At 35.1% G+C, this 69001-nt stretch overlaps 4 protein-coding genes across 8 annotated transcripts; 1 reads left to right on the forward strand and 3 right to left on the reverse strand.

The window, feature by feature from the left end:
- Positions 1–2447: 2447 nt before the first annotated feature.
- LOC128231852 (F-box only protein 31-like) lies at positions 2448–12552 on the reverse strand. Its single transcript, XM_052945079.1, has 9 exons — positions 12405–12552; positions 11767–11826; positions 11387–11463; positions 10588–10752; positions 9980–10054; positions 9238–9326; positions 8342–8513; positions 7799–8028; positions 2448–5365 (listed from the first exon to the last, which is right to left on the reverse strand). Exons 1-9 carry the CDS (start codon positions 12550–12552, stop codon positions 5197–5199), a joined length of 1185 nt encoding a protein of 394 aa, XP_052801039.1. The 3' UTR covers positions 2448–5196.
- A 3701-nt stretch (positions 12553–16253) lies between these two features.
- LOC128232547 (beta-1,3-galactosyl-O-glycosyl-glycoprotein beta-1,6-N-acetylglucosaminyltransferase-like) lies at positions 16254–36772 on the reverse strand. 2 transcript variants are annotated; one of them, XM_052946175.1, is made up of 4 exons: positions 36688–36772; positions 33714–33813; positions 18683–19789; positions 16254–16838 (listed from the first exon to the last, which is right to left on the reverse strand). In XM_052946175.1, exons 3-4 carry the CDS (start codon positions 19749–19751, stop codon positions 16555–16557), a joined length of 1353 nt encoding a protein of 450 aa, XP_052802135.1. In that variant the 5' UTR covers positions 19752–19789; positions 33714–33813; positions 36688–36772; the 3' UTR covers positions 16254–16554. The 2 variants fall into 2 exon arrangements, with proteins under 2 accessions (XP_052802135.1, XP_052802136.1); XM_052946176.1 differs by lacking the exons at positions 33714–33813; positions 36688–36772 and adding an exon at positions 20060–20128.
- A 1523-nt stretch (positions 36773–38295) lies between these two features.
- On the reverse strand, positions 38296–46294 carry LOC128230425 (beta-1,3-galactosyl-O-glycosyl-glycoprotein beta-1,6-N-acetylglucosaminyltransferase-like). 4 transcript variants are annotated; one of them, XM_052942681.1, is made up of 3 exons: positions 46148–46294; positions 40270–41388; positions 38296–39297 (listed from the first exon to the last, which is right to left on the reverse strand). In XM_052942681.1, exons 2-3 carry the CDS (start codon positions 41348–41350, stop codon positions 39011–39013), a joined length of 1368 nt encoding a protein of 455 aa, XP_052798641.1. In that variant the 5' UTR covers positions 41351–41388; positions 46148–46294; the 3' UTR covers positions 38296–39010. The 4 variants fall into 4 exon arrangements, with proteins under 4 accessions (XP_052798641.1, XP_052798644.1, XP_052798643.1 ...); XM_052942684.1 differs by lacking the exon at positions 46148–46294 and adding an exon at positions 45537–45701; XM_052942683.1 differs by lacking the exon at positions 46148–46294 and adding an exon at positions 45491–45701.
- Positions 46295–52447: 6153 nt separating this feature from the next.
- Positions 52448–55102, forward strand: LOC128229872 (uncharacterized). The gene is made up of 2 exons (XM_052941753.1): positions 52448–52588; positions 54390–55102. The coding sequence occupies exons 1-2, from the start codon at positions 52543–52545 to the stop codon at positions 54974–54976; spliced, it is 633 nt and encodes a 210-aa protein (XP_052797713.1). The 5' UTR covers positions 52448–52542; the 3' UTR covers positions 54977–55102.
- The last annotated feature ends 13899 nt before the right edge of the window (positions 55103–69001 follow it).

A 69001-nucleotide genomic window follows, 5' to 3' on the forward strand; every position in this document is an offset into this window, starting at 1 on the left:
CTCCCGACCATACACTTTTTACCATAGTGTGGACTTTTTTCCGTAATTTTCAAACAAAATGTTCACTTATAAGTGAATATATTAATATTTGACCATTTTATATTTGAAACTGTCTACAATAGTGATATACCCTTTTATAGGTCGGTTTGGCTCAGAACACCGCCCCCCCCCCCCCAAAAAAAAAAGAAAAAAAAAGAAAAAAAAGAAAGAAAGAAAGTTATGCCTACTTAACGACCCTATTGTTTTTGGAGATGTCAGTGGAAATAAAGAACTCTTTTGTTTTGGCCTAATCGTTCCGAATTTAGATCTCAGTTAAACCGCGAACTATTTCATACGGCGGCATTGAGGTGTCGCGTGAGGCTTTTTTATCTCGTGAACATAACTTTCTAACTCGTCTCCACGAACAGGAGATAAGTGGTAGCGTCATGCCCACGGGATAACTTAGTCATGGGGAAGTTGGGAACGCTGAGATAGTAGGTCGTTGTAACGGGATAACTTAGTCCTGGGAACACTGGGAACGCTGAGATAGTAAGTCGTTGCCACGAGATAACTTAGTCGTGGTAACGCTGAGATAGTAAGTCGTTGCCACGAGATAACTTAGTCGTGGTAACGCTGAGATAGTAAGTCGTTGCCACGAAGTAACTTAGTCGTGGTTACGCTGAGATAGTAAGTCGTTGCCACTAGATAACTTAGTCGTGGTAACGCTGAGATAGTAAGTCGTTGTCACGAAGTAACTTAGTCGTGGTAACGCTGAGATAGTAAGTCGTTGTCACGAAGTAACTTAGTCGTGGTAACGCTGAGATAGTAAGTCGTTGTCACGAAGTAACTTAGTCGTGGTAACGCTGAGATAGTAAGTCGTTGCCACGGAATAACTTAGTCGTGGTAACGCTGTGATAGTAAGTCGTTGCCACGGAATAACTTAGTCCTGGGAACGCTGTGATAGTAAGTCGTTGCCACGGAATAACTTAGTCATGGAAACGCTGGGATAGTAAGTCGTTGCCACGGAATAACTTAGTCATGGAAACGCTGAGATAATAAGTCGTTGCCACGGAATAACTTAGTTCTGGGAACGCTGGGATAGTAAGTCGTTGCCACGGAATAACTTAGTCATGGAAACGCTGAGATAGTAAGTCGTTGCCACGGAATAACTTAGTCATGGAAACGCTGAGATAGTAAGTCGTTGCCACGGAATAACTTAGTCATGGAAACGCTGGGATAGTAAGTCGTTGCCACGGAATAACTTAGTCATGGAAACGCTGGGATAGTAAGTCGTTGCCACGGAATAACTTAGTCATGGAAACGCTGAGATAGTAAGTCGTTGCCACGGAATAACTTAGTCATGGAAACGCTGGGATAGTAAGTCGTTGCCACGGAATAACTTAGTCATGGAAACGCTGGGATAGTAAGTCGTTGGCACGGAATAACTTAGTCATGGAAACGCTGAGATAGTAAATCGTTGCCACGATATAGCTTATTCGTGGGAATGAGATAGTAAATAAGTTTTGGCCGGCAGATAAACATTGTTTTACAAAAGTCACATCGATGCAACCATAGTTTCAAGATAAACTACTCAATTTATTATTATACTACTAGGTATGTTTTCCTGTTTGTCTATCTTGATTTTTCTTTCACTTTTCTTTGTTTCCGGTGCTTTCTGTAAGAATTATCAGTTTTGTTCATAACACTAATTTGTTTTCCCTTGGTTTCTGTACTTTTAGCTATGCAATTTGGTTGTTTCCGCGAAAATAACTCGCTTAATGTAAAAAGTGTTGGCTTTCACACGAGATTGTGCTTTTTGCCATGCTTTTCGGGGGGTTCCGTGCTTTTCCTTGCTTTTTGGTGTCTAGTCATACCCCTTTTAAATGATATAGAATCTTGTTTTTAAATATTATTTAATTAGAAAATTTTGCAAGATGAAAATAAGTACGGGCATCATTTCACCCCAGAAGAACAATTCACATAAACATGTAGGAACAATTCAAAAGAAACGAGTCGGTGTACATGTGTTTTGTAGCCAAAATATTCTTCTCATTAGAATGGATTTATTGATAAATTACAACTATAAAGATATAAAGGACATGACAAAGTTGTGTTAATGGGAGGTGGAAACAAAACACGAGTTTTCAGTTCATATTTATTTCAATACCGCATAAGTTATGGAGAACTGATATGTATTAATTTAAGAGTACACAGAGCTGTAAGAAATAGCAGATGCGTTGGGGGGGGGGGGCATCCGGCGCGTGTCCCTCCATCCCCCCCCCCCACAAAAAGACACCATTTTGGGCTAAACATTGTTAAAATGTTTAGATGGGAATATCCCCCCCGTCAACATTTTAAACCAAATATATTTCGGAGACAGAGGCAGAGGCGCCAGTCAAAAGGTTACGCCCCTTAATCATTACGCCCCCCCCCCCCACTAACGTCAATTCCTATAACCGCCCCTGGTATGTATGCACATCCAAAGAAGAACATCCCAAATATCATAGGATTCCATGATTGGTTTCAAAAAGCCGCTACGTAAATAACTTGGTTCTCAAAATATATTCAATACGCAAGTCTGTCAGTCCATAAACTACTTTACAATACCATAAATTCTAAACCTCTGGTTATAATTATGTTAGAAACCTTCTACTTATTTGTCATTAATACAAAAGATCTTTATTGCACTTGAACACGTTCATAGTTTGTTTCAATGCTGTACCTAGTATTAGAACAATAATGCAAAAGAAAAACATGGTCGAGCGTAAAAAAAAATTGTAGGAACAATATTGTTTTGGTAACTTATTTATGACGTTATTTTTAATTAAAACAAAAATATTTTCATCGTGTGAGATTGCCTTTTAGACTGCGGTAAGTTTTAAAACCATTATCAATACAATGATACCTACACGTTTATCAAAATCAATGAAACCATTTAAAACACATTTGAAGGAAAACATGGTGTTGGGCTTAATTCGAAAACAGTAAAAATGGTGACTCAACCAATGTATAAAACTCGTTCAAAATAAAAGCTAAACAATTTTATTTAAATATGCAATTTACGGTAACATTTAAATCATTTATATAACTATTAATATAACATACTAAGTATAAGAATAAGTAATGTGTTCCGTATATTTGCTTATTACTTTGCAAAGAACTTGTCCAGATAATGTCTCCTGAATATCAAGCAGAAAATATTTTAAATACAATACTTCGAGATAACGAACATTCGATATAACCGAAGTACCAAAAGTGTATAACTTCACTGAGAAAAAATCGAAAAAAGTTCGACATAACTAGAACATCGAGCTAACAGAGTTCGACATAGCGAGTTTAGGCTGAATATTCAGAAACGCCCCGACCGGGACTCGGACACGCAACCCCTTCGACGGACACGCTCAAAGCTATAACATAAGAATACCTTAAATCCCCCCATAAAAAATAATAAGCATATAATATATCACAGACACCCCTTTTCCCCAAACATGGTACTAAAAGATTCTGGCAAAGATGGACATGAAATTAATCGTTTTAACCAATAACTAATAAGCCACGATGTATAAAGGGTAGCAGATGTCATGCTTGAAGGTACAATTTAAATCCTTATATACCATTTATGAAGACAATACTATTTTTTCAAAGCGCAGCATTCGATAACCTATGCCCCACCCCATCCCAACTAGAGCATGTTAGAAAAAATGCTAAGTAAGAGTGAAAGAATTAGAAATGAACAAAGTAAATAGGAAACATACAAGGGAAAATATCAATGTAGGTTAAAGGTCGCAAAATACCTCCCATTTGTTTCAGATTAATATCAACGACAGTTTTTATTGGAAAATAAATCGAAGTAAAATGGGAGATTACTTTGAAATAATGGGTCCAATCGTTATAATTATTGCATAATTTACAAGTTGTCATTGTAATTTATTAATGTTATGAGCTTAATAGAATTCTATTCAGTAGTCATTGATTAAGACCTTTGACGCCCCTTTCTATGTTCAAAGCTTAAATAATTAAATTCCCAATTCCTTTCAGTAGTTTCTGAGTTATGCTTTAGACAACTTTGTTTGAATAGAAGCGAAGAACAGGGGGAGGGGGTAACTTTTGTTAGTATGTGTCCTAGCGTTAAAGCTGCACTCTCACAGATTGAACGTTTTGACAACTTTTTTATTTTTTGTCTTGGAACGAGCCAATTTTTGCGAAAATACATGGAAACCAGTAATATAAGACTGCTGACAAAAATTAGATCGCAGTTTGAATGTTTTATGCTTTTTTCTTAAACCGTTAGTAACGGTTTAAACAATAAAACATTAATTTTCGAACGGAAATAATGAAAATCTGCGATCTGGTCTTTTATCATTGGTTTGCAGATATTAACGCAAAAATTTGCTCATTCCAAGATAAAAAAATAAAAAAAAAAGTTGTAAAAAGGGTAAATCTGTGAGATTGCAGATTTAAGCACAACTTCCCATTGCCATATATCAATGTGCAGATCAAAATAATTTCTTCTATTCGTTTAAGAGCGATGTTTCAGCCAAACTTCCTCTGAAGACAATCAAAGAAGGGAGATAACTGCAAAATTGCCCAACAGTTGAAATGTCTACGTGGTGTACAATTCAATGTAGTTACATATAAATGATCGAATGTTGAATTTATTGCTCTTGAAAAGTTTCCAAATAATGCCCTTGACACAATCTACTATAACATATTGAACTAGGGGATATAACTTTGCAACAAAGTATCCAAGAGGTATAATTATTACAAGATGCACAACTTCATACTTCCATCAATAAATGGTCCAAGTTTCAAGCAATTTCATCATGTCAATTCTGAGCTCTGCTGTGGACATATATTGTTTGAAGAAAAAGAAGGAGAATAAGATCAAGAATAAGAATAAAGATAAACTACAGTTTAGCTCCCTTTGTCGAAAGTAGGGTACATTTGACTCTCTTTATCGAAAGGGAGTATATGAAAATAATATGTCACAGACATTTTCATACATGGAAACGCACATATTCTCATCAGCATTTCTAAAAATAAAACTCTTTTCCCACATTAACCTCATGTAAATTTTCAGAAATATGTAACATGTATAGTATATAAAAATGGAGTCAAATAATTGTTTTTTTTAGATATTGCTATGACCACAAAACTGCAAATAAACATGTCCAAACGTTCCTGAGAAAGCTCCACGTATATTCGCAAGTGAAAAGGTCATCGCTCGTAGGTTTCAAACTGCTCCTTGACTTTAACGTACAGGGAAAAGTGATGAAGGCCAATCCACATAACTCCAAACATGTCCTCATTGAAAACCATGAAATGCACGGGGATTTGTTGGGGGTCAGTGTAGCCAGTGGGTGACACGGTGCCCAGGGCATGGTATCTGCGGATTAAGAGAAAAATAATTGGTTTTGTATTCGTATAATGGAAACCAATGGCAAAACAAGTTATAACAACATAACGCTCATGACGCATTTTGACACTGTGTTACGCAATATTGTACTTATTAAGGTTAGAGACCACTAAATAAATAAAATACATGAGAAGAAAGTACCACTTGTGTATTACACACTCAATAACGTTCGAAACAAGAGCTGTCGTAAGACAGCACCCTCGACTAAGCCGCTTTGACTTAGAAGAGAATTCCATAACGATGTATTATGTGCCTGTCAAAAGCAATAAAACAATCAAATTAAAAAGTGAACAAGAATCGCGATGTGACAAAACCAGGTTTTAAATGATTGGCAGAAGAGATTCAGTTTCAACTGCTTTCTTCTATGTTTTTTGTAACAGTGACCTTGATCCTAAGGACCCCAAACACACATCCAAGGAAGTCATCCATAAATTCTTCCTACATATCAAGTTTAGTCACAGTATGTCAACCATAACTGAAACAGTAATCTATTTTTAGAAACAGTGACCTTGACCCTAGGGGCCAAAGGCAGTCCATGAAAGCTCTGCATAAACTTGACCTATATACCAAGTTTGGTCACACTATGTCAACCCTTACTTGAGTTATTCAGGGGCCATATTTTGGATAAAAGATAATATGGAGTTATGTAACCTCATTGTGTGATGGTCCTGAACAACTGTGTGAAGTATTAAGTCAACTGAATGAAGGATATTGCACTTATAAGTGAAAATCCCAACTTGCCCTTAAACTTTAACCGAAGTCAATCAGGGGCCATAACTTGTATGAAGGATAATATGGAGTTATGTAACCTCATTGTGTGATGGTCCTGAACAACTGTGTTAAGTATTAAGTCAATTGAACGAAGGGTATAGAGTAATTAATAAATATCCCAACCTGCCCTAAAACTTTAACCTTAGTTCCATAGTCAATCAGGGGCCATCATTTGTATAAAGGATAATATGGAGTTTTCTAACCTCATTATGTGATGGCCCTGAACAACTGTGTGAAGTATTGAGTCAATTGAAGGAAGGGTATTGGACGTATAAGTGAAAATCCCAACATGCCGTAACACTTTAACCGGACGCCGACGCCGGGCCGAGTAGTATAGCCCTCCTTATTCTTCGAATAGTCGATCTAAAAAGGTAGGTTTCTTAAAAAAGATAAAATTGGATGAACGTAACCACTATGCAAGTGACAACATCCGGTGAAGGAGAAAAATTAATGCTGTGAAAATGTATACAAAAAATATCAAGTAGATCCAGCATGTTCAGCAAATTACTTAAATCACAAGCCATTTAGCTTAGTAACAAACAAAGATGTCATGTAGCAAATGTTCTGTGATGGTATAACCATGCTTTGAATCAATGTCATTTGTGATAAAAGAAAAAAGTTCGACTTTGATGAAATCTGCCCTCTTAAGGCGCCTTATAAATATATGCATTAATAAAAAATAATAATTAATAGCTACGTGGCTACTAATTAACCAGTTAAACAAGCGCCAAAATATCGCTTGTATTGTTTTATATGTACACAAATCATATTTGTTTTCGTTTTAAAAAATAAGTCTAATGAGTTTAACAGGATCATTTTAAATTGTGCGCCTTTAAAGGGAGTCGCGCATGTGTTGGGACTAAAAACTATTTCTCCCGGTAATGCATCTGAAAACAAGTATTTTATCATAATTTTACTCTATGATATCGAAATACAGAATCCTTAACCACAATACAACTAGAACTTATATAAAACGATAGATGTGTTGACCTTCCAACAATACACTGATAACATCATGTGATAATGATCATGTGATAATGTCAATCGACCAATCATGCAACAACGAACAGCTCATAGTCGTTATTAGCATTAATGAAAATTGTGGTATTCAAAGTCGAGATTTTAGCAAATATTAACACTTGCTTAAGGGTTCCAGCTTTTGGTATCCTAGTTTTTACACTCCTTATGATTTGCCACACTTAATTTCATCGTACATAAAACTGCATTTTACAAAAACATGAGCGAGTCTCTTTAAAATGACGCTCTTACTCAAAAGCAATACATACACATATATAAAAACATAAATTTCATGTGATAAGCCTTTAACTACTTCCTTCATTTATGAAAATATTATCACTGATAACAAGATTGTAACCATGTATTTGATAGCTGAAAACGCAACCATATTAATCATTGGTGAGTGCTAAAAGGTTGACTGTGATCTGCTGTCCTGTCATAACTTTGAAATATCGGCTACACCTTTCCTTTGAATTAAACTTAGTATTTTTCATAAAAGCCATCGATTTCGACATTTATTTATCCTTTCTGGTATATTAAAACAATTGTATTAAATGTGGTAAATCTTATTTGGGAGTAAGAGTACATCTTTAAGAACTGATTAATATCTAATACCTGCATAAACAAAACGTGGGTGGATCGAAACCATCGGTTTGGCCAAAGTTTGTAGGATCATGAAACGGCTGTCTGAATGTATCACAATCTTCTCCCAGAATCGGGGGCGGGTCATCTGGGCTTAGTGCACGGATACTGGCATGTGACTGCTGTTGCTCTGCAGTCAACACCATTGGTTTCTGTAGATTGACCTCTATACTTACCTCTCCCGCGGGAACATTGCTGTCACCCTGCAAAGTAAATTATCATGTACAAACAAATTCAAATACGAGTTAAACTCACTGAGGTGTTAATCACTTAGCAGTTGTTTTCCTTAACAAACACTTAAATGCGAAATTGAAAAGTTTGGTTTCCATCATATTTTTAAATGGTTGTCAACAATAGAACTTTTTATGATGTTGAATCAATTTTACAAGCATTGTGTCCGCAATTCACATAAAATTATTTGTTTCGATATCTGACCCTGTTAAGCATGAACGATTTATAACTTGATAACCACTTACGTGATTATACTTGTTAATTAAATTTGAAAAGTCATGTCACCGATATTTTTGATGCTAACGCCTTCTGTTTCTCCATGTCGTACGTCAACAATAACAGTTCCGTGCCGTGTGCACTGTACATCCCTTTAAACAAGCCGGGTCCAATAGGAAATTGGGAACCAAAAGGACGTGTGATAGCAGGCATGCGCAGTCTTTCAAATACTTGTTTTGACCTGAAAGAAAATTGACTAGAATTAGGAAAAACGATAATACAGGATTAATTGCTTCCTGACCGTTATTCATATTGAAATGATCTGAACTGATGCCTTGAAGCAGTTTGCTTTGCATATTGCACATGCTCCTGCTATCAGGGTGAGAAATCACGTGACTTCAACGGGGTTCTCACATGGGTCACCACGGGTCAAAACCGATGTAAACAAACAAGTAAGTGACGTTAATTTCTAAATAACTCGTTTGACAGAAAAGATATGAAAATATTTCTGAACCTTAAAAAGACTATGTTTTTTTCTGTCTCTACTCGTGTATTTTTTTTTTAATTTCCTTGTATTTTAAGAATGCAATCCTTGGCCAAAATGTATTGACGCAATTTTGTAGAACTGTGGTATATTTCGGTACTGGTACCCAGCTAGTAGATTAGTCCAAGGGAGATAACCAGGAACCAGGACCTGGGAAGAGGGGAGGCGAATCCGAGGCATGAGGCTCGGAGCATGCTTGCGGTAGTCCAAGGTAAAAAGCCACTTTCTTAGACGAATATACGGGTTATGCAGATACATTTAGAAAAGGTAATTGTCCCAAATAACCTATGCTAATTGGTTTATTAAAGTAAGCTGAAAAACACCACAGAACGATGCAAAGATGTCTGCGCCGTGAAACCTTGGCCAATTTATTGGCCTGAACAATACATATGGTTGAAAGTAGGAGATGTTCCTGACTTACTGGACTATCTCCTTGAATCGTTGGTCTGTAAGGCTGTTCATCCCATGCATACCCCGCAAGTCACACTCTGCGCGAAACCGCCGCAATACCTATAAAGTAGGGGTAAGTTTATTCAATATTACACAGTGGCGGATGCGAGGTCAAGCTGTAAGACACTTGACTGTCAACTTAATAATCGTAGATCGTAGGATCCCCCCGCTTCACAACTAAAACACTTATCGTTTTATGGGAGGGACGTTTAATGGGAGTCCAGTGTGATACCTGCTCTAAACCTATGTACGTTTATAAACAAGGGTAGCTCTAACCAAGGTTACATTCTGCATGTGCATTGTGCCCCACATTCTATCAACAAGACTTAAAACTAACACGGTTAAAATATAAACAGGCCGAGGAACAGCGGATTAAATGTTATAAAATGTGGGTTAAGCTGGTTTATTAAACATTTAAAATACTGTACACTTGCTTTCTACTAGCCAACACCCTACACATATGTGCTACCTTCTATGCATTTAACTATTTTGTCAACTTCATTATTTGAAAGTAGAACTTAGTTATACAATGCAATCTACTTGCCAACATACTACATATAAGTGATGTCTTATATGCATCAAGCTTTTTAGTCATTTTCTTTAATCTAAAGTGGAACTTCGGTATACAAAGTTATTACGGAACACCAAAGAGTGGAACTTAAAACGGATATTATTAATATTGTTTAGAATTTAGATAAAACTGAATCTTTTACCTCTTCAATCTGACCCCTATCTGGGTGTGAAGAATCACCGAGTTGTACATGAAAACTGTCTCCATTGACATCTTCCTGAATTGTAACTGTTAATTGTAGGATACACTCACAAACAAGATATGTTGTAGCTACGAACACTAATGAGACAATTTAAAAATTAATATTTCATATCGCATAATTCCTTTAAACTCATTCGAAGCTCCTCGGCCACTTTTATCGAAAACAACCTCAGATGTATTTGGACGGTTTACATACTCAAAGAGCGTTACGTTTTAAGTCCAATGCAATAGATCGCGTAGTTATTTTATTTAGCAGTTAAACTTTATGACTTAACTCTTGGAAAACTTTTTTATGTTTGCAATTATACACTTCACTGGCAATCAAATTAATCTTAGGTATGCATTAACACGTTAAAACACTAAATTAAATTAATAATATAATTCAAAAAATTACGAACTACTCAAACTGATACATCCGAGGTTATTTTCGATAAAAATGGCCGAGGAGTTCCGAATGCTTTAAACCAAACAAAATAATGTCCTAAAAAGAAAATCTTTACGAAAGTGAAAGAATATACTGAAAAAAAAACGTATTAATTACACGGGTACCTTTTCAATAGTACACGTTACGTCAACGTCAAGATGACGTCGATACCATGTAACGTTGACATTGCCATCAACGAAACTAATGCTAAACAGCCGAATTCTCTCCAAATTGTCTCTTATGTCTTTTTTACCAAAATACTCGTACGCCACTATTCGACCTTTTTCGTACTGAAATCAACAAATATTTGTTATGTTTTAAAGCAGTTTTAATGTACTCTTACAAAGCAAATTGTTGACAGGATTGTATTGGTTAACAAAATGTTGCATTTGCTAAAATAAAGATTACAAACACTGATTATTTATTGTTTATATCATTGACTCTGCATTGGACGTTTTAACATACATCATTTGAGTGAATGAAGTAGCTGAAGATACATATGTCATTGACTTTCAACTAGAGGCTATTAGAACTGAGCAGTGTTTTTCCCTCACCAGTCTGGTAATAGGGCGATGGGAAAGGCTGGTGTGTGTGGGGGGGGGGGGCTTTGTGATTGGGAAAAATGTGTTATCTTCGCTAAAAATGAGAATTCTATTTCATCTTAAAACGAACAAGAATGCTTTAAAATATATTTCATACACAAACTATGTTAGTGACCATTGTTTTAAAACATAGGTTTTCAAAACATAAAAGTTGGAAAAAATGTATGTTTGAATATTCGAATTGGGTCGACTTTCGGTCCCGAGTTGGCCCGGAAAAAACACTCCAAAAGCAAGCAATGGTGCGAAAGAGCCTCACAATAGGATTGAAATAAGAACTTTTACAAGCGTAAAAGACTACTCGAAGTAGGAATTATTCACTCACAGTTATATGCACCAATCCGCCATAGCAATCTGTTCTTCTCCTTTTAAGTCCAAGAAGAAATCCGTAGTTATTTAGAACTGGAATTAGAAAAAAAATATACATTGATATCAACGTCTGTATACACTATATTCCATATGAACAGCCGCTTCAGAGTCTTTGACGATTTCTGTTTTGGCGACTCTACGCTACGTGTAGGGGAGCATAATGAATGTCCAAATGTAAAAAGTTCCCATTATTAATATTGTGGCTAAATACAAGTTTTTTTTTCATATAACTATACTATATAACTGCGAGGTCATTTTGTACTGTACAATAATGTTGATATAATGGCACTTAACAACTTAATATGAGATTTAAATTTACATAAACAGTACACGTACCCTTCGAATAAACTTCTCTAAATGAACACGACCAGCCTTCAACATCGGTAAACTTGAACTCTGAAATGTCAAAGTAAATTAATATCGTAATTTACATCCAACATTCTTGATGTGATACGGCTTAAACATATTTATTTCAAAGTTACATGATATACACAATTTGAGCACAATCAATGGATTAGTATATCTACGGTATTGTAATACCACATGAAAAACAGACAAGTGATGTATGCTCACATAAAAATAATAACAAAACGGAAAAGTAAGCTTTGAAACTTATACTATGGCTCACTTTCTTATGTCAATTCAGTGCAGTATTTATTGACAACTAATACAGTTACACTGACAAAAATAAACTGTAAATAGCATTGATGGTTGATAACAAAAGTTACTACTAACTAGATAAGACGTTGACCTGTTGGCCATCAGAAGCCATTTATTCCAAAGTATGATTTATACTGTGTAGCTCTTTTAACATATATACATTTTTAAGACTAAGATAAAGAATAAAAGTATTTTTTATCGAATCAGCGATCTCATAATGATGTAGTATGCTGTGAAAATACAATTCCAATATGTATCCGAAATATTTATATCCGAATTCATGATAACTTTAGTAAACAAACACGTTTACTTGCCTTTTAAACATCGCTGCTGCCACAATATTCCGCTATTTGATAAATCTCGCAATAAAGTGCAAGATAGAGAAATTCTAGCTAAATCCTTTCCCTTTAAATATGACAAAATAAACGTCAAAACCTCCGGTGGAAGATCTGTCAAATTCATTTTTCCGCGAGAGTTACCTCCCTTATTTTGTCGGTATATTTGTGAGTTGTATAAATCGACTTGTAGAAAATGTAATTAGTATAATAATCAAAGAATGCACGGCAATGTATAAATGTTGCAATAAATAACGGTTATACTTTTGTTTAATAGTAGTGTACGGGTTGACATTTAAAACAATACTAGCATAGATTATATAGATTAGTATACGTATAAACTAAAAACGCACAAAGTTTAAACGGTTATCGATCGCATTCCCCAGATGAAACGATGGTTTGTGATAATACTATTGAAGGGACTCGTTCACAGAGACTCGTTCACAGATGTTATGTAAGTAACGATTGATTGGAATTGAATTAGTTTAATCACACTTATAAATAAACAGCAATTGGCAGATGTGTATGTATGTATTTCTTTAGACATTGCGGTCAAGGATAACCCGTGAAAGTGCAAGCACTTATTTCCAACGGGGTCCTTAAGGGACAGCACGCTGAAGAGACAGTGGTGGGATACAAGGAAGTCCGGGTGCGATACCCTAGCTCTTTTTCGAAGAGACCCCTTGGTTCTTTTACGTGCTCGGTGTAAAGCACCGATACACGGGGTACCACTTCCCTGGGTAAAACCAGTACTGATAACACCACTTTTCCAAGCACTACCCTTTAAAAGCCAAGCGCCAGGCAAGGGAGCTACTTGTACCAGTTTTTAACGTAATTTGGTATGACGCGGCCACGGGTCGAACCCACGACCTCCCGCTCCGTAGGCGGAGCTTAACCACTAGGCCACGGAGACGGTTAAGTTAGAACCAAATAATTGTACATATTGGACGGATTCTTTTACGATTTCTTTAACGGTAAATTCTTTACGAACGAAATATCTCTTTTTGAACGTCCATTAGTTTAAACGTATATAATACATACCTGGGAGTTCATAAGAAATCGATGTCCGGCCTAAAATAGGTAGACGAGTTCCCGTAATAGGAAATAATAGGAAACAATCCTGGATTGCTGAGTTAAATAGACTTGAATGAAACTTTTAATTACTACAATAAAGTATTATGTTTAAATAGAAATTTCAGGATTTCTTCTTCATGAATCAAATCAAGACACTGAAAGGACGAACAAGTTTGTCGCCTTTATCCCCACGTATTTGCAGTGGCCTATGGACATTTATTATAGAGATAGTCTAATACTCTTTCTGTATCTTTTAATATGTAAACTATCAGTATTTAGCGGATGAAAGACTCAACATGCGAAATTTTATATATATATATATATATATATATATATATATATATATATATATATATATATATATATATATATATATATATATATATATATATATATATATATCACGAGGATAAGAATAATCGGCATCATCTATCCTTGCACCACATGCACATATTGTTTATAGTTCAGTGCAAGACTGTCATGGCGTTCACTTCGGTTGTGGATGGTGTACTATATACGTTTAAATGGTATCAGTAACTCCCTTAAATAATGCTCGAAATGAGATATTAATACGGGGAAACTTGGAGTACTACGGCGCCACCAATGTAAGTGGACGTTGTATGACAATATGGGGAACAAGCATGAATGAAATACAAAAGAATGCACAAGCTGATCACAGCCAAATCATTATTAAATGGAATACATCGAAACCCACCTCACTACATTTAAACACTATTTTCGGTTGAGGAAAGAGGCACAAAATCCTGGACCCCACCCAATCCCTAGATACTTCAGAACTGCCTCTGATGTTATTGTTAATTTGACATGAGATAGAAGTGACAGCAATTCGCAGTCAAAACCAGACATTGGAAGACTTGAAGAAACAGAGTGAGATACAAGAGATCCGGGTGCGATACCCTAGCTCTTTGCGAAGAGACCTCTTGGTTCTTTAACGTGCTCGGTGTAAAGCACCGATACACGGGATACAACTTTCCTGGGTTGAACCAGTGCTGAGTACACCACTTTTCCAAGCACTACCCTTTAAATGTCCGTAGGCGGACGCCTTGACCACTAGGCCACGGAGATGGTACTGCCTCTGATGTGACCTCTCATCTCATTTAAATACGCATTGTAAACTCGTGATGACACGGCGGCAAACTAAATGTACAAAAAACTTTATAAACTCGAATTAAAAGAATAAAAATCTTTGTTCTTTAATAATCACTCTTTCAATTCAATTTTCGTTCGTCAACCGCACACATCTGATAACGGCAGGTTTCACCAATCCGTTCAAAATACTCCAAATTTCCCTTTACCGTGACCACACAACAGCAATCGTTACAACTGGGCCATCTCCGGCAAACTTAACTCGGCCATCTCCGGCAAGCTTAAATCGGTTATCTCCGCCAATCTTAATTCGGCCATCACCGGCAACTTTACTGGATCATCTCCGGCAAACTTAACTCGGCCATCTCCGGCAAACTTAACTCGGCCATCTCCGGCAAACTTAACTCGGCCATCTCCGGCAAGCTTAACTCGGTTATCTCCGCCAAACTTAATTCGGCCATCACCGGCAACTTTACTGGATCATCTCCGGCAAACTTAACTCGGCCATCTCCGGCAATCTTAGGGAAAGACCTCGTTTATAGGCTTCAAGATACGTAAATGTGATGCGGTCGCCGGCGACTGACTCAATTATTATGACGTTCATAAGACGAATTCGACAACGTAACGTAGACAATGTACTGAAATTAATGGTGTCGATTCGTGTCTAAATTATGCTTTAAATAAACATGAAATATGATTAAAATTAAAAGAAAAATAGCTTGGTACTCTTCGCCATGCGTTCAATTAAATATATCATAGATGCCGAAATGACGGACTAATTTTAAGACCGGCTATTATTTCTGTTGGATATTGGTCGAGGTGTTCCGATTTCTGTAAACAGTGCGGTGAGGTGAGTCTAGGATGCATCTTAACGGCGGCGAGGATAGACCTTAAAACACCAAAAACCATCACCACCCAAATGTATCGAACTCTTGCCTATATCTGCTTCAATTAATTCTTTGATGGGCTCACTTAACGTAAGACTCAATATATGTATCCGACACGATATCGGTCAAACTTGAATCCGATGTACAAAGCAGTTTTTGAAAGATATCAGTCAGATATTATTTATATATATATACACAATTTTGCTGAATGAATACTGTCTTAATTTCACTTCAAATGACTATTTCTTCATAAAGCAATACAAATTAATGTAGTCACAGAGCCTTGTAGTTATTTTACATTTTCGGAAGTGAAGAACCTGCATTTCTGGTTTTTAATATAACTGTAGTTCCATGTTATTTACTTCTTTGACTGCTGTTGACATTAACGCGGGGCATGACATAATTCTGCTACCTCGGAAAATATCCGTCACATATATTGTGTTCGTTTGTTAAAAGTTAGGTAAATTTTGTTCATGTCGAAATGTAACCATCTGAGTTTAACTATGAAGACCACACGGACGCTTACATAAACTAAGGATTAATTTTTCCTTTAAGCCTTTTGTTGTGAAACGTTACTAACGCTATTCAAAATCGTGGACTACAAAGACAACATTTGGGCATATATCAACATTTGTTGAAGGGATCCAGCCTTCAGTATCTTAGTATTAACACTCCTAATGGTATGTCACACTTTATTTCATCATAAAAAGTGTATGTTACAAAACATGAGCGAACCTCTTTAAAAAATAACTTCGTTTACTTTTAGGAACCATTTGCCATTCCTTGGAAACCAGTAATTCTTATCGACTTCGCTTCAATCAGAATCCTAAACCTGACTGCTTTGTCCCTTTCCATTGTCTTATGGAATCCATTATAGGTACAGATGGTGGAAAATGTGCAGGATAAACAACATTCTGAATAAATAAAGTATTTATTAGATCATTTATTAGCTCAATGTAAAATGCTGCACAATTGCTTAGACCTGGCAAGTTGCACTGAGATGGTATATAATACCTTGGACTAAACGCAAATAAATAAAATGCGACAATAACAAATTACTATCAGGAATGTAATGCTAATTTTTTATATACTCTTACATTACTTATATTTTTCTCATTCAACACATTGTTCAATATGAATTCCTCCATACACCTGTAAGCAATGGGGTCATACTCAATATCAAATTTATTGGCAATAATCTCATATCTGTCCTTGATATTTGGAAGGTCAAGGACGCTGAATACGCATATATTGTGAACGTAGTGGCCCATCTTGCATCGTTCCCGATGGGTCGATGAGTTCCATCCAATGTAGCGTGCAAAGAACGGTTTGGTATCCGGGTGTCCTAAAAAAGTAATGATGTAATTATAACGTTTGAAGACATGCAATAAAATATTTCAGAGTGTTAATATTTATCTGAATTTACGAGTATAGTTAAAAAGAAACTACAGTTTCATGTTCTTCGCCATGGAAACCATTACTTGTTATTGCTCAAACAGAGGGGGAACCCGGCCGTAAAGGGTATGTCTATATGTACCTTACACATATATGCATACCCTAATTGTACCTTATTCATCAATGTTTACTCTCAATTTTACTTAAACATCAATTATACACTCAATACACCTTAAACATCAATTTATACACTCAATATACCTTAAACATCAATTTATACACTCAATACACCTTAAACATCAAATTACACACTCAATATACCTTAAACATCAATTTATACACTCAATACACCTTAAACATCAAATTACACACTCATTATATATACCTTATTCATCAATGTTTACTCTCAATTTTACTTAAACATCAATTTATACACTCAATATACCTTAAACATCAATTTATACACTCAATACACCTTAAACATCAATTTATACACTCAATATACCTTAAAAATCAATTTATACACTCAATACACCTTAAACATCAATTTATACACTCAATACACCTTAAACATCAATTTATACACTCAATACACCTTAAACATCAATTTATACACTCAATATACCTTAAACATCAATTTATACACTCAATACACCTTAAACATCAAATTACACACTCAATATACCTTAAACATCAAATTACACACTCAATATACCTTAAACATCAATTTATACACTCAATACACCTTAAACATCAAATTACACACTCATTATATATACCTTATTCATCAATGTTTACTCTCAATTGTACTTAAACATCAATTTATACACTCAATATACCTTAAACATCAATTTATACACTCAATATACCTTAAACATCAATTTATACACTCAATACACCTTAAACATCAATTTATACACTCAATATACCTTAAACATCAATTTATACACTCAATACACCTTAAACATCAATTTATACACTCAATATACCTTAAACATCAAATTACACACTCATTATATATACCTTATACATCAATGTTTACCCACAATGTTACGTATATATCAATGGATACGCTCATACACTAAATCTACCTTATACATCAATTTATACACTAATTAGAATACCATGTTAATAATCAAGAACTGTTTTTATATAAAAAGCACACACACTTGTATATCACCCAAAATTTAACTACATTTACTAGCAGTCGTCCATCTAGAAAAAAAGAGTTCCTCTTGATTTTTATTTAAAAAAAAATACGACTGTTCATTTTTAAGGGTTTATATAAACGTTAAATTGATGACATTTAAACACATGTGGCTGCTCAGCGGAACCAAGGCAATTTCAACAACACTGATGCCATTAAATAATACTTATAAAAGTTTTTGCTTATTTTCGCTCAATATACTCTTATTTTCGCCCGAGATAGCCTTATCTTCGCCACAGTCTTCGAACAAAAATGTTACTAGCTATCATCTTAATATGACCTAAGTTCGAAATTGATATATTTCATGTTATACTGATAGGGACATCCATTTAATTACAAATAACAAACTCTTCTAATATTATTTCGTGAAAATAAACCTTTATTTGTTCGTAATTTATTAAAAAACACGAAAATAACATATTTTCGTATTTTAGTCATACCGATGACCGCATTTACTACGACAATGACGCTACAAATGCATTATCTAGGTATGCTTATCACCGCTTAGTTTATGGAAAATGATGTTGATATCAAATCTATGAAAATTATGTTGATGTCATATCTATAAAAATAACGGTAACAATTACCAGTGTATCCGCCTGGCGTTTTCAGATGTGGATTGCTGTAGAGATTATTCAATGTAGCCCAGAAATGCTCATCCGGGGTAAGAGTATCCATTGACCAGGCAAGAAGGTCCCTTGCAATTGGGTTTGACAAGAACCACTCAACAAAAGCCCTGCTAAATATATTGTACGCATTTCCCTTGGTGATTTTGAGGTTATGTGGTGGAGGTTCTTTCTGTTTGTCCGTGTGGATCATGTACCCCGATTTGCCATATAGGTCAATAAATGTGTAATGCTTCTTTTTGAATCTGCCCTCGTCCATTGTTGAGAAAACCTCGTGTATATCGTTTGATCCATTGAATTGTTTTAATATTTGGACGATTTGAAGGTTGGTCATGATCGGATATTCACTAGATGCAAGGTTTAGTAAATAATACCACTGAAATCGTTTGTTTACATGATCTTTCATACAATTTATATCAGCGGACAATCTCGTTGCACTGGCGTATATCACAATTTCCAATTCAGTAGCTATGAACACATTGGGGAAACAATAAGCAATTTGTGTGACTATATTTAATACATCCTCAGATGTTTTCCCGTCGACATGAATACAATACTGATTTTGAGGCCTGTATATTGCACGCAATAATCGTTCCAATTGTTCTACATTTTGATGGAACAATATGTTAAAAGCTATCGGAAATGATTTCTCTTCTTGTGTTGGTGGGTAAACAAAATATCCTCTTGACTCTTTGAAATTATCACAGTTCATTGTCAGTTCTATAAAGTTTTCATCCGGACGTCGAGGAAAAGTAAAATTCCTTTGCTGTAAAAATGCACTCGCTTTCGTCAATTCCACTAGATCATTTGCAAATAATTTATCACACTTGAAATACTGAATGTCAGCAATTAATGACCGGTCGACCGTAACGGCCCCAGCAATATGGCCCTCTTTTATTCGCATGGGTTCGTTGTAAAAGACGTCTTTGTGGACTACCCTTCCATTGGTCATCCAGAAGTAAGGAGCAGTAGTAAAGAAGACAAGAAACACTAGGAGAAACCAGACCCTGAGACGTCGGACTCGGATCATGACACTTTTGCACAATGGACATGCGCCTGACCAGCGGCCTGTCGAAAAAAACAACAACAATAAGTTTTGTTATTAATAATATAATCAACGAACCTATGTTGGGACTTGCCAACAACCTGTTGATAAACAATACTCACGGTTTGTAATTGATAATATATAAAATGAACATACAAGGCAGTAGCTAATAGCCAAACTGTGCATGTTGTTTAATGGCACCCAGCTATAATAAATTCAAGTTTAAGCCTAAGCAATGAAAATATGTTCATAATGTTGGGAACTTAAAAAATGTCCTTTTAGCTAAACGTTACATCTTTTTGATAAAACAATCCGCTAATAGTTCAGATAAATAACAAATCCATGCTTGCGTGCAACGTTTTCAATTAATACATTCATATGAGACATGTATGTTGTACGAAAAGTATTTGTACATCACCGTTTGCTATTAATTGCAGAGATGTTTTATCTACAAGATCTGTGTATGTGAATAAGCCATGTGGTATTGTGTAGATAACAAACCTAGTACAAATTTGCCGGTGACTGGCTAGCTGTAAATGTAGCGTTGGCCAAACTGTTTATAAATATCAACACCAAATGTCGAGCTATGTCCATACGCTTAACGTGAACACTTGGAATGTCGGAAAATAGCTCATTGAGCTAGTGTTCTTGTTTACATATATACGCCGACTTAAAAGACGTACTCTAACCCCGAAAAAGATGTATCACAATTAATACCTTTGTTTTAATATTCCAAAAAGGATGAATAAATGTAAAAAATGGATCTTATGAAGTATACCGAGTTGAATTTGAAAGAAATGTGCATTAACACGGTATTTCTACCTTTAATAAGAGACGATAGAAGGTCACAGTAAATCTTTTAGCACTCACCAATCAATATTGTTACGTTTTCAGCTATTAAATACTCGGTTACAATATTGTTACCAGTTTTTAATATTTTCCATTAATGCATAATTTAGTAAGTAGTTAAAGGATTATCAGTCAAAATTTATATTTGTTAAACATGTGCATGCATTGATTTTGAATAAGAGCGGCACTATTATGGTAAATATCGGATGAAACCAGTTTGTTGTTCAGATCTTGTTATTTTGTTGTTTCGTTTATGATCCTTTATGAATGTAATAACATAATATTGCTACCTTGTAACTTGATTTGGAAGCAGGTATGTGATAAAAGGTTAAAGTATTATTAGTTATTATCCTACACAATTCATATAATAACCTGTGTTTGGTAGTTATATTGTTATAATTAAATTTGCTTAGTGTGCAAATAATTGTTACTAAATATTATTTTTTCATTGACGCATAACGCCATTTGACCAGGAATCCATGTTATTTCAAAATGTTTACAAATATGAAGGCAGCGGAATTGAAATTATTCGATTTTGTTTGAAAATGGGGAATTTCGGAGTCCTTTGTGGGAAATCAGGGTCCGCCGCGTGTACTGGCGAAGACAAAGTAGGGTTTAAATGCCCTGGCTATTACTTTAGCGAATAATAAAAAAAATTACTACAACATCTAAAAGATGTATTTTGGTTATCGAATTATTCGATCGAAAGGAATATCGAGTCTTCAAATATCAATTTTGCCATTCGTTTGCATCCCTACTAAATAACAAAACTGCTTCTTTAAAAATGATTGACACAATACAATAAAATATTGTTGTTTATTTGCCTATTTCAACGATTGAATATGTTGTCAATAGCAATATAAGCCATACTTAAGATGATTTTAAAGTTATGGAAGTGAACAACACTTGTTGCCATTTGTGGTATTTACGATGGAATAGAGCGTACATGTGTGATGTTTTTCGTGGCCACGACTAAATAACTTGTTTCCTCGACTTAGTATATCGTGGCCTTGAATTATTATCTCATGCCACGTTTTAGTTATCTCGTGGCCACGACTAAATAACTTGTTTCCTCGACTTAGTATATCGTGGCCTTGAATTATTATCTCATGCCACGTTTTAGTTATCTCGTGGCCACGACTAAATAACTTGTTTCCTCGACTTAGTATATCGTGGCCTTGACTTATTATCTCATGCCACGTTTTAGTTATCTCGTGGCCACGACTAAATAACTTGTTTCCTCGACTTAGTATATCGTGGCCTTGACTTATTATCTCATGCCACGTTTTAGTTATCTCGTGGCCACGACTAAATAACTTGTTTCCTCGACTTAGTATATCGTGGCCTTGACTTATTATCTCATGCCACGTTTTAGTTATCTCGTGGCCACGACTAAATCACTTGTTTCCTCGACTTAGTATATCGTGGCCTTGAATTATTATCTCATGCCACGTTTTAGTTATCTCGTGGCCACGACTAAATAACTTGTTTCCTCGACTTAGTATATCGTGGCCTTGAATTATTATCTCATGCCACGTTTTAGTTATCTCGTGGCCACGACTAAATCACTTGTTTCCTCGACTTAGTATATCGTGGCCTTGAATTATTATCTCATGCCACGTTTTATTTATCTCGTTGCCACGACTAAGATTTGTAATGGGCACGATTTACATCCTTGTTCCCGCGACTAGGTTACCACTTAATCGTAACCAAGACATACGAAGTCATGTTTAATCTGTGAAAGTGCAGCTTTAAAAGAAAGAATCTCCTCTGTACCAGTGTAGCAATAATGGGAATACTCATACAGAGAGAGCAAGTAAACAGTGAACTTCTCTTAAGTATAAACTATGTAATTATGCATAATAAAACACATGTCTAAATAATTTAGACAATATTCTTACAATGCGTGTTAGTTTATGATGCATTTCCATTAACCAAATGGCAACATAAATATCCTCGAGCCCTATGCAATGTTTGGAATAAATGATGGATTTTGTAAATTCACAAACTCGGTGTTTCAGGCAAGAACATTGTTAAAAACAAATGTGTACGAGTTGAATTAGCACTGACAATAACTAAAATGTAATTTGTTATTTTAGATTTACAGTCAAAGCTTTATGAAGTAGCCACCTTTGGAAAAAGGTCAAAGCGGCTGCTTAAGACAGTGGCCACTTAATCGTGGTGGGAAATTTCCGCTACTTATGCTTTCTTAACAGGGGTCTATTATGTATATAATATAATTTATGTTAATGACTGATACTTCAATTTAATTGTATAATGTTACCAAATCATCTATTGCTGGAATGTTAAACCTTGACATTTAAAGAAGTATAAATACAGATATAGTTTGTCATGATAGGTCGAACTGAATGCAAACCGTTTACGTTGCCTGTGATTATAATATAGCAAAGAACGTTTACAAAACACATACTGACCTTATTCTGTGTGAATACCACCTTATAAATCATATATGCTACCACGGAAGGCAACATTTTGCTTAACTGAATGAAGACTAAAACAAAGGTAACCTTTCTTTTTCTTCACCATTTTAAATAAAACAAAGGGCAGTCTACGTCACTTCGCGTAGACTGCGTTATGTTTAATTTAAAATGGTGAAGAAATAGAAAAGTTATCTTTGTTTAAAGGCTTCATTCAAAGCAAAATCCTTATTTCCGACGTAGCATTTATGACACAATTTATCACGTACTTTACACACACTGTACTTGCCCGTTACACCAAATCAGTCGAAAAGTCCCCATAACAATAGCATAGTTAGTTATTTTTAAATTATTCCGAAACGGATCATTAATATTAATTATCAGACGTATTTTAACCGTCCGTGAAAGCGTTGATCGGACGTGTTTTTGAGGCTCTCCAAAAAGATGGATTTATCCATGGACTTACTGTAGTGAATGAACAGAAAAATATATGTGTGTGGAGCTTATATAGTGTGCAAAGTGTTGGAAATTAAACTGTGATGGCAGGAAGAAAAAACAAGCGAAAAAAGAGCAGTGAAGGTGAGGAACAAAAAACAACAAATTCAAACAAAGAGAGGCGAAAAGCGGGAAAAACACCAGAGGATTATTACATCGAACTTAATCAGCATTTCCCTGCTGGTGAAAACTTGTCAAACCTGGATAATACAGTGTTTCATTCAATGGCTAGCGGTACAGCTAACGATACATACCTTTGTAATAAAAATATGTCTCAATTACCACAAACACCGGGGATGACAGTTGGACTCAATTACAGCAGTACACCACAGTACGTCAACATGGCTAACATGGCTAATTTGCAACCCGTTATGCAGCCATGTTTTCAACCCCCCTCGATGATGCAACTCCAGCAAGGAAATACAAGCTTCATGACATCGACACCGAGTCACAATACACAACAAGACAAATATACCAATCCAAACGCAAGCCCAACTATCTCATCTAACAGCGATATAATGCAGTTCCTTAAATCAAACTTTGAAAAGGTAAATACTAGGCTCGATAAATTAGAAAAGTTAGAAACAAAGGTGAATGATGTTGACGCAAAACTCTCAAAACTATGGTCAGATTTGGAAAAACGTGTAACAAAAAGTGAAGAAAAAGTATCGACCCTAGAAGAAAAAATCAACGGACGAGAATTCGATGCGGCAACAGAAAATGAAGAAATTGCCAAACTTAAGAAAGACAATGAGGGTATTAAGGCAAATTTAAATTTTATCGAGACACAGGCTCTTGTAAACAATCTAATCATAGGCGGAATACCCACCTGGAAGAACGAGGGGACGGCAAGAAACGATGGAACCTCCGGTGCGGCGGCGCCCACGGAGAACATGGCGGACACCAAAAAGGCAGTGCATAAATTTATTTTGGAAGTGCTTAAAATACCAGAACAGGATGCAAACGATATTAAAATTGAAAAGGCCAGGAGGATAGGGTTCGCGAAAGGAAATAGACCTAGAAATGTGCTTTTTACTTTTAAGTACTTCTCGGATAAAGAAAAGGTAAAGGCAAACAGGGATAATCTCAAGGATACAGAAACTTTCATGCATGATCAGTACCCGAGAGACGTTGTCGAAAAACGGAAAAAAACTAATTCCAATAATGCTGGCAGCACGAAAAGACAAAGTTGATGCGTACATTAAGTACAACGCACGTTTTGTGAATGGTCGTGAGTACACCGACGGCAAGTATGGTAAAGTGCAAAAGGACAGATATGAGGGTGAGTTGAAAATTTGTTCTTGGAACTGTAATGGTCTTACCAAAGACAAGCTAAATGATGACGAATTCCTTAAAATCATACAGGGGACTGATATCGCATTTTTATATGAAACATGGACTTGTGAAAGTAGCGACATTGAAATAGATGGTTACACATCGCATAATTATTTTCGACGCTTCCAACACAGAAACGCAAGGCGTAATAGTGGCGGAATTGCAATATATTACAAAAGCAAGCTACAGCCTGGTATAAATATTGTAAAAACGCATTTTAATACAATAGCATGGATTCGGCTCGACAAAAGATTTTTTGGACTGATAGAAGATCTGTACATATGTGGTGCATATGTTTGGGGAAATAACTCGCCTGCATATCATGTTTTTGACCATAACCTTTTTGAAATCATTGAAAATGATATATTATACTTCAAGACGTTTGGAAAAGTAGCTCTTATGGGTGACTTAAATGCGCGGGTCGGTGGGAAGGCCGACTACATTCTTTGTGACAATGCAGTATCGAATTTAGACCCCGACGACTATGTGCCAGATACGCCCCTGAGAAGGGTAACACAAGACACAGTACATAACTCGCACGGTATACAGCTGATTTACCTATGTAAAGCGACAGGCATGCGTATTTGTAACGGACGATTAGAGATCAGTGGATCGGTGACGTATTACTCAACAAACGGCTGCAGTTTGATAGATTATCTTTTGATCGAGGAAAGTAACTTCAGTGTCATAACAAAGTTTAACTGTCCAGTGTTTAATACCTTTTCTGACCATGCCCCTATTATGTTTGCAATTAACTGTTATAACTCGATCACAAATACCCCCGAGGCAAATATGTCACATTCTGTTAAATGGGACGAAAGGAAAAAGGACGAATTTCGTAGAAATATAATATCTTCATTGCCTGAATTTAATGCAATATGTAATCGCATTTACAGAAACAGTCAGGATAGCATAAACGAAGGTGTTTCCAAATATGCGAAATTAATTAACGATGTTGCTTTGCCACTTTTCTATAAAGAACGAAAAAATAGAAGGGGATGCAATGAAATTTATAATCCATCAGACTGGTTTAATGCAGAGTGCCGTGAGAAAAAATCATATCATGAAAATAAATTTAAAGAAATTGAAGGTTTGAAACGTAAACGCCCAAAAGACTTCTGGAAGTATTTCTCTAAGAAAAAGTCGCCGATGGGAGAAAACATTAGCATGACGGACTTTTATAAATACTTTAAATCTCTATCAGAAAAAACTGAACACGGCCATAATGCTGCCGTGATAGAAGAGGACGTGCCCCTTCCGCACGAGGAGTTAGACGTTGACGTCACGGTGGACGATGTTAAACGTGCAATGAAAACATTAAAACGAGGGAAAGCTGGTGGTCCTGATTTTCTTATCAATGAATATTTTATTGAAGCGGGCGACATTTTGATAGGTCATATAGTCGATTTGTTTTTACATCTGTTATTCACCACCGTTTGTCTGTTTACTGTGAGAGGTACAATATTATCACCGATGCACAATTTGGGTTCAGTAAAAACATGTCTACTGTAGATGCCATTTTTTGTTTGAATGGGCTTATTGAGCACTATTTACAGAACGGTAAAAGACTATATTGGTCATTCATAGATATGCGGAAGGCCTTTGACAGTATCCAAAGAAACGCCCTGTGGCACAAACTGAAAACTTTAGGCATTTCTGGAAAAGTTCTGAACATTGCTAAAGCCATGTACGAATCAGTACGGAGACAGGTGAAGCACTGTGTAAACTTCTCCGATTTTATAGACCTAAAACTCGGCCTCGCTCAAGGAGAAGTATGTTCTTCGATATTTTATTCACTCTACGTAGAAGACCCAGAAATTTACCTTGCATCTAGGTTCGAGAGCGGATTATCGTTAAACGACATTTCCCTTATACTTCTTTTATACGCCGATGATATGGCCCTCCTTGCGGAGACCCCCGACGATCTTCAGAACAGCTTAAATCAACTACACGAATATTGCTCTAGCTGGGGGCTAAGTGTCAATACAGACAAAACAAAAATAATAGTTTTTAAGCGGAGAGGTAGAAAATTAAACAATGAACAATGGTTTTATGAAGGTGTTGAATTAGATGTTGTAAACGAATTTAACTACCTAGGTAGCGTGTTTAGTGCAAATGGTACATTCTGTACGAATCAAAGCACCGTGGCAAGTAAAGGATTAAGAGCCATGAACACATTGCTATTAAAAACAAAACACTTAACTTTTAGTCCTAAGGTTTGTTGTGAGCTCTTTGACTCATTTGTAGCGTCAATTTTAAACTACGCATGTGAAATATGGGGTCATGTTAAATTAAATATAAGGAGATCGAACGCATACATTTGAAGTTTTGTAAACGCATTTCAGGTGTTAAATTATCGTGTAGCAATGCCGCTATTTATGGAGAATTGCAACGATACCCATTGTATATAAACAGATTTTTCAGAATTATAAAGTATTGGTTGGAAGTGGTTGAGAGTAAAAATTGTGTTATAAATGCTATATATAACTGTTTGTTACAAGACTGTATCGATGGTAAATCAAATTGGTTATCAAAAATTAAAGAATTATTATGCAGTATAAACATATGAAATTAAACTTTGAGTACGAGCAATATTTGGACGTCATTAGGAATTCAGAAAAGAGACGTTTAGTCGTTCGGATGAGAACTTCTACACATCGGTTAAGAATAGAAACCGGAAGATACGGACGAAATCGTATTGAAAGACTTGAACGTGTATGCCAAGTGTGCAACTCAAATGACATTGAAGATGAGTTCCATTTTTTGTTTAAATGTGCACCTTATGAAGAGCTTAGACGAAGACACATTAAAACTTTTTATTGGAGAAATCCAAGTGTTTTTAAAATGCTTTTACTGCTTAATTCTAAAAGAAGAAACGAACTTAATAATCTTGCCACCTATATAAGAGATGCATATCGAATTAGAAACAACGTGTTAAACAACACTGTATGATTTTTTTACTTTGCATAATATATCCAGGATGTGATGAAATATTATAATTTGTTCTCTTGTTTTCATCTATATGTGCGCATGCACTGCTTAATATTTAATTATCACTTTGTTAATATGTAGCAACTCATACTCTTGTTTTGCTTATTGTTTAACATTTGTATCGATCTTTTTTGTATATCTTTATGATGAGAAACCGTAATGGTTTAAATCGAATAAATTCTGTTCTGTTCTGTTTAACCACAGCATTATATTTCTAAACACATACTGATCCAATGCAAAACTTAATCAGATATAGTTGCCCGTAAACAAGAAGGAACTATTTACAATATGAATAACATAATTAGGTGTTATGAAAACTTTTTGAATTATTAAACATACACTTTATTTATTCGTCAACACTCATAAATTATTGAACCCTGAATTGTATTCCCTCATTACTTCCTTCTGAAATGGATTCGTAATTATTTAGAAGCTAGCTTATGTGAGCAATATCACCAACTAACGGATGTGCTAATGGCTGCCTGCACGAATCGATCCGCCCTGACAAAAGGCGAAAATTAGACGGATTCTGCGCAATACACTCATTACGGATATCAGCAGGACAAAATTCGGAGCCCACAAGGCGGACTCTGTGATCCGCGTTTAATCAAATGAAGACACTGTTTAGGCCAACACAAATGTTCCCTGCTTACATTTACATCTTAGGCAAAAACATAAGGTAGGTTCATAGGCATAACTGTTTATCAAAAAAACTAAAATAAAAAAATAGAAGCGGGAATCTGTACCAAACCGTCACCAATCAGGGTATACGAAATTACAAAAGAAATCCACACTTCGGCAAAAACAGTGTAGGGTCGGGAATAAAAAAAGTCACGGTCGGTCGGGTTTTACGCCTTATAGACACAATGCTCATGTCTAACATACACTGAACGAACGCCACACAAGATAGGTTCATTCCGGACTGACTTTCTCTGTGAAATGAATAAGAACGTTGATAGACATCCACAGCAACTCGGTCACGATAACTACATCAGGCGCTACTAAACACCACGGTAATGCGTACTATGTATGTGAATGTATATCTTGTAATAAAAGACGCAGTATAGGTTGATGGATATTTTTATTTAAATGCATTTTCATGTTCAACTCATTTGACTTAAATGATGGAAAAAAAAACAAAACAAAAACAAGTAACAACAACAATAAATGAACTGTTTTTTTCTTTTCTTTAATTAATAGCTACGTAGCCACAAATTCCCCAGTTAAAAGGCGCAAAAATATCGCTTACATTTATTCAACTGTACCTTAGTAATATGCTTTTTACTGATCTGATAAATTAAGTCAAATGAGCTAAACATCACCATGCACCAAAATCAATTTATTTGTCTTTAAACTGTGGAAGAATTTTAATCACAATCTGCAATACAGCCCAAAGTATAACAATCATGTTAAAAATTCTAAGACGAGTCGATCAATCCCAATAAGTCAGGCACTTTTACCCTTTATGGCGGTAATGTGTTAAAATATCAGAGGGTTATGTCTAAACTGGGTGAGAAGTTTGTCCAACCCACATACCAACTGACCGACTGCCTGACCATCAAATATAACCCCATTCAATATCTGTTAGCGGATGTATAAGAACAATTTATCAACATACTAGTATATGATGCCATTACTTAGCAATATATTTCGACTCTTATTATACATATCAATGAAGGGTTGTTGTTCTGGAAAGGTTAAATTCATTAGAACGAAGTGCTCACGAACAACATGTGGAATCTTTTTGTTTCTAAAAGAAACATGAATATTCGTCCTATGAATTTTGCACGCTTTTATTTATTGTCCCATCCCTGTGAAATGTTTCTCAGAAGACATCTAATCAATATTTAGTATGCACCAAAGATGAAGATGCACAGAACTCTCTATAGAAATAGGCGTTGAGAGAAACCTGATTAATGGGCTTATCCAAGAACACATCTGGAAGGCGAGGAAATAAAATGTTTCTTATGCATGTGCAATAATAATGTAATCGGTTTACTGCATGTTTGATTTGTTTACCAATTTGACTATCTAGCTTAGCCAATGCATATGTGTTACATCTAGCTTAGCTAGAAGTAAAAGTATTTGTGTTATCTGAGCAAAAATGTAAACCACTTTCATTTATTGTAGCATTTTTATAAATGCTTATGGTATTCATGTTTATTCTTTGTCACAGGTCAGTATTAAAATATTAATACTGGCCTTTCAACACCAAATAATATATTTCTTCAAACACACACTTACCTAATATTAGCAAATATAAAACATACATACTTGCCCGTTACACTAATCACACGAAAAGTCCCAATTTCAATAGCATCGTTAGTTGTTTCAAATTAATTCGAAACGGATTATTAATTATCAGACGTATTTCAACTAAAACATTATTCTTCCAAACAAATACTGATCCAATGCAAAATTTAATCAGATATACGTGCCCGTAAAGCAAGGAGGAACTATTCACAATATCAATAACATAATTAGTTGTCATGAAAACTTATTAAACATACACTTTAATTATCTGTCAGCAATCATAAATTATTGAACTTTGAATTGTATTCGCTCATAACTTTCTTCTGAAATGGATTCGTAATATTTAGAAACCAGCGAAGTTGAGCAAAACAACCCAATAATGTGCTAATGGCTGCCTGCACGAATCAATCCGCCCTGACAAAAGGCGCATCAACATACATTGTGCGCATCAAAACTGTTGTAGAAGTTAGATGCACAATCTGCAATACAGCCAGTTCAAGGCCTCCAAGACGAGTCGGCCGTGGGTCACGAACAATAAGACAGGTACTTCTACCATTCGTGATGGTAATGTATTGAAATATCAGTGAGTTATGTTTAAACTGTGTCAGACGTTCGTTTCTCAGGTCGTCCACCCAACAGACCAACATGACCGACCGCCTGACCAACCGTATGGTGACTCCAATATACCCCTATTCAAGATGTGTTATCAGATGTATAAGAACAATCAACCAACAATTAACCAACATAATATTATGTTTCCATCACTTGGCAATATATTTCAATTCTTATTATTCTTATCAATGAAGGGTTGTTGTTGTTCTGGAAAAGTTTAATCCATTAGAAAGAAGTGTTCACGAACAAAATGTGAAATCTTCTTGTTCATAAAAGAAACATTTATATTAGCCTTTAAATCAGCATTAAATTGAACCTGTCAATTAATCACAACTTAGTGTGCCATCTTGCTGGGCTATTTACTATATGTATTCCCAGATGTTCCTTGTTATGACCAATAGCAGTATGTGAGCATTGTGTTTGTCGGGAATGATTGCATGTATCGGAATGTTCTTGAAAAGGGGGTCACAGAAAACAAAGTATTAATTATATTTCCGCTTCACAAAGTCAGGCGGAGATTATATAGGAATCACTCGCATAGTCACGTCCATCTGTACGGCAGTTGGTCCCTCCCTCCCGTTTTTGTCAACTCTATAATTTTATCTTTCTCATTCATGGTCTGGTTGTTTTTTGGCAAAACTGACCACCATAGAATGAAGATGTGTCGCGCTCAAGACCCGTGTCCTTAACTTCAAGGTCAATGTCACAGCAACCTTTTTAACTAAGTATGTGTCCGTCAGTCCGTCCCGTTTTGTCAAGTTAACATGTTCATGGTCGGATTCGATCAAAAATGTTTGGAAGAGGTGACCAGTATGAAACCGGTATACCTCCGATGCCAAGGTCACAGAAACTATGAACTTAGTATGTTTTGCTATATAAGGCTTACCGATATTAGTATTTTTCCGGTCCATATCTTTGTCATAAAATGTCGGATTTTAAATTATTTGGCAGAAGTGACCACCATAGTGTGAGGACGTGTCGCACACAAGGCCCGTGACCATACTTTCAAGGTCAGGGTCACAATTTCCTTCTGAACTTAAAATGTTTTGCTTTATCATCCTTACTGATGATAGCTTGGGTACACCTTTGTCATATAAGGTCAAATTTAAAATGATTTAGCATTCCGAGAGTTGGGCGTGCGGGGATATTCATGACATTTAGTGATAGCTCTTATTATCTTATTATAATTACAGTCGAACCCCGTTCGCTTGAACTCCCAGGGACCGGCGAAAATACCTCGAGTCTCGGATAATTCGAGCTAAGCGGAATTGTTCACCTTCAGTATAGAAATCGGTCCTCTACATCTAATTTGAACCAACGAGGAATTCGAGCCAAGCGAGTTCGAGCCAACGGGGTTCGACTGTATTTAATACATCCCACAAAAAGAGTTCTTTATTAAGGATGCACTCTAACTCCCAAATAAGATTTACCACAAGTAATACTTTTGTTTTAATATTCCAAAATGGTTGAATACATGTCGAAAACAATGGTTCTTATGAAGAACCGAAGATACCGAGTTTAATTTTGAAAGAAATTTGCATAAACCACAATAAGTCTTCCTTATGAGACTATAGCAGATCACAGTAAATATTTTAGCATTCACCAATCATTTAATGTTTTTGCGTTTTCAAATATTCAAACACGGTTACATTCTTGTTATCAGTAATTATTATTATCCATAAATAAATTATTTAGTAAGTAGTTTAAGGTTTATCACTCAAAATGTATGTTTGTTATACATGAGTATGTATTGATTTTGAATAAGAGTGTCAAATAAACTGTTAATGAACGTAATTATAATGCAATACGACACAAATAATTCATAAACTTAAAAGCTCAAGTATACTCAATCAAATGTAATGTTCTGAACGACAAAAATAAGTTAAAATACAATGTACATCTCGGTTCTGAGAAACATGTGCTAGGCATTGAATACAAGCGGAGCAGAGAGATCATTATCAGTGTTAACAAACACTGACCGTGGGTAACCATTGTTTGGAGGGCAAAATCTCTGAACTGAATTTGTCGTAGTATTGATATTTTAGTACCAGCTGTTAAATAGTTGTAAAATGATTTGTACGTAATATTATTTATGAAATAAAAAGGTTTAAACATTTGATACTATTTATGTTACTGTAAAGAAGCTCATGTATGTTAAAAAATTATAAACCGCTAAGCAAATGTTTAATAATGAAATAATGAAAAATGATCATGGACTATCATAGTCTACTTCATTGATGTATATGTGTGATGTTTTGTCTGGAAATAAACTTGTGTTGTGTTCCGAGATATTTTTTATATAGAAATATTGACTTTTGTCATATTATTGATATACATTTTTATGTAGAATTATGTACTTTTGCCATAGTAATCATATACAAGGGAATTTTATGTTTCTCGGTTGATTTTTTGGGTTGCATCAGTTTGAGTGGAGATGCATCTTGACACAATTAACGGCAATGGATGCAATCCAAAAGATCAACCGACTAACATAGTATTTCATTACTTTAAAGTATTTTTAAAATTAAAATAACAACAGCTTTGCACACACTGATTTAAATCCGCTCAAGTGCACTATTTATTGTGTGATACGGAATCAGAAAACAGTCTTTAATATAAGATTTATGTTATGTTTAAATTATACACTTTTAAGATGGAAATTCACAGGAATGAAATAAAGCTTTTTATAGAAATATGCACTTTTGCCATAGTATTTATTTTTTCATATATTACATGTTTATATCAATCTATGTACTTTTTTGCCATTTTATCAATAAACATTTTTTGTAGAAAACCACAGTGTTTATTATCATGTATTGATATACATTTTATATTGATTTAATAAAAATGTGTACGTTTGCCATATCATTCATGAACATTTTTATATACAAATTGAAACTTTACCGATTTCTCACATGCATTTTGCTATTTACATATTGTTTGGCACTCATAAACAGATAGTACAAATACCAACCTTTTTTAAACTTCAGTAGGTCTGATCGAAAGCATCCGTAATCCTTCAAATATCATCATGTTTAAACACGTGTAAATCCCCAACAGCATTCCATCAGCAACTTAAACAGATTACAATTTTTGCTGCAATTTATGCTGAATGAACGTGCATTTTGCACACACAGATGTTCTTTACGCGATCTAGATCCATTCGTTCCATTTATTATTGTGAACCAGATAAGACACACTGAACTATAAATCAACACCCGACTGGTTCAGAATATTGATATGTATGGAACAGATGAAGATCTGCATTACTACAAACGATTTATATGTGACTCACTTCCGGGGGTATTATGCTATGAAGACCCAGTTACTAAAGCGTTAAGTTCATAATATAATGAATGAGAACGTGTGGAGATCTCATTTCAGAGCCTTTTGTTTGGAGTCATGTCTTCTCGTTAGTCTTAATTAAATATTTGAAAATGTATTTTACGGTCTTCTTTAGATGTTCATGTAAACGTACATGCATTCCGTGTTTATCATTTAAACCGTCATCAGACCTCTAGCGTAATAAATGAGTGTGTTTGAGAGCAGATTAGGTTTTATTATCAGGGTCTTCCGATTCTGCGATAAGTCACGAATATTTTAATTTTTCAATTTAATTTGGACAATTCTGATAGATGCGTGAGTTGTGCGTTTTGAATTGTAAAACTAAAATTAAATAATTTATCACGGTGTATTAACAAAAACTAACTGTTTAGTTGTCGTTGATCAGTGAAAATTCTTACAATAAGAAGAACAGAAGAACCAAGCGTATGAAACTGTACAGTCACTCGCGGCGTCACTACTTTAGTCTATTTCCGTGAACAAAAATGCAATTCATATTTTTCGGAGTTTTGATGCATTGAATCGTTCTTACTGATGTATCACATCGCTAACGACACATGCATCTTTCGCAGCTTTTGCGCATCTTTCCAAATCGAAATTTACTGGGGTTATCTACCACGTAAATCCCAGAAGGTTTAAGAAAGCGTCGGTATATTTATCTGTACTCATAAATAGATATGATTTAAACAATATATCACTTCCAGGTTACTGAAACGCAATGCAAAAGATGCGATCTCCACGAAAACACCATACGTTGTTGACTCGAAAGTGTCAAACATTTTGTCACCTCAAACGAACTCTATGCTCTCATAATAGTGTACCTTAAAAAAAGCACACAACAAATTCTTGGTCGTTCAAACCCCCTCATATGTTTATGCACTGCAGAAGTTCTTTAAAGGGCATCACCGATATGGCCATGTTGGTAAAGATCCTTTTATTTAAAGTTTTTTGGAATTTTGTTAATATCATGACTTACTGGTATGTACAAACATCACACAGCAATTGGAAGACACTCATTTGAACAGAACATTTGTAAATCGAAGCAAAAAAAAATGATGTTATTTTCAATGTATTAACGCTTTCCGGTAGAAAAAGGCATTTTCTGTCAATAGTTTTCACTACATAATTATCACTAGTGCGCCAATTTGAGCCATGTCAGATGTTTTCTCATTGTCACAAGCATTTTGTTCGCAGTTCTAATGGACTTCATTTGATGCATGTCCGACCCTGTAAAACGTGAATGGGTCCCTTTAAATATATACACAAGATATCACACTCCATTAAACAGCAAAACCATTTACAAGTACGTAACTTATCAATTTGAGACGCATAGTTTGTATTCCTCTTCAAAACACACAATCGCAATGAATTATATTGATAAAAAGTCCGAAATTTATTTCATCTTGAATGTTTACGTAACACTGCAGGTTAAAATGAGGGTAAGTACATAATTATCTAAGTCAATACAGTGGTATATAAGTCAATACAATACTACAACACTGAGGTTGTATAATGACGTCATCAACAAAATAGCGCGTCGTTAAGATGACATTTATTATGAAAACATGTGGCTTTTAATTGATCTAACCAGTAATGTATATAATAAAAGGGTTATTAGTACTGCGTTTTGATCAAAACGCAGTACTAATAACCCTATTGTATTAATCACGTTACTTTTACATGCGATATATACACACTTAAAACTGGGGAACCATTATTCGCTATTTTTAATGGGTAAACTCGGCTGAGACAGCGACAAAATATGATTTTAAGCATGTAAAATAAGGTATTATCGGTCTCATACTAGTTCGTATTGAAAATTATATTTAGGTTTGGGACCATCTGGGTTCTAGTCACTAAATAATTGTGTAACGGAGTTTTCTTAATCAGTTTTGATGACATTCGGAGATTCCTTTTGCACCTAAACGAACTTTTTTGTTTCGATCAAAGGAGTTTATTATGTACCACAATGTTCCAGACTATCGAATGGACAGAGTGTGTTTGGCGTCCTGATAATTCAAAAAAGAACACGTTATGACTTTAATTTACATCCTGGTTCAAGAAAAGATGCTCATTTCTATTTTAAAGCTAGCATAAACAATTACAAGTTATCGTTGTTTAGAAAGTAACGATCAAGGGTCGCCTTTCACTATTCTTATTCTCGCAAAACTTTAACGTTTCCATGCAAAACGATTTATGAACTGCGTTCGTTCAAGCATTTCTTTCGCAAAAGTTAATCTGCTCTCAAACACACTAAAAACTAAAAGGGTTCATGCATTTTACTAGCTCAGCTCTCGGAAACATATAAACAAAAAGGATACATGCATTTTGCTAGCTCAGCTCTCAAACTTATCTTATGAGAAGGAACCGAACATAAAACATATCAAAGCAAAAAATAATACATGCATTTTGCTTGCTGAAGACTTAACCAATAGTACATAATATTTGACGTTTTGAATACTGTGTACTGTTTTTATAAACCTACGTGTGCACTCTGGTAATTCTTTAGGCAAGTATGCTATGAAAGCTATTTCTATTTATCAATTACAGCGTCTTGTCTAAATTCATATTCAAATAGTGTTAATACATAGTATAACGGTACTTACAAAGTAACAAGTCAATATGAGCAGTATGTATAACCTCCGAACAATATCCGTGGCAAACACTTGACCGAACACTGTTTTCTTCAAGTTCGATTGGGCTATAAAAGATAAATCCAAATGCTGGTCAAACGTTTAAGGACCGATGATGGATACAGTCTTGACTATCAACTTGAAAGTTAAGTACTGCTTGTCGAATCATTGATTAAAGTCCGATGTCGGATCCGGGAGTTTTTTCGTTTGCTTTATCTTGAACATGTTTTTGCATGAAATTAAAACACATTCAAAACTTTTAAGTCGTACCAAAACATTTAATGTGATGATTTCATTACACATTGCACATCGTAGGTCTTCAACTGTTCATCTCAGCTTAAAACGAAATTAGAAGAAAAACGAACATGGCGGTTGTGTTTACCTAATTTATTGCTCAATTAAGTATGATATATTGGTTCAAATTTACGGAACCCTACATAATGACTGTGCATGTTTGACATTAACACAACAATTGGACACGAATACATTCAATTTAATGTCGTTAAAGTTCATTACATATTGTTTTGCAGTTTTATTACACTTGAAATGTCATTGTTGAAGTTCGGAGCCAACTCATAATGCTGTACTTCAAGATATTTTATTCGTACTGTGCGGGGAGGTCGCTGCCACTCACCCCCAACATTTTTTAAAATATGTAAACTTGGCACACTTATAAAATTGCACACCAAAGTTACGCCCCCACTTATTCCAAATCCTGAGCACGCCACAGAATTACACAATTTATTGATAAAGTTAAAGGGAAGGCAAACAAAATGAAAAAAAATGTACAAATAGTGTATGCAATTAGGATGCAAACATCTAATCTTCACAGATAGCGTTTAAATTGCTATAAAACTTATTGTATTAAAAATAAGATGAATTAACAGTTGTATTATCAAACGAAAGAAAAAAAAACACATAAGAAGCGGTTCTCCATGATCTAACATTAGAAGCAGCTTACTTTAAAAATTAAGGGTGCAACACGAACATTAAATTCAACGTGGTATGGGGGTTTGATCCTCTCTCAAATCCCAACCCCCGTTGATCCGCTATTGGGTTTTATCAGAACAGCAACCATTTTGTTACTTTGATATGTTCTTAAACAATCTGACTAATAGGGATGAGTGCTTTTCAGCATTCAAATTGACAAGACTAAACAATGCTGCAAATTTGGCACACTTTAAAGGTCAAAAACAAGAGGTATTCTATAATTGTAGCACGGGAAATTGTTAAAATTGGCTTCATCCTTATTCATATTTATTCATTAAAATCATGAGGACAACACTTTATATAATCCCTACGTCATGTAAGGAATCGGCGATCGCTCAGTCGTAGAGCGGTTGATCCGGACGTGTAAACCTTTGTGCAATCCCCGACCGGGTTTAATGAAGTACGTTTAACATCAGTATCAGTAGCTCCTCTGACTGATGCTCGGCATTAGATGTCCGTTTTTGGAATTTTTAAATTCTTGGTAATGGTTAAAGCTCTTGTTATATGTCTTCCGTGCATAGTCTTTTTATACAAGGAGGCTATAAGAAAACTAGCATATTTTGTTCGGGAGAATTACTGGCATCCAAACCCTAAGTTTTACCTATATATATTTCGTGTCAATATGGGAGAACAAATGCTGATGAAAGATACCAGAACGCTCAATTTCAAACAAAAATATTTATTATTCCAGCATATTCATAGGGGAAGACATTTAAACTAAATATGTGTCGGGGTAGCACGTGAGGCGCATGTCAAAAATGCGTCTTTCGCAAAATCCTGCTTTTAAAGTCCTGTCCGATTTAAATCTTAAAGGCAAAGCCATGATCTGTTTATTGTGATATCAAAATTAATGTAGACACAGTTTTAGATTAAGTTATTTAATATTTTATGGAAAAAAAACTGCATTTCTACATATTCATTCCATATTTATTGGCCCCTGGTATTTCTTGAATGTTGTTGACAACAATAACGGGATACATTGAAATGATTTTGAAGGGATACTGCTGAATACCTTAAACGATAAATAGTGTTCTTGGTGGCTTACATCTTGTTCTTAAATGTTGAAAATAAAGGTAAGAATTGTTTAACCTTGCGATGATGACTATGTGGCGAACGTTTTAATCGTTTACTAAAAATAAATATAAGAACCATTCGTGGCAAACCAGTTCTAATTATCGACGGAGCGTTTCCCTTGTTCTGTAAATCATTAATTATTGGTTCAAACGGTGTGAAATGTAAGAAAAACACGTTCAGAATATACTCAGGATAGTGTATTTAATTGGTACCGGAGAAAGGACACAAATTATTATCTGGAAAGTAATGCTAACTTTCTATATCGTTTTGGGTTACTGATTAGTTTCTCATTCAACACATTGTTCAATGTGAATTCCTCCATACACCTGTAAGCAATGGGGTCATACTCAATATCAAATTTATTGGCAATAATCTCATATCTGTCCTTGATATTTGGAAGGTCAAGTACGCTGAATATGCATATATTATGAACGTAGTGGCCTCCCTTGCATCGTTCCCGATGGATCGAGGTGTTCCATCCAATGTAGCGTGCAAAGAACGGCTTGGTATCCGGATGTCCTTAAAAAGTAATGAATATATTACATTATATTATACCTCACATCAAATTGTCCCTTCTTTGTATATATAAACTCGATCGGTCCGTATATCACTGTATTTTGATGAAAATCTTGTTTAATGACGTCAGCGGTCCATATGATATTTTTCGCCGGTCAGGACCTCGCCAAAAATGTAATATGGACCGCTGACGTCATACAATTGGTAAGTGCGGCTTGCGATTTTCACAACGGCGAAAACTTGTCGCAAGTAAAAATTATTAGCTTTGTTCAATAAAACACATTTAAATTGCTTTAAAATATTGAATTGTAAGCCGGTAACAAGGCCTGCCGAGTAACCGGCCACGCAGCGTGCCCGAGGGTCGGAATATTCGATCCGGACCGGAAACACATGATTGATATTTTTTCCTGTATATCTAAATGTGGAAAAACTGAAGTAGAAATGCACTTTTGTACATTTCACCAAAAAGCACGTGCGATGTTGTTTACTGACGACATTGAGCGCAGTAATTTTAAATCACTATTGACGTCAAAAAGTTCCTCTCAAAATCGCGTTTTTACTATTATTTATTGTCAATTTTAATCAAAACATTTACTTATATATTTGATTGCGCTTTATTGAAATGTTTGCGCATTATTTACATTTCATAAAACCATACAAAAAAAGAAATCAGAAGTGGCGCGTTGTTGCGCGTGTCTCATCTTACATGAGGGTGTAAGACAGGTTTTTTCAGCACTGGTTACATGAGCGGAAAAACACGTCCGGTATGCAAGATATTCTAATCTAGTATTTTAGGTTTCGGCTGGGAGGGGGTTGGGGTACACCCAAACGGTAACGCCCTGTCCCTCCTTCTAACGTGAAACTCTGATTTCACCTCTCTAGTACACCTGCGTTTCACGCCTTTATTTGATGCCTTGATAGCTATTCACATTTGAGAATGTTACTTTGTGCAATAAAAATAAAGATAACAATTACCAGTGTATCCGCCTGGCGTTTTCAAATGTGGATTGCTGTAGATGTTATTCAATGTTGCCCAAAAATGCTCATCCGGGGTAAGAGTATCCATTGACCAGCCAAGAAGGTCCCTTGCCATTTGGTTCGACAAAAACCATTCAACAAAAGCCCTGCTAAATATATTGTATGCATTTCCCTTGGTGATTTTGAGGTTATGTGGTGGAGGTTCTTTCTGTTTGTCCGTGTGGATCATGTACCCCGATTTGCCATAAAGGTCAATAAATGTGTAATACTTCCTTTTGAATCTACCCTCGTCCATTGTCGAGAAAACCTCGTGTATATCGTTTGATCCATTGAACTGCTTTAATATTTGGACGATTTGAAGGTTGGTCATGATTGGATATTCACTAGATGCAAGGTTTAGTAAATAATTCCACTGAAATCGATTGTTAACATGATCTTTCATGCAATTTATATCAGCGGACAACCTTGTTGCACTGGCGTATATCACAATTTCCAATTCAGATGCTATGAACACATTGGGGAAACAATAAGCAATTTGTGTGACTATATTTAATACATCCTCAGATGTTTTCCCGTCGACATGAATACAATACTGATTTTGAGGCCTGTATATTGCACGCAATAATCGTTCCAATTGTTCTACATTTTGATGGAACAGTATGTTAAAAGCAATCGGAAATGATTTCTCTTCTTGTGTTGGTGGGTAAACAAAATATCCTCTTGACTCTTTGAAAATATCACAGTTCATTGTCAGATCTATATAGTTTTCATCCCGGCGTCGAGGAAAGGTGAAATTCCTTAGCTGTAAAAATGCACTCGCTTTCGACATTTCCACAGGATCATTTGCAAACAATTTCTCACACTCAAAATATTGAATTACATTCAATTCATTCGATGATCGGTCTTCCTTCGGAATGGTCCCAGCAATATCGCCCTCTTTTATACGCATCGGTTCGTTGTAAAAGACGTCTTTGTGGATAACCTTACTACTGGTCATCATCCAGAAGTATGGAACGGTAACGAAGAAGACAAGAAAAACTAGGAGAAACCAGACCCTGAGACGTCGAACTCGGATCATTACACCTTTGGAAGATGGGCAGGGGCCTGGCTAACAACCTTGAAATAAAATAAATAAACATTTTCTGTTAGTAAACATGTTTACAATGAACATACAGGGCAAATCAAATAGCTTAAGATGCATAGTTTTAAATGGCAACCAGATATTATTTACAGTTGTAGCCTGAAAGATGAAAAGAAGCGCTATCATAAGGTTAAAGAGGTGATTGCAATTTTCTTAATTAAAACGTTTCTCATTTCGGTAAATCAATGCAGGTTGTGATAAAAACAATCCATGATTGCATGTTAATAATAACTTTTTCAGTAAATCCATCCATGTTACACACACGACTTACGAGAAGTATTTGTACAGCACCCTTTCGAATTAATTGCAATTATGTTTTATTTGCAAGACCAGTGTATGTGAATAAAGCATCTGTGTTTGTGTAGATAACAGAAGTGTGTGGTTAATACTTAAGTGGCGGTCACTGACCAGCTGATGTTGGCGTTCATGAATATAAACTTTATATATAAAATGCCGAACCTTCTTCCCTTCAATAAGTTAATAGTGAATAACAAAACTGTATTCTTCAAAATACAAATTGACACAATGCAATAATATATTGGTGAAGTAGTAGTGGTATAAAGAAGAAGTGCTATGTTGTATTTCTTGCCTATGACAACGATTGAATATATTGCCGATAGCAATAAAAGTCGTACTGTAAAATGATCTTATTTTTATTATTTGCTTTATGTGTGTGTATAATTTATCTTAAGCCCGTATTTAAGATGATTATAATTAAAACAATGAAAAACATTAGAACAATATATGATATAAATATCACTCAAATTGTGATGTATAATTAAATGCAGAAGCCAGGTAATAAGTGAACATTTCCAGATCATAAAATAGTAACTGTGCATACTAGAAATTGTGTCTAAATAATAAAAAAAATGCTTACAATACATGTTTCTTTTTTACCCGTTAGTATATGAAGCATTTCCTTCAACAACATAGAAATATAAATATATGGAACTCGATGTTTTGCTTGGAATTTAGAAAATCCACATAATCTACATAATTGGCGGATGTACATTGATTGTTCTGTGTGGCAGACAATTCTTTTGACCTTATATAACGATCCTATCATGCAAATAGGCAAAACAAAATGTACATATACATTAATTAAGATACGGCTTTCATTCTCAAGAGATACTAACAACACTGACAGTAGCCCAAATATAAACTGTACTTTAACACTTAATTAAACTTCAAGCCATGTGTTTTCGCCTCAGCCTGGCTGCATCTACTCATTATTTTGTCTGAGACAAATACAGCAGGGATGTCATAGATAAACTTGATTAATATGCATTTTCCTGCAAGATATTTTGGATGTGAAACGCATTTCGCACAGTGCATATCACAATAATAATGTATAACTATTTTGAAGTTTTCTAACACAAAGAGCATTTTCCGGTCAAAACCAGTACTTTGTATCATACCAATGGAAACTTGTTTCCTCGCTTGTAACGTGATATGACACGTAGATATATGTGTTACATTAAGCTTGAGCAAAACATATGCTGTACATTTAGCTTGTCTAAAATATATATGTTCTGTATAGCTTATCAAATACATATGTGTAATAAGTTATGTTTAGCTTTTCCAATACATATGTGTAATATGTTATATATAGCTTATCCAATACATGTATGTAATAAGTTATATATAGCTTATCCAATACATGTGTGTAATATGTTATATATAGCTTATCCAATACATGTGTGTAATAAGTTATAAATAGCTTATCCAATACATATGTGTAATATGTTATATATAGCTTATCCAATACATGTGTGTAATAAGTTATATAAAGCTTATCCAATACATGTGTGTAATAAGTTATATATAGCTTATACAATACATGTGTGTAAATATGTGTAATGAGTTATATATAGCTTATCCAATGCATATGTGTAATAAGTTATATATAGCTTATCCAATACATATGTCGTATAAGTTATATATAGCTTATCCAATATTTATGTGTAATAAGTTATATATAGCTTATCCAATACATATGTCGTATAAGTTATATATAGCTTATCCAATACATATGTCGTATAAGTTATATATAGCTTATCCAATATTTATGTGTAATAAGTTATATATAGCTTATCCAAAACATATGTGTAATGAGTAATAAATAGCCTATCCAATACATATGTGTTACGTGTTATATCTAGCTTAGTCAATACATATAAGTTGTAACTGAAGCTAAGCCAATACAAAATAGTTACTAGTATGTCTAGCTAAGCCGGTAGTAATAGTATTTGCAAGTATATAACATGTAGGTTTATTTGCATTTGTTTAGTATATGTATAATTGCTTATTGTACAACTGTTCTTAATTACATATTGTTAATATTTGTTAATGTTCTCTTAGACTATTATACAATTTAACTCTGGTCTTTCAACTACAAGACCGTTCTTCCAAAAAAAAACTGACCTAACGGCAAACTATATCAGAAGTATAATCAAATCAATTTTAAAGAAAAAAAATATAAATTATTAAACGTATACAGTAAAACTGCGATCGCTCGAGGTCGCCAGGGACCGAGCCAAAACCTCGAGGGAACCGATGTTTCGAACGACCCGATTTTCAATTTTCCAGTTTGATATGAAATATCTTTCAGTGTAGTTTGAAGTCGTCAAACAGACTGTTTACTAAGACCCCGATTATGTGTTGCGTTGCGGAAATCGCTTATATGTCCAAAAGTTGACGTAAACTAAATGTAAAACGCAAAAGAAAAAACAATAAATGCATAAATAGACATGTTTATTTTAACAAAAAAGCACCTTTTCGTAACAAGCAACATTTGAATGACAGTACATATTGTGGTATTAGTCAGATTTAAGTTTCGCAATATCAAGGATTGTTGATTGGCGCATCTTGTCGGTTTCGCGAAACTGTCCAATCGTAATGTGATGTGACAGCGTACAGAGCGTCTGAAGATCACGGTCAGCATCGGCAGTGGATTCAAAGAACCTTCTGACCACATCTTTATATATTGTACACTTATAAAGGTTTTAAAGGCGACCACATCTTAAGCGTTAACTTCTCGTCGTTAACTTCTCGTCATTAACTTCACATAATTATCATCTCAAATGCCCATATCAACTAATATCGGTCATGCGTTAACAGTGAAAAACGGGTTTTCACACCTTATCAAATTGCCTTTCAACTGTTATTGCAATTTTTACAACTTGCGAAAATTTTAACACCTAGCAATTGTTTGTTTATTTTGGAACACGCGTTCGGGAAAAAGTGTGAAATTATGTCCTCGAGGGAGCAATAAGGTTTTGTGCACGATTTGTGTACTTGGGACCGAGGATATTGCTCGACATAATTAGGTTTCGAGGCAGCGTGGATATATTTTATATGAAAATAGAAGGAAAAAAGTTCGGGACCAAGCTCCGACCTCGAGGGAACGCCGGTTCTCGAACGACCGCTTGTTTGAGGGAACGCAGTTTCACTGTATTATATTTTTTCGTCAACAAGCACAAAAACTATAGATCTCTGATTAGTGTTCGTTCATAGCTTTCTTCTCAAAAGGATTCGTAATATTTAGAACCCACGTACTTTGAGCAATATATACTATGACTAAGAAACGAATGTGCTAATAATTGACTTCCTACGAATCAGTCAGCCCTGACAAAGGGCGATCCCGCATTAGACATCACATAATAAAAACTACGGTTATCAGCAGTACATAGTACGATAAAGATTGCGACTTATACTATAAATCACTAGGTTGGTAATGTGTACGAAGTATCAGAGTTATATTTCTTAAACTGTGTGATTAATTTCATGCAAACATCTGCAATACAGCCCCGATTCAAACAAAAGAGTGTTCAAGAGCATGTAACTCTAAGACGAGTAGGCCGTCGACCACACACAATAAGTCAGGCATTTCTTCCCATCATGATGGTAATGTGATCCAAATATCCGATCGTTATGTCTTAACTCTTGGAGAAGTTCGCTCCACGACCGTTTTGCAGTTGATAGCCGGACAGACAACCCGACCAACCGTATGGTAACTCCAATATACACCATTCAAAACTTGTTTACGGTGGCCAAAGATTAAAAATAACAACATACTAGATATATGTTAGCATCACTAGGCAAATGTTATTATGCTTATAACCATCGAAATTGTTTCGCTCTGGTAGGGTAAACTCCATTAGAACCGAGTTATTATCAACAAAACAATATTTCCTGAAACTAATTATGTGTAATCCTCTCGTGGAATATCTTCGTCCTTGTAAAATGTGCACACTTTGTTTAATTGTCCCATCCTTGTGAGATGTTTCTCAGAAGACATTTAATCAATATTTAGTCTGCAACAACATAAAGATTCACAGAATTCTTTGTGGTAACAGACATTGCCAGAATTGAGAACCAGTTTTCCCAATTGCATATGTTTAGTTATGTAATCTTTTTACTGCATGCTGGAAGTGTTTATCTTTTTGACATGGTCTTCAAATACATTAGACATAATTATGTACTTTTTCCAAACACGTTATAAACAGTTTTATTTAGGAACATGCACTTTTGCCATAGTATTAGTATACTTTTTACATAGAAATATGTAACGCTATATAATATTAATAAATTTTAATATAAGTGTGTACGTTTGCCATACTCATTCATATAGGTTTTTTTGTACAAATTTGTAACTGTGCCATATTATTCATATATATTTTGTTATCTTCATTCTTTCTTGACAACCATGAACAGCTAGAAAAAAATACCAACCTTTTAAAACCTTAATAAACCCAATCGAAAGCATCTGTAGTCCCTTAAACCTTTACGGCATTCCAACAACAACTGAAACAAATTTTGCTGCGAGAACAATCCGTTATCTTATCCTGAATGAACGTGCATTTCGCACACACAGATGTCTTTTACGCGATCTAGAGTTTCGTTTCATGTATGATTGTAAATCCGATAAGACACACTGAACTTTAATGAAACAGGTGAAGGTCTGCAGTATGTGACTCGCTGCTGGGGGAGAAATCTGAAGGCTAAGATGACCCAGTTACTAAAGAGTTAATTACGTTACATAATGGGCAAGAACATGTGGAAAGCTCATTACAAATCATTTTGTCTTAATGAAATGTAAAATGGTATGTTACGAGTGCTTCGTATTTTCATGAAAACGTGCATTCCATCTTTATCATTTAAACCGACATCAGACTTTAGGCGAAATGAAGGTTATAGTTTTTTTTTTAAAATCAGGCCGGTCCGATTCAGCGATAAGCCACGGATATTTTCATTTCCATTGAAGCCGAATGATGTTAAATTGCGAAACTCAATTCATTCATTTATCACGGCATTTTTACAAAAACTAACTTGAACTGTTTACATCTTTCATTGAATAGTGCATATTAAAAGTTTCATATAAAAGAAAAGATGAACAGAAAGGCGACGCACGAACAAAAATTGTACGGTCGCTACTTATGGGTAACTTAGTGAAAAAAAAATTGTATTTGTAATTTTCGTAATTCTGGAGTATACCAGCCATTTCACCAACTAATTACAGTCTTTGACTATTTTTTTCTCGTACCGTGTTAGTACAAATTTTGCAGCATTAGAACAGACCTATATGTGAAGGCGTCGTATATTCTTCCAATATCTTTATATTTGATTACAACAGTTTTGGTGTAACAAGGAGTTGAGAACCTTTACGAAGGTAGATATTTTACGTGTTGTTTTTATATTTCATCTGCATTTAAACGAAAGAATATTTCGACAGAGAAAAATATATCCAACAAAAATGTATTATGGGTTCTTAGGGAACTCCTTTCAAATAGTGACGACAATGAACACATACAGAAACATATTGTCTTAAATTCAATAGCTGAACACGCAAAAATATTAATTGATTGGTGAATGCTAAAAGATTTACTGTGATCTACTATAGTCTCAAAAGGTAGATATACCGTATTTTATGCACATTTCTTTCAAATTAAACCTGTTATCCTTTATAAGAACCATGGTTTTCGACATTTATTCATCCTTTTTGGAATATGAAAACAAAAGATTTAATTGTGATAAACCGTACGTGGGAATAAGAGTGCTTCTTTAATATTGTACCTTAAAAATGCATACAACTTCGTTTTGATTTTTTGTCTACTTATTTAAGGACTAAAATTCGACATGTTGCATTTTATTGGGGTATGGTATGCAATGGGGCTGTTCAAAATGGGTGGAGTCCATCTACATTAAAATTAATCAAATTATCGTTGCTTATCTTTTTTTAACTGCTTTACTGCAGATTACAGTTTTGCATGTTGCCAATATTGGCAAAAAATTTACTACGATTTCATTGAAAAAAATAGTTCCGTAGTAAATATGCCCCGCCCCTTGGTATTATTGCGCCCAATGACAGGACAGAAGTATCGAACAAACGCACGCGATATCGATGGGAAATGCCATTGCACTTTATACAGAAATAAAGTGCAATTGATAAACAACAACCATCGTTTAGGAATGAAGTGTGAATGTAAATATTGGTCGTTGAAAACCACTCGATTGTTTCTAAACTTACTGATTTTGGAATCGAGTAAATAATACTTACTGGTATGAGCGAACTCAGCACAGCAACCAACTGGCAGATACGCATTTGAACGGAAATTTATAAATCCAAGTGTAACATGATTTAATTTTCAATATCATTACTTAGTTTAAAGGTTTCCATAGAAAATGGCATTTCTGTCACATTTTAAAGTAATACAGTCGAATCCCGTTGGCTCGATATCGCTTGGCTCGATTACCATGTTGGCTCGAACTTGAGATTAACGACCGGAACTTATTTCCTAATTGTAAACATTCCAGCTTGGCTCGATAATCGCGAGGCTCGAGTACTTTGGTCGGTCCCTGTAACAAGCATTTATATCACAGTTCACATGGACTTAATTTGTTGTATGTCTGACCCTGGAAAACGTGAACAAATCCCTTTAAATATATAAACAAGTTATGAACAGCCAATACAACACAACAATACTATTTACATTCACGTAACTAATCAATTTTAGACTTCGAGTTCAAATCATATAATACATACTACACTTGTATTCCAATCATAACGAAAACATATTGATAATAATAATCCAACATTTATTTCATCCTTAATGTTTACGTAATACTGCTGGTTTAAACGAGATTAAGTTTAATACATATCTAAGTCAATACTGAATTTGCACAAGTCGATACAATGCTATAAGCTAACTCAGGTTGTGTAAAGTACACATGTAATGTACTTCATTTTACGTTATACTGGTAAGTTGTAAAATTTACATTAAGGTCATAGGTCAGGGGTAATCATACTGCTATGAAACACAATACAATATATAATAAACATGTTACGGAATGACAGTCTAGCATTGTTTCAAAATGGTGGTGATTATTTTTTATACACATGATGCTGTAACATTTAGAATAGAAATATGAAAAATATTTATTAATAATAAAATATTCTGTAAATTCATCATATAAGCTGTTGAAAATTAAATATAGGCAAAAATGGTTTTACTTTCCCCATTCGGCTTTGGTCGTAGATGTAATTTCTTGATATCGAAATTGAGGTTGAAAGATCAAAAATTTAAATGTTTTGCATACAGTTTTGAGGAAAACAAATATGTATATCAGTTACGGTAAAAATGAGAATTTTTGTAAGGCAGTATTTTGTTTGGTTAAAGGTGGAGAAATTCCGTTTGCACCAGAATGGAATTTAAGTAGTTCGACCATATGAGTATATTGTGTGTCAAACTTATGCAGTTTACCAAATCCACCAGTGGATCCAGGGGTCGGGGTGCTCCCGGCGCCCCCGTCCCCCACCTAAATCTTACAAGTTTACCTTTGATTTCAAAATAGGTGGAAAAGGTAATGAATAACGACCAAAATGCACCATTTTGGACTAGAAATTGTTATTTTTTTCTTGGAGAAATACCTTAAGCCCCCTGTTAAGTCAAAAGGAAACGCCCTTAAGTAACGCCCACCTTTGCAACGTCAAACCTCGGAGCTGCCCCTGCAATCAACAAAGTATGCGGCGTATTGATAAAAAAAATCAAAATGAAAAAAATGACTACTGCTTCAAATAGAAACTTCACAAAAACACAAAACTACATGGCTTTGCTTTTGGAAAAGTATCAACTATGTTACCACTTGAACTATTCATAGTCTTGTAAAACTTCTGCGTTTCAATGCAGACGCTCGTTTAAGCATTTATCTCGTAAACTTTGTTCATCATCTTAACAAAAAAGAATACATGCATTTAATATGCTTGTTCAGCTCTCACACAAATACATACAAAAATGACAATTAAAACCAATTCAAAACTTAACTTTAAAGTCGTACTGCTTGAAAGACGGATTCAAAACTTATTGGCTTTGTAATGAAACTCATTTTTTTAATGAAGCGCCGATCACAAAGAATAAGAATATGAAAAAGACGTGACCGTTGCATGTGCAAACTACACGTAAGGTGATGATTTCATTACACCCTGAACATCGTAACCTGACCGTTTCATGAGCAACTAAACGTAAGGTTATGATTTCATTACATATTGAACATCGTAACGTGACCGTTTCATGGGAAAATTAAACGTAAGGTTATGATTTCATTACATATTGAACATCGTAACGTGACCGTTTCATGGGAAAACTAAACGTAAGGTGGTGATTTCATTACATATTGAACATCGTATCGTGACCGTTTCATGTGTAAACTAAACGTAAGGTGGTGATTTCAATACATATTGAACATCGTATAGTGACCGTTTCATGGGAAAATTAAACGTAAGGTGGTGATATCATTACATATTGAACATCGTATCGTGACCGTTTCATGTGTAAACTAAACGTAAGGTTATGATTTCATTACATATTGAACATCGTATCGTGACTGTTGCAGGGACAAACTAAACGTAAGGTTATGATTTCATTACACCCTGAACATCGTAAGGTGACCGTTTCATGGGCAAACTAAACGTAAGGTGGTGATTTCATTACATATTGAACATCGTAACGTGACCGTTTCATGGGCAAACTAAACGTAAGGTTATGATTTCATTACATATTGAACATCGTAACGTGGCCGTTTCATGGGCAAACTAAACGTAAGGTTGTGATTTCATTACATATTGAACATCGTAACGTGACCGTTTCATGGGCAAACTAAACGTAAGGTGGTGATTTCATTACATATTGAACATCGTAACGTGGCCGTTTTATGGGCAAACTAAACGTAAGGTTATGATTTCATTACATATTGAACATCGTAACGTGGCCGTTTCATGGGAAAACTAAACGTAAGGTGGTGATTTCATTACATATTGAACATCGTATCGTGACCGTTTCATGGGCAAACTAAACGTAAGGTGGTGATATCATTACATATTGAACATCGCATCGCGACCGTAGCATGTGTAAAGTAAACGTAAGGTGATGATTTCATTACATATTGAACATCGCATCGCGACCGTAGCATGTGTAAAGTAAACGTAAGGTGATGATTTCATTACATATTGCACATCGTAGGTCGTTTTATGTTCATAAAAGGATAGGAACACGAACGAGCTGCTGTGTTAACCTTATTTCTTGCTGAATTTCGTATTATGTTACAAATCTACGGAACCCTACAGAACGACTTTCGTGGCTGGATAGTATGACATTAAAACAATAACTGAAATCGAAAACAGTCGTTTTATTGCCTTTTAAGTTCATCAAATGTCCGTTTTTGCAGTTGTATTAATATTGCATTGCCATTGCTGAAGGTTGATATCAACTCACTGTGATGTTCCTGACATGATGCACTTAAAAATATCAGTAAATTAAAAAAAAATGAAAGTATTTACTGAAACATTGATTTTTACAATAAGTAATCAAAATGGTTGAAACTGTCACTTATTTTATCAATTTACGATAATGCTAATCTTATTATTTTAAACAGAACAAAATCAGGCGCAGTACCCGGATATAACGTTAAAGGGGTCTTTGGGGACTAATGGACAGTTTTGGTATTCCTTCAACAAATGGTATGCTGTATTCAGGTGCGTGTTTGCATGTACGTTTTCTACAAAACTTACGTTGATAATTTAATGGGGGAGGGGTGGCCCTGCCAAATTGATTCGCTGTCGCCATGGATTTACGTCTGAAAAGAAATATTGTTTATGATGGCAGTATTTTCCGATACGTGTAAAGGGAGATCACTGCGTATTGGAACTATATCGCTTTCCCACATTATTGAAAGAGTTATCATGCTTTTGGACTTGACGTGTCTGTTCAATTAACATTGATCAATTTTTACATTTTCTTCAAACAATTCAACATACTAAAAAGAATATAAACAGAGACTCTTTTTAAGGAAATACAACGATTTAAAAATAAAATAAAGTTTAAGAAATGACTCATTTAATAGCTGCTTTTTAAGTTGTGTTATAAATATCACAGTACCACAATTAATACAATTGTTTGAATTTATCGAATAGGTTGAATAATTATCGAAAGCAATGGTTCTTATGAAGGATACCGTGTTTACTTTGAAAGAAATGTGCAGAAAACGCAGTAATTTTTCTTATGAGACGATAATTGATCACTGTAAATCTGTTAGAACCCACGAGTCATATATTTTTGCGTTTTCGGCTATTAAATACACGGATACAATCTTGTTCTTAGTAATTAATACTTTCAATAAATGCATCATTTAATAAGCAATTCAAGGTTTGTCAATTAAAATTTATGTTTGTTATACATGTCAATGTATTGATTTTAAATACCTGTACCACTTTAAGGATTCCTATATGTAACAACAGCCGGATTAAGTTTGCAAATCCTTTATTTTTGATTTCTCCCGCGATGTTTTATGTTTTATTTTTGTACCATTGAAGCCCCTCATTTTTAATACATTTTGATAAATGTCTGGACTACTGAAATTGCATTCAGAAATATGATATTTAATGTATTATTTTCCTGTGGTTTTGTGTGTTTCTTGTGTGTTTGCATGCTGGTTATTTATTCCCTGTAGTTTCCATTGCATCATTTAAACCTGATACAACTTGATCGATAGTCACGTACTTATGATGTGCAGGCTGTTTCCTCCTTTGATTTTATAGATTTACATAACATTTATGATAACGTTATAAAATCGAAATGATTGGGATGTATAGAAGTCGGATCGCTTACGATCAGAATTCCGGCAAGTTCTTTTTCTTTTCTTTTTGTTTTGAACTTTCTATCGACCTTGTCATAATGTCATGTGTATTGCTATACACATTTTTGCAGCAATGACCTGTGTCTATTAAAACCAAACACTTTACTACGAGAGCGTCTGTTGTTCGATGAAAAGAAGTCGTGGATGTGTGTGAAGTTGGCTCAGCCATCGGCGATCGACAATCGACATTCGAAATTATTTAGTAATGTCAATGTCGAGCTGGAATGTCGAGCTGGACGGAATTCTAGCTCGACATTCGATATTATAAAGGAACTCTTCAATGTCGAGCTGCAATGTCGAGCTGGACGGAATTCTAGCTCGACATTCGATATTGTGTAGGGAATTTTCAATGTCGAGCTGGACGGAATTCTAGCTCGACATTCGATATTGTATAGCAAATCTTCAATGTCGAGCTGCAATGTGGAGCTGGACGGAATACTAGCTCGACATTCGATTTTGTATAGGGAATTTTCAATGTCGAGCTGGACGGAATTCTAGCTCAACATTCGATATTTTATAGCAAATCTTCAATGTCGAGCTGCAATGTCGTGCTGGACGGAATTCTAGCTCGACATTCGATATTATAAAGGGAATTTGCATTAAGTTCGACATTGTAGCTCGACTTTGAAGAGTTTCTTTATAATATCGAATGTCGAACTGGGATTCCGACCAGCTCGCCATTCCAACTCGACATTGAAAATTCACTTTATATTATCTAATGTCGAGCTTGGATGCCGTCCAGCTCGACATTGAAAATTTGCTATATAATATCGAGCTAGAATTCCGTCCAGCTCGACATTCCAGCTCGACATTGAATATTTGCTAAATAATATCGAATGAAGAGCTAGAATTCCGTCCAGCTTGACATTGCAGCTCGACATTGAAGATTTCTTTTACAATATCAAATGTCGAGCTAGAATTCCGTCCAGCTTGACATTGCAGCTCGACATTGAAGATTTCCTTATAATATCAAATGTCGAGCTAGAATTCCGTCCAGCTCGACATTGCAGCTCGACACTGATAATTTCCTATATAATATCGAATGTCGAGCTAGAATTCCATCCAACTCGACATTGAAAATTTCCTATAAAATATCGAATGTCGAGCTAGAATTCCGTCCAGCTCGACATTGCAGCTCGACATTGAATATTTGTTATATAATATCGAATGTCGAGCTAGAATTCCGTCCAGCTCGACATTTCAGCTCGTCATTGTAGCTGTACGATATAATTTCGAATGTCGATTGTCGATTGCCGATGGCTGAGTCAACTTCACACACATAAGTCGTGACAGGTTGATATCATAGGTATCCACTGTGGTGTGTAATAACTAGATCAACGTGATCTTTGGCCATAACTCATAAACCGTTTAGGATATTCAAATGCAACTTAGTATTCATCTTGAAAAAACCCCAAATCGCATGTGTGTTTAGTAAGGCCTAAATATATGACCCTAATAGTTGTTGAGTAATTCATCTTTTTCTCTGAATATTAAACCAGGCGAGTATAGACATCTGATGCTGTTGTTCTACCTAGAATGATGCGTTTTGAGTGTTGTGAAATTTTAGTGCTTCCAGTTACATTGAAAGTGGAAATTATTACTACGTGAATATTCATTTAAAAAACACACGCTTGCTTATGTACCAAAATATACCGTACATATGTTGCTGGAGGAAGTCGACCGTGTTGCAATTATAATTTCTGTCAATCAAACCGTCTCTGCTATTGTTATACTTTGAATGAATTTATGCTTCCATTGAATACATTACTTTGACCTTTGTTTCCAGATGGTTCTGTAAATATCATGTTCACACGATCAAAGGGGAAAAAGTTGAAACGATGGGTATCGTTTCAAAACAAGACGAATTTCACGAAGTCTTGTATCTACACGTGCGGTCTAATTGTAACCGGATTACTATGCATACTGCTTGGAAATGGCTTCATTAGAACACTGGTCAACAGTTTCGAAATTATGGACATAAACGAATCTGGTTCAGAACATCGCAGAGAAATGTCTCAATGGCCAAATATGCCAAACCTTGGACTGAAGGACGACGATGTACTGAAAGCTGCAGCAGATAACACGCAGAAGGAGACAGTTTCAATAATATATACTGAGAAACCGAATGCATTTAGAGAGGAACGGCAAGAAAACACAAATGGACATTCTGAGAATGACATACCGAAGGGCTTTAAGGAACAACAAAAAGAACAAAGAAATGAATATGATAACAAAGGTGAACCGCAGTTTTTCCTTGAGGAGCTGAAAGAGGCTACAACGGATTACCTTGACCCTATGGGAACCTGTGCTCCTACAACATTTCGGCCTCAGGTATGGTGGCACAAGCTCTTTGCTATCAAGAAGAGAAACTAACAATTAGTTTTCAAAGAGGATGAACAATTTGTTAACATACCAAGCGGAATAATATTATAGATTGATATTTCCTGTTGATTTCATGCACAATAAAAAGTTCATACACTTTATGACGTGTTCGTTATGAGCAAGTTTGCTAGCTTCGGGACAGCTGTGGTTAACAGACACAGCGGAATGGTTCGTGTACATATATATCAACTAATAAACAAATCCTTGTTACACGTATTTATATAAACACACAGGCGTTAATGTAAATAAACCTTTTAGCTTAGCATAACTATGGTTAATCTCCTCTTAATGGACACAAGGTTCAACGAGAGACACACAATGGGCCGATTGTTCAGAACTTTGTTAAAGTTAAGAACGTGATTAAAATCATTGTTTTAACCTTTTAAATCTATTCTGCTCTGGAGGTGTAATAGATACACTTTCGAACTGCAGTATTTTTAATATTGAAATTTATGCGGAAAGCTATTTCAGCCTGTTTTAATTAAATACATGAGCACATCATGAAATCCTTCACGTTAAAGAGTTAACATAGATCTTGTATATCACGCTGTTTACTTTAACAAAGTTAAGAACAATCAAATATCATAACACAACAACATAGATCAAGATAAATATTCAAATATCGTTATCAATCAAATAAAGTTGATGCAATTAGAACAGGATTAAAAGGGGTGGTGGTACGGGGGGGGGGGGGTTGTTACCTGGTGCGGATTAGTACTCAACACACCTCACATTTGCTCCAACGATTATCAAAAAAGCACTAAATTAAACGGTCTCAAACGAAGACAATAAAATTGAACTAGCTGAATCATAGTGTGTATTATACCCTACTCGTGAGAGTTCCTCTAAAACGGACTGGAAACCAATGATATACACATACCTTAAAAAAATGACTTGATCATTGACATAGAAAACGCATCTTTGTACATTTATAGAAAATAAACGACGTTCAACCTTGTTAACTGACGTCATGCTACGTATTATGTTTTTTAATGTTAACGTGAAGAAGGTCTTTTATAAATTGCATTTTTTAAGATAATTCATTGTCTTTTAGATATATTGTAGAGTTACATTTTAAATCGAGTTCCATTGTAAACTCATGTTTAAATAGTTTAACTATGAATAAAAATTAATAATAAGGAGTGTCGGTTGTTGCGCGTGACTCATCTGGTATTGGGTGGGGTATAAAAATGGCAAAATTTACCAGAAATGCGTGACCGATGTGCAAGAAAAAATATTGAAAGGTGAATCATAATATTATGAAGAAAATTTATTGAGCGATACATGAAGAATACGTTGATATTGATAGCATATGTTGCAAGAGTAAACTTATGATAATGTGTTACATATCTAATCTAACGGAATCGGTTGGAAAAAATAATATTGATAATGGCAGCCATTACCAATTCAGTTTACAGCAGACGTAATATAGGTGTATGGAATATTGTAGAATTATAACTCGCGTTTTTAAAAAAAATGTTCTTTGTATTTTGGAAATTAAGATTATTGAATACACGCTACAAATATTTAGTTCTTGAACTGTTTTCAACATTGTTTATGAATGCAGCTTCACTAGATAGGAATGAAATATTTGCTATAAAAATGTTAGACAAACTGACGTTTTCTTTTCCATGTAGAAAGTATCGTTTTATTGTTGTGTTGACGCTTCTGATGTTTGTTGCAGCTTATCTATATGTTTGGTATATTAGAGAGTTTCACATCACTAATCATTTGCATACCATGGCGTTAAACGAATTTGACTGCTTAAAGTTATTGTCATCCGATAGCAAAGAGATGGAGAAAGCAATTGACTATCTTGAGGGAAAGAACAAACAATTTGCACATTTTCCAAGCATACAATACGATACTATGGAGAAGCTGGCTGGCAGAGAAACTCCAAAGCCAAAAGGCGTTCAGTTGCCATACGGAACAGAAAAGGACACTGATTTTCCAGTCGCATCTTACATACTATTTCATGAAAACGTGGTACAGCTTCAACGACTATTGTATATAATACACCGTCCCCAAAATATTTATTGTGTTCATGTTGATGACAAACTGTCAAGTAAAGACTTCGAAGCAGTGTATCGAATAGCCAATGGTTACAAAAATGTTTTTCTTACTTCTCGTAGGGAAATTATGGTATATGGAAGTGTAACTGAAATTCGCGCCGAACTAAATTGCATGGAGGATCTTGTTAATAGCGGACATCGGTGGAAATACCTCATCCATTTTACCGCCAAAAGTTTTCCTTTTATGACAAATTCCGAACTTGTTGAGGCACTTAAGTCGCACAAAAGCAAGAACATTGTTCATTCGAATTGGCCGGAGGAGCATATTCAATTTAAAAGGAGGCATATTCTGGTTGTTGAACAAATTACCAAGTCTGGATACATCCGCCATATGCAAGATCTTAAATCGAAGCCTCCCTTTGGTATCAAGCCTACTCCCGGTTTTAGTACTAATGTGTTTACTCGGGAGTTTGTGGATTGGGTATTGGTGGATACAAAGGCAAAAGAAGTACTCAATTGGATGTCAGATATTATGTATCCAGCCCAATATTATTGGGCAACACTTAATAATCTGTATCACAACGGCATTCTGCAGACCCCGGGAGGTGACTGCGGTATGATCGGACTTCTTAAATACGTTATTTTTAGAAAGTGCAAAAAAGGTTTTTTAACGTTTCCTACTTTGTTAGTTTTCTAATCTATTGTTTCACTTAAAGCAGACTAGTTTCAACGCAATATATTTCACAACGACTGTGAAGAAAGTTATGATAACTGATACTAAGTCACTGTCGTTGGCACGATGTTGCGCAAGAGTGTGGTCTTTTGTTATGTGGGAAACCGGAGTACCCCGAGAAAACCCAATTGTCCGGCTTGTTGACCAATAACCAATCTCACATGCGCCCAAGCTGGGAATTGGACCAGGGTCGCCCTAGTGAGAAGCTATTGCGCTTACCACTGCGATAACCGGACGACCTAGATAGATTCAGATTGCCCATTTTGGGTGACAATTTTTAACTTGTTATAGAAGAGGATGTCAGACTGTTCCATCTGAGCAACAGTGTTTAAACTATGAATCCTGATTTGTTTGATTTATTATCAATACATTGAATTGTGGTATTTTTACAACTTGACATAATAAAACTAATAAATAACATTATTATTATTTCGTTTTCAGATGCCCCAGGTTTAAAGCAGTTAAATTTCTACTTAATTGGCTGGAACGTGCCTGCTGATCGGAAGCTTTGTCGTTCGGGCCACTATGTTCGCAACACATGCGTGTTTAGCGTCCAGGACCTAGCAACACTCACACAAAGACGGGAACTCGTTGCGAACAAATTTGACATATCATACGACCCTATCGTGTATATGTGTATGGAGCAGTGGATTACGAATAAGACACGAGGGAATCATTTGTAAGGGACATAAAGGGTCTTCGGCTACACTGAATGAAAGGGAACGAAAAACGTTCTCAATCTTACCTCCAAATTTTCGTATAAGATCTTAGTTTCTGTGATTAATTTCAATTTCGTATTGCATGTTATACTGTAACATTCAACAGGGACTCGCTTATGTTTTTTGCTAAATGCACTTTGTTGTATGACGAAATCAAGTGAGGCAAATCATTATGAGTGTTTAACTTAGATTCTTACGGCCGGAGCCCTTCAACAAATTTGATATATGGTCAAATTTTGTCTTTGAAGATTTTGAATAGCGTTATCAGCGCAGTTCAACAAAAAGTTAAGTTATCCATATGTTTGTGTATGAGTCATTGAGGCGTGAGGTTTTGTTGTCAGTTTTCTATGTTTCCCTTTATTGTACCCGCGTGGGTTCGTAACACATTTAAACCATTTTTTATGCTAAATGTGTATTTTTCTTTGCAATTTCGGTATCAAATATAGAAATAGTTATAATATAAGAGTTTGCAGATGCATTGCTGGGAAAACAATAAGTGCCAAAACATGAGCGAGTTCCATTGTGTACCAGTTTCTATGTATCTATGCTGTTACATCATATGGGTATTAAATTGTTTCCCATTTCGTACCAAAACGTTTGCTTATCACGAAATGTATTGCCGTTTAATTTTAAATCTGATAAAATTCCGAAAGGTGCTGTTTTACATCATTCTAGCAATGGTGATCGGCCTTTTACACGAAGTTTTGGAAGTGTTTGGAAGGCCGCGTAAGGAATATGGCAACCTTGTTGTCCTCACTGTACTGTTTATAAAAGATGGGGAAACTATCAACATCCCCATTTGTTCCGTCGATGTTTACAATTTTGAAACAATATTCGTGGTTACATTCGCACATAACGCAGCGTATATATGGTTTGGGTAGATAGTATAGTGTAAGTTTACAATCATTTATTGTATGCCCATATTTGTATTATTATCATTTAATGAGCCACTGACAGATCTGTTACACATACCAATTTTTAATCGCATACAATTAAGCTGACTCGTAATTTCTCATAGCTTAAAGGTTATTTGATATGTGCAGGTTTATAATTTAAACGAGAAACTCTTTTCATCGACTTGTATCTATGCTGTTACATGATATGGGTATTAAATGGTTTCCCATTTAGCTATATGTGTCAAAATGTGACCTAAATTGATAATGAGATAATGTTATATAATCGACGACTTGATATACATATCATCATTGTGCGTATGATAATAACTGTATTTGTCATAATATACGAAACGTAGTAAACGAATAAAAGAACACAATTAGATTGGCTTAAATTTATTTTTAAAGAAAAGGTTTTTATTAAGTCATTAGTGTGTTGCGTATATTTGACTATGACATACAATTTCGGTTCAAATTTCTCGTAACTGATATCAGTTTCTTTGATTATGTTACCTGGTTTAAAGGCTAAATAAAACTTAAACATTCTCATAATTTTGTTTCCTGGTTTGAAGTCTAAATTAGAAAACATTCTCATAATGCCATTATCTTTGTACAGCCAATCAATTTTCAAACGCCATACATGATTAGGTTTTGGTTTTCAGGAAATATATGACTAGAACCCGTATATGAGTTATGGTCTTATATCATTAAAAAAAGTCCCAACAACTTAACTGTGCACATGAAGTATTTTTTCTTTATATATAAATCAAACAACGAATTGTGTGAGTTTGAATCGTACAGCGCCCAGTAACTTATCCTTTCATTTCAATGATGGATATACAAATGAATGCCGAAGCGTGCCGTTCAATTGCCAATAGATATAGATATATAGCGGATGAATTGGAAGAAAAGTATACCACAAAAAGAAAAGAACTTGAGGACAACGCTGCCAAGATGTTAAAGCAGCAGAGAATAGCAAGATATATAATTTGGGCTGTCGTCGAGGAGTCATTGCATTTATTTAATCGCTAATTGGACCGTCTTCCCTGAAAGGAGTTAACTTGATAGGTAGGTGTGATTTCAGTGTCATTTATTGCTTGATACACTCTGCTATATGCATATAAACTGTTTCACACGTTTGATTATTTTGTATTTCCGTCAGGAAAGAAAGGTATTGTTCTGAGTTTTCTGTTTCATGGTCAGACATACAGTGTTCTATATTTTGTCTCTTGTATTTATTTCAGAATTTTTCTCAATGCCAGCATAGATAAAGCCCTCAGTTTAAGAGACCAGTGCTGATATGAAGAAGATGATGACGATGATGCCGTGTTTGTTTGTTGGCCATTACATTCATCAAACAATGCCCTACCTGTGCCCAATGGCGAGATAGGATAAAGGAATAAAGATTCTTTTTTGTTTCTTAAACTGTGATTATTATTTTACGATTTAATTGTGTGCAGATTATGTTAATATGTGTTGCGGCGTTAGTCGTCGTTATTATAAGTTTATAAAAGTTGTTCAATGATTCTGGCAGAAGAGAAATAAAACATAAACAAAATTCTAACTAGTTTGGTTATTGCGTCGAAATGAGTTTTGAGAAAAAGGAGCCCTTTGTCTTTTTTTTCTCGAATGCAGGCTTACACAATTTCGAGATATTTATCTCATTGAAAACGTACACATTGTCGAATTCCGTGGGATCGTAGATTGAATGTAAACGAATGTCGAATGTTTGAGGAACGTAGATTGATCGTTAACGAACACATGACCGAAACTCTCATCCTCTCATGCGAATGATTGTGACAAATCATCAAAAATGTTTATGATACGTCAGATTTTAATAATTTGAATAAACAATGAGCAAAGATTTGTTCTAAAACGTTATGGTAGGCAAACTCTAAGAGAATTATCAATACAAGAATTATATTTCTTGGACACCGGATAGAGATTTCTAATGAAATTTGGCGTGCAGGAAAATTCCGTATGGCACCCCTATGCGCAACAACGTGCCATTTCTTATTTAATTGACTGTTTATGCCCCCATCACACTCAACCACGTTCCTACTGCGTCCTCATCGCGTTATCTCTAGGATGACAATGTATTGCTACGTCAATGGAGTTCTCAGCACTTCTTTCCACGATTTTACTACGTTCGTGCCACGTTGTAGATGACCTCGTTCGGTTGTTAAAACGTTCTTTCTGTGCTTAACACTTTTAAGACACGTTTGTATCAGGTTCTTACCACGTCCTGTCAGGTTCTGTTCTATAAGCATGTATAAATGCGGGATTCAACTCCCCTATAACTTCATTTTATACCAACACTAGATATAAATAAAAAAATAGATCAGTTATAAAAAGAACACGGTTATTCCATCTCGATCATATTTACAAATAAGTTCAAGTCATTATAACGTAATAAGGAAGTGACAAGCACTTGGTAAGTGCATGATGCAGTCTTCCTGGTCGTAGTAAAAACGTACAAAGCACGCATCGGGTTTATGGTGCGCGTATTAAGAAGTCATTGGACGTGATGCGCGCGTGAAATTGCGCACGGTAAGAATGTCTTTCGAACAAGCGAGACGCTTTGAATGTCTGGCAGGGACGCAAAAATGACGTAGTATGAACCTGAGTAAAGCACTTTTAAACGCGTCCTTGCTGCGTTCGTCCAAATTGCAAGGACCTAATGCGGTTTTCATGGCCTTCGTCTAGTGTGCTGGGATATAAGTTTACGTAGATAAAAGTGTTGCATTTCAATAGAGCGCAATCGAATGTATAATTATTCAAGAACTTTTTTCACAAAATGAAATTGGAACATCTTTTTAAAGGACTTCATTTACGTCAAAATTAAGATAAAATCATTACATTTTCCAAAGTTATTATTACGCACAAGTCTAAATCAATCAATGTAAGAAAAACAACTGTCACGAGTTTCCAACCATCTGGCGCGCTAAGCAAGACGCGATAACGCACTGGGATACGACAGCAATACAACTGATTTAAACATATTACTTTCTGTAAAACCTTTATTACATAATATATATAATAACAATCTGCTCAGTTTTTGAAAAACGAAATATGTTCATCATGGGTTTCTCCCATGTAAACCACATGCAGGGTAAACTTGATAAGGTAACTTTTAAATCACGAGCAGTGAAGAGCATGTTCTTTTCGTTCATTATTTGTTTGCCTTATGTCATTACTATAAACCATTTACTGTTATTATTGTACAGACATATCAAGTTTGAATGGGTTCCTCTCTTGAATAAAAAAATTGGTCATAACCATGCCAATTATAGCAACATTATATCTAAAATAATATAGGTCATATTTTTATAATTGGCTTTCCAGTTTTATCTATAAAATAAACTGTATTACCCGTTTGAAGTTGTCATCATTTTCTTAAACGAAACGAAGTAAATATTGCGTATCTTATCAAACACACATGTATGTATCACATATTTAAATATTGAATATTTAGTTCATAATGTTGTACTTCCTCGAGATACACATACTAGTAAACATGGAATTAAAAGAAAAAGAAGTTGTTCGGAAATTGTTATTAATAGGAGATGAAATTAATGATAGATATTTCGAAAAGAACACTATGATTATTGAACTATTTTTGAGAAGAAACGAAAAATCAATTGATGGTGGAAATAGTTGGATGTCATTTCTACGGACTGTTTTTGGATTTATTTGTTTATGGGGCACAATTCCCTAAACTTGAATAGATTCAGTATATGGAGGTAGGTTATATTTTTGCTATAACAAAATTTAAAAACGGGTTTTCGTCTAAGTAATTATGTGTACTTATCGATACTAAGTAACTTTTCTTTTAAAAAAGATTTCAATTTGGTACATGTTTTCAAACAGAATGTACTCCGGACAATAAATTATGTATGCTACGCCGAAAAAAAACGAAACCAATTGTATGGTGAAAGGTGTATTCTATTATTATGAAATTGTTTATACTTAGGCTCTTTTTAAAGCAATTAATTTTAACACCATGGTGATTGTATATTTGACAGGCTTATGTGTGAAAACAACAAAACGACTTCCGCGCAGAACAACTTGTATGAGGGCCAAACGACTCGCAGATCGCATGATGTCAAATGGCATCGGCAGAAGAGAGAGAGATAGAGCAAACGCATCGTCAAACAAAATGCAGAACGTTGAGAAATATGACAGCAAAGCAAAATCTATTGATTCTCAAAAGTCAGCCGTATCACATACTGAGTAATCACAGCTTGAAGTGAGTGTGTTTATACAACTCGATAAAACAAACACACCTGAAATGTGCATTGTGCGATGGAATATTGTGATTTTAGGTAGACTGTGATCAGTAATATAGCTTCTGCCAAAATGACTTTTGTCGGACAAATTAATGTTTATAAAGTTAGCAAAACAGAAGTTGATCCATCGGTTACCAAAATGACTTTGATTGTTGTATATATTTAATCATTAATAGCATATATGTTTGCTTCTCACTATGAATACCAAAAACCTTTATATGTTGAGATACGCATAAATAAAAGATAAATTATCAATACCATTGTCGTTTTCACTTTCGTACACTTGGGTACGGTTTGAAGAGCATTGTGCATAACAAAAAGAGTGTGCTTCCGGTTTCCTGACTACCTGAATATTTTCCGCCCGACTCTCATCTATTTACTCTATCGAATAATTGTAAACGTTATCCCAGATCAGATCAAAATGCACCGGATCAATATATGACACTGCTGCTCAGACACAACGAGCCTAACAATAAAATTATGAAGAAAATATCTATCGATCTATAAATTTTAATTGGATCTAAGAACGATGTAACTAATCAGATTAATTGTCATTAATAACTGACTTATAATGTTAATGATGTTAGACTATAAAACTGCTAAAGTTGTATATTAAATATCACCCCTACTCTTTTCTTTTGAATCGAAAACAAACATTTTTCGACCGTAGCACACTTAGGTCCTCAAGCGGCCGTTAACATTTTATAATTTGGTAATTTTGAAAAAAAGCTGCTTATCCGTGTCTAATGGTAGGACACGTGACTGTTTTTCCAGTGGTCGTAGGTTCATTCTCCCGTTTCGCCACTATTATTATTAATCGCCTACTGAGAGTGTTGTTAAACGAGAGTCCCGTATGATAGTACTACACTTTGGCGCATGTTTAGAAAAACAGGGAGAATCTTATCAATCTCCTTCACAGTGATCTCCCCTGAAAAGAAAACAGATCTCTGTCACCATGAGAGAGTAAAACTTGATTTAAGCTACATTACATTTTTATATTTGTTTTGATATATAATTTCGATTATTCAAAGTATATTTTGGTTAAAACACAAACTAATTTAAAATTCAAGATAATTTACTATCCTTACCAATACGATATTTAACAGTATAATAATTATGAGTGTCTATGGACACGTGATTTTCACGATGGCAATGATAGCTGTACTTTAAAGAAACACGCAATGCTTGGAGTGACACTTGGTCTGTGCGCTTGGGAATACAATCTGATACTCTCACTGGGAATGACACCCATGTATCGTTATGGTCCGTTGGCGTAGTACAAAAAAAATAATTCCACGGAATATTCGATTTGCGTCGCTTATGTCAATGATGGATTTCACAAAGCCACTCGCATTATTACTTACATCATCCTCGTTTCAAATCCAAAGGGTCAATCCATAGTGTAGCCAATGGGTACGGGCAGTCCTTTAGGAAATCAAAAACAACAAGAGTTAACTAGCCACTATTTTAGTAGCTAAAAATTGTCTGATTGAATACACCGATTATATATTACTGTTAAATTAGGCTTGGCTATTGTATAAATATAGAATCTGTTACGAAACGTCATAAAAACACTCCTTTATTCAACGAATTAGGAAACTTGTGCTATCTTTGTTATCATAACTAACTTATTTCCTTGTGGAGATGAATGTATTTGTATTACAGGTGTCAGATTCTGCTTCAAATGCATTTATGCGGTATGAAATAATAGAAAAGACCTGCCTTTTTTAACTGCCGAATTCACAAAGCAATACCGGAAGAATTAAAAAAATGTTTTAATCAGATGGTTTAAATTTGCTTTTATAAGTAGAATGAATACTGATATGGTATCCAGTAAGAATCATAACAGACACTAAGATTTTTTTTTAAATGGTGACGTCACACCCGGATAGATGACGTCATAACTTGCAGTGTGTTCATGAAGTCATTTTCCTGTTTAAATACAGATAGTGATGAAGATTTAAGAACGTTTGTTTTATGAAATCAAGAGAAAATACATCGTTTTCCTCTTGTAACTTATATGTTAAATTAACTACTTTGTTCAAATATATCTTTATTATGAAAAAAATAATGAGAAATAAAGGTATGAATTGCTGGAAGATCATGCACCAGTCAATTGGCACCAAGCCCCCCTCCCCTCCCACGTTCAGGGAATTGCGGAGACTTTGACTTTCCGTCCAGCCAAGCCCGGGTTATATCCCCGCCCTGCGGGGACGTACTGCTTGTAAAATCCACGCCAAATGCCACCGCTCCAAAGGACCTAGTTAAGTCCAATTCCCCGATATTTTTCGCCCGAACACAAAACCACCGCATTCAACCGGCACTGCGGGGCCACCTGAAAGGTAAAAACACGGCCCATATTCCCGGCTATCCCCGGTATAACCCCGTACCTTGGGTGTGGCGGGGGCGTTGTTACCTTTTAAGCAAAAAAGTGATACTGTTGTGTCACACATACATGTAATACAGATAAATACGTAATGGGCTATTTTGAATCGGAAACAACGTCTAGCATGTGATAAAACCAGTTATTGTGTGCCAAGAACGTTAGTATTTTTTTATAAAAGTCCACCAACTTAACACACAAGAGTCAAGGACAATAAACAAACTGTCAAATCGCTCAACACCTCGCTCTAGTTCGTTGTTATGTGACGAGTGCTTACGCCATAAACACAATCACATCCCCGTTGTAACTTTTCATCGTTTTCAAATATAAATGCATTTCTTCTATTTTCTCCGCCTCCTCCTGTCTTTTAGTATTTTGGAAAGCGGAAGTTCTGTTCAGGGTGACACGCTAAGGTCATCTACCAAAGGTGTGTTTTAAGTAGTCGGCAACTCTTATAACTCATATACTTGAGCAACACCAGGTTTTAAATCAAATTCGATGTGTCGCAAATTATTTCCATGCAACGTTAGTGGTCGCTGCTTCCATATTAACCTTAATTCATATGTGATCTTTGAAATAAAACATAACTTAAAAACATAACTTAAAAACAGTTCATCGTGGCGGCACCCGTATTGAATATGTTGAATGTGTTTTCAGTCGGAAAGGGATATATTAAATCATTCATTGAACACATGGCGTAGTGTATCAAGCTGTTTATCGTTTACTTTGGATGTAATTTCAAGTTGTTAAGACAGGAATCAAAATCTTTCATTTTAATACATTATTTTCGTTATCGACTTAGCGGGTCTACTTAGCGTAATGATAATTCAATTAACCAACAGGGCTCGCATTATATTTTTGTATAGCTATAAGCCTATTAATGAGGTCTTCCCGACGCTAGCCGGAGATTGCCGAGTTGTTACGATTATCCAGTGCGTGAGAGATACCCGATGAGCTCTTATCGTAGTGTAAACAACTGTATAGAAAATATACCCGATTATGGGGCCACGGGTTACTTCTGTACATAATATAACCATATACATGGTGATTAAGTATTGTTTCTTATATTTTGTGCGTCCATGCAGTATGAAAACTCGGCCACTCGGATTTTGCATTTCCATGAACCGCGCTAGCGGAAAAAGAATCAATACTTATGTTTATATTTACATTTTCCCTTTTTATTGTTTTTATTTTTCGACCTAAAAGGTTCGAAAACAAGTCTTAAATTACAACAAAGGGAACAAAGCGAGATCAAATGTAAATGTCGCCCTTGGTTTTTAAGCCTGGCGTTCTTTTTGTTATCCGCATAGATAGTCCAAAAATAATTTGCAAAAAAAATAATCCAATATTCTTTTTAATCATTTGAAAGTTATTATTATACATATAGTGGTAATAATAATTTACTTTGTAATATTCTTGTTTATATCACGAAAAATATCGATATATTTTTACTCCTGTTTTACATATGCATGATAATTGTAAGTGGGCAAAATAAATGTTGTCACGATGATTTTATGGAAGTTATCAGGCAAAAAAAGCGTCAAAATACTATTATTTTGTTGTCTTTTTAATGTTTTCCCACCAAATCGTAGTTTAATGATGTGCAAGTCTTCTCGAATTGACACTTTAAGACAATTTTCTTACTCGAAAATAACAGGACAATTCGACAGGTTCCAATCATTTGATGTATTTAAATGTTGTTTTATAAGAAGTTATGATATTTTAAGATAATATATATGAGGGATACCATTATATCATTCTTTTGATGAAAAAATGAATTTCAAGATTTTACGTGTCAATTATTTATAAACTTGACACATTTTAATACAGTGTCATTTTATCAGTTGTCTGTGTAAATGTGCCGAGCTATATTTAGCAAAAAGTAGATCGTAGTAAGATCTCTATTCACGGTGTTTTACCAGCGCCCAATCAGAGCTTTGCTTTCTTGCAAAACTCCGCCTACAAAGGCCACGAAAGGTCGACCGATTCATGCAAAATGAACACAAGTTTTATCTTTCAGAAATTCAAGTATGTATGTAAATATTTGTATATAACTTGCCTATTAGCTATGTTAGTAAGCTCGCCGAAAGTTTACTTACATGTTTCTTGAACTAGCTGAATCATAGTGTGTTTTATGCGCTTGCTTGTGAGTGATCCTTTATAACCGGAAAGGCATGTTTGTACATTTATAGCAAAAAGGACGTTAAACGTTGTTTACTGATAGATAGATAGGTACTTTTTATACCTCCATGAAATGAAGAGCAAAACATTGATATATATACAAATAATGACACATATTATGAATTACATTTAACACAATAATATTCAAACAATACGAGTAAACCAAACATGCATATTATGTACACAAGTAGACAAACAGAATAAAATATCAAGTACTCTCGAAAGATAACAAAACTAAGCATTGGTAAGAAATATTTAGATTTAGAGCAGCCCTCTATTCCTAGGTATAATTACACACATAAATGCAAAGCTAGTACGAAAAACGAAATAACTAGCAAAGCAAAGTGTGATTTTACAATATACCTAACTCTGGATCAACTTAATTCAACAAGTTATTGACACAAGCTACATATGATTTTAGCAAGGTACAAATCACTCATTGACATTGTACTATCCACTGTTCCTGCCTGAGATAGAATATGAACAGATTGTATCAATGGGCTCATCGTGCGCAAGTTATTGAAGTTCATAAAGTTGAGCATTAAATAATCCCACATTTTCAGTCTACAATTTTGCAACTTGAGACAAAAGCAAATTCTGTGAACAACCATATTATCTGTCAGCATATCACATTTGACGCAACGTCTCGTAAAGTTGTTCGAAACGAGTTGACACATTGTGCGAAGTATTGTGCAACACAGGGGAGATAATCTAGGACTATTTCTTGACATATTTCTCCCATAAGGTTGCTCCAGTCTTCTCCCTTAGTACAGTGCAAACGAATGGGCTGAAACTGGACCGATTTA

The sequence above is a fragment of the Mya arenaria genome, chromosome 4 (assembly GCF_026914265.1).
Source record: "Mya arenaria isolate MELC-2E11 chromosome 4, ASM2691426v1".
Lineage (NCBI taxonomy): Eukaryota > Metazoa > Mollusca > Bivalvia > Myida > Myidae > Mya > Mya arenaria.

What these genes read in the sequence shown, in the direction of transcription:
- LOC128231852 (XM_052945079.1), bottom strand. Translation starts at nt 12,552, where the DNA reads ATGAATTTGACAGATCTTCCACCGGAGGTTTTGACGTTTATTTTGTCA. An exon ending in TAACGTGTACTATTGAAAAG is followed by an intron (nt 10,055 to 10,587) that starts GTACCCGTGTAA and finishes GTTACAATTCAG; the next exon opens with GAAGATGTCAATGGAGACAG. An exon ending in CGATTCAAGGAGATAGTCCA is followed by an intron (nt 8,514 to 9,237) that starts GTAAGTCAGGAA and finishes ATTTTCTTTCAG; the next exon opens with GTCAAAACAAGTATTTGAAA.
- LOC128232547 (XM_052946175.1), bottom strand. Translation starts at nt 19,751, where the DNA reads ATGATCCGAGTCCGACGTCTCAGGGTCTGGTTTCTCCTAGTGTTTCTT. An exon ending in AACGCCAGGCGGATACACTG is followed by an intron (nt 16,839 to 18,682) that starts GTAATTGTTACC and finishes TTACTTTTTTAG; the next exon opens with GACACCCGGATACCAAACCG.
- LOC128230425 (XM_052942681.1), bottom strand. Translation starts at nt 41,350, where the DNA reads ATGATCCGAGTTCGACGTCTCAGGGTCTGGTTTCTCCTAGTTTTTCTT. An exon ending in AACGCCAGGCGGATACACTG is followed by an intron (nt 39,298 to 40,269) that starts GTAATTGTTATC and finishes TTACTTTTTAAG; the next exon opens with GACATCCGGATACCAAGCCG.
- LOC128229872 (XM_052941753.1), top strand. Translation starts at nt 52,543, where the DNA reads ATGATTGGGATGTATAGAAGTCGGATCGCTTACGATCAGAATTCCG. An exon ending in CGCTTACGATCAGAATTCCG is followed by an intron (nt 52,589 to 54,389) that starts GCAAGTTCTTTT and finishes CTTTGTTTCCAG; the next exon opens with ATGGTTCTGTAAATATCATG.